Raw genomic sequence first — 72,089 nt, forward strand, 5'->3', positions numbered from 1 at the left:
TATATTAGTGGTTGCCTAGTTCTGGGGGGAATGGGGGAATTGGGGATGATACGTAAGGGGTATAGGGTTTGTTTTGGAGGTAATAAAATATTCTAAAATTAGTTGTGATGGTGGTTGCACAACTTGGTGAATATACACGGATCAAACCCGTGTCCCCTTTGTTGGCAGGTGGATTCTTAACCACTGCGCCACCAGAGAAGTCCCTATTGATTTATTTTTGAATTGTACATTATAAGTGGGTAGATTTCATAGTATGCAAATTATATCTCAACAAAGCTGTTTAAAGAAAAAGCAAATGAGTTACAGTTTTCTAAAAGGATGTTAATTAAAGGATAATTCAAAATAACAAAGAATAGCTCTTTCAGGTAACCTTACCTAAAAGACGTGCAAAGATTTGACAAATTATTATTTAATCCTGTAAGATCTTTGAACAATGAGGATATTACAAATACTGAGAATGATATTTTTCTACTTTATTTTCTCTCCGCCCTTTTTCTTTCTCTCAAGAAATCACATTTTTATGTCTTTGAACGTCTTATACTATATTGATTTCAAAGTTCTTTTCGCTTCAACTAGAACTCTCTGAACAAAGGACATAGAAACAAATGAAATAAAAATTATTTTATTATATATACATATATAAATTTAAATTGTTACAAATTGGTATAATATGAAAAATGATTCTAGCTAAAAGGAACATAATAGGTCTCCATCATTTAATCCTATAACCTACCATGTATACAAAAGTCTAAGTTTTCTCACTTGTTTTATCTCTAACTTGTTTTCTTATTGGGAATAAGAACCCCAGACAGTCAAATGAAGTTAAGGAAATTATTTTTCAAAACCCGTTTGTCTGTACTGTCTGAGAATTATGTATTTGTCTCCTTTGGTTAAACCTAAGTTCTCTAACTAAATTAAGTCTTTTTTAATTTCTAAACTCTCTCTTTATCATTAGTAATTGTCACAATTCCAGAGTTGTTAACAATTTGGCTGTGCTTTATGTAAGCCTTTTTATTTTAAGTTTATTTATAGCTGTTCATCTGACTCTAATAATACTCAAGAATTTATGTATGCTTTCTTTTATAATATGCTGTAGAAATCAAAACTGAGATTGAAAAAACTTATGAAGCAAATAATGTTTTTTTCCGTCTTTAAAACTTTTGTAGTTATTATACGTCATCTTCTCAATTCTCCCCACTGCTGAGGTTTAGGTCTCTATGACTTTGGCCAGGGCATTCAGGTGTCAGGAACAGTTGCATCGTCTACAAGGAAGGAATGGAAAGGAAGGAAGGCCATGATGAAAAGAGCCTAGCAGGATGGAAAAGCATGTTCTGCTTGGTGGACTCTGAGAAGACAATTATTGAAAACGATAGAAAGGCATGCTCTCGGCACCGTGAAGGCCTGTCTCTTCACACAGGAGCTAAGAAGCATCAACCTGAGAGACAGGAAACATAATGAAAGAAGAAAAGGGGACCAGAGAGAGAGTGGTAAGCAGCAGAAACACAGATTAGAAATGGCCAGAAAATTGCAGAACCCAGAGGGCTATAGATGGAGAACAGGGGAGTGATGAATCAGGTGGAGATGGACCTGAACAAGTGAGAGGGCAGGTTGGGTGAGGAGGGTGAGGCCAGACTCTGATGGTGGAAAGGAAAAGAAGTGGAACCCCCAGGCAGCAAATGGAATAGCCCTCAGCTCTGGGGAGGGTGCGGGGATGAACAGGAAGGAAGGGAGGATCAACACATATACTTTGATGTTTTCAGCACCAAAGGCAGGACAACTCAACCGTTTGGGTCAAGTGGGGAAAAGTGGGTGGGGGAAAGGTTTATAGAGGGTTGTGATAAACTGAATTACTCGTTCCTAATTCTAACATTTCCTTTATTGTACAATTCCCACCTCCTTTCTTGCAGGAGGTGGGAAAAGCATAAACATGTGCAAAGATAGGAAGTTGCAAAGTGTAATGGTGGGTAGGGAGTAGACGACTTCAGTTATAATGGAAGATTTATACAGGGGATCGGTAGCAGAAAAGCCTAGAAATCTGAGGCAGAGTCAGATTGTGAAAGTCCTCAGATATCAGGGTAAGGAACTGGGCCCCAGCAAGGGGAAAGGATGGGTTTTCAGTGAGGATCTAAAGTAATGAGCACAATATTTTAGAAAGATACATTTACCAGTGAAAGACAGAATGGAGGGAGAGATCAGAGGCAAGAAAACGAGTTAGAAAACTAAGGTGCTTGTAGTTCGGAATAGGGGTCTTAAAGATTGTGTATAAAGAATTCTGCTTCTGGGCATTTACATTCTAAGGAGATATTTATGTATACAAAGATTTAACTACTAAAGATGCTTATTGCAACATTCTAATAAAACATTTATAAAATGTTTCTAAAAACACTTTAAAGAGCATCTTTTTGCAGCTAAATCTGTGCACACATTCATTATTTAATAAACTTCTATCTATAGATTAAAAATCTCCTACTTTGCCAATGAAAATAAATCATTATGACCTTTCTTAGATCCACAATCCTAAAATGACTAACAAAGATATAGCTATATAGACACACACACACACACACACACACACACACACACACACACACACACACACTGCTGTATGAGCTCCTAAAGACAGAAGTATCAATGCATTGCTCAAATATACTGGTATTGGAATTGAGAAGGAATTACAGTGTTCTGTAGTTATTGGAGGCTTTCTCCATGACCACCATCTAAACTGATATGGGAGCAGGGCAGGCAGCTCAATCAGAGGAGGGTGAGAATCCTCCAGAGGGGATATCAGGGGCAATTACTTGTCTATATCTCATTTCTACACTATACTATAAATTCAGTGAAAGTAGAGACACAATACTATCCAAATAAGAAATAAATAGGATTTTTTAAATCTTTGAACAAAATTTTTTTCCTTCATCAGGCCAGTTCTGACCCAGTTCTAGAGATCAGCCAATCCCATGCAACGGGCTTCTATTTAGGTTACCTAGACCCATGATGCTGCAAGGGAGAGGGAATTACACTGATTGAATTAAACCCATCAGAGCTCTCCCTAGAAGCCGGGGATAGGGATCTGTCAATACACCCCCTGGGGTCTTATAGCTGCTACATTATTTGTAAGGAGTGGATGGATGTTGGTAGAATGAATATCTTAAAGATGAAATTAAAGCCGATGATAGCAGAATTCAAATGTCAAGAGAAATTGCATCGTATTGCAATAAAAGAATTTGCAGACGTGATCACAGAACTGCTAACAGCGATTTGAAAAATCTTAAAGAACAAATGAAATACCAAAAGACTAGACATATGTAGACAGTATTATAAGATGGGGGATTGGGCTTCCCTGGTGGCTCAGTGGTCGAGAGTCCGCCTGCCGATGCAGGGGACACGGGTTCGTGCCCCGGCCCGGGAGGATCCCACATGCCGCAGAGCGGCTAGGCCAGTGAGCCATGGCCGCTGAGCCTGCGCGTCTGGAGCCTGTGCTCTGCAACGAGAGAGGCCACAACAGTGAGAGGCCCACGTACTGCAAAAAAAAAAAAAAAAAAAAAATGGGGGATGGTGAGGGTTAGGTGGAGGATCAACTCTTGTCAACTAATATAGCAACTTAAACTAACTCTAAGACAGTGGTTCTCAACTCCTGAGTGTCAATGAGACATTTTTAAATACTACAGTTCTTGATGGCACATGTGACTGGATTGAAAGACTCAAAGTTTCACTAAACAAGTCAGCAGTAATTACAAGGTACTGGCCACCCGAGGATAAACATGTCTGAGATTCATTGCGTAGTGACAGCTGTTGCTTTGGTTTCCCAGCATCCATTCCCCACTCTTCAGAGAAAATAGCACACCAGAACATCCCTGGAGAGCCGCCTCTTCTCTGTTCTCAATCGGTGTGGTTGGAGCACTGGGGCTCCCTCAGTCAATAAACACTTCATATCTCCTTGGCCACAGTGATTGGTCCAAACCTGACCAATTAGAACGAGGACCAGGATTTTTGTTTGGTTCTTGGAGGAAAGAAGCTCTTTCTTTCCTTCTGGATTTGAGGCAGAAAGGATGTTGGAAAGAGCTGCTGCCTTCTTTTAGGCATCATGGAGTGGGGTATGGAGAAGGCAGCAGTGGAGTCTGTAACTGCCTGGAACCACCAGGTGGAGCCCGAGCACAATGCAGAGATAGCACTTTTTTTTTTCTTCTTTTTTTTTTTCTTTTTGCGGTACGCGGGCCTCTCACTGTTGTGGCCTCCGCCGTTGCGGAGCATAGGCTCCGGACGCGCAGGCTCAGCGGCCATGGCTCACGGGCCTAGCCGCTCTGTGGCAGGTGGGATCTTCCCGGACCGGGGCACGAACCCGTGTTCCCTGCATCGGCAGGCGGGCTCTCAACCACGGCGCCACCAGGGAAGCCCAGAGATAACATTTTATGTGCCATATCTAGCTATGCTGGAAAATTTATTTATCTGAACTTTTCAGTTATGGGAGCTGTGTTTGACTATACCTTCTTATTCTCTATATTCTTGATGCTCTTGCATTTGGGGCCTTGATCCTGGAAAGACTCCCCCTCCCAGGGCTAGCTAATTCTTAGAGATAGATAGCAAACGACTCTCCCTGCTCGTTCCCTTTCCCACACCCAGAGCGTGCCTTTGACATACAAACCAAAGAATCCAGAGTCAAGCTCCCCAATGATTTCCTTTATCAAACTCTCACACACCAAGCCAATATTCCCCCTGCCCTAAATCAACCCAGGGCCAGGTACCAGACAGCTAGAGACCATCCCACAGCCCAGAGCCTACTGGAATAAGTCAACTATCCAATCCTAAACTTACTCGGTTACCTACCCTGTTTCACCCATTCTTTCTTATCAAAACCCTTTTAATGGCTCTGGGCCATGTTCTCCCCTCTCTATCCTCTCTGCCCCCTGACCAACCCTGGTCCTTTCCCACGTGGCCCTGTGTGGCATGCTGGGCCTCCTGTTTCTAGGGATCTGTGAGTATAAACTTCTTCTTTCATGACAATCATTTCCATGTGGGCGTGTCTTACCCTACCTGATTAAAACAAATCCTGGGTAAATTTTTGAACAGAACTCAATAAATGCCTTCCTTATTGTCTTTTAAAAATTTATTTTATTTATTTTTCGCTGCATTGGGTCTTTGTTGCTGCGTGCCGGCTTTCTCTAGTTGCAGCGAGCGGGGGCTACTCTTCGTTGCAGTGCGCGGGCTTCTCATCACGGTGGCTTCTCCTGTTGCAAAAACATGGGCTCTAGGCACGCGGGCTTCAGTAGTTGTGGCACGCGGGCTTCAGTAGTTATGGCATGTGGGCTCAGTAGCTCTGGCTCGCGGGCTCTAGAGTGCAGGCTCAGTAGTTGTGGTGCATGGGCTTAGTTGCTCTGCAGCATGTGGGATCTTCCCAGACCAGGGCTTGAACCCGTGTCCCCTGCATTGGCAGGCTGATTCTTAACCACTGGGCCACCAGAGAAGTCCCCTTTCCTTATTTTTTAAAAGCCAATACTGAAGCCAGTGCGCCTAGATCCTGTGCTCCACAACAAGAGAAGCCACCACAATGAGAATCCTGTGCACCGCAGCAAAGAGTAGACCCCACTCGCCACAACTAGAGAAAGCCCGCGTGCAGCAACAAAGACCCAACACAGCCATAATTAAATAAATAAATAAAATTTAAAAAAAAATTACAGTGCTGGTATCTGAAGAAATACCATTTTTCTCAAAGGTTGATTACATGCTCCTGCTTTGAGGTGGCCTGGTTAATGTATAATGCAGATGCACGTTTTACGTTGGGAAAGACCTAACACAAAGGGGGCACGTTATTTATTTTTTTCTTTCTGTCTTAGTTTGATTGGCCCGCCGTAGAAGAATTTGTGATTTTACTTCATCTGTGTCAGAAAAAGTCCTAACTGATACATATAATTACTGCACTGTGGAGGCCTCCTGTGGCTTTTTGGTTGTTCGGCACATATCCATTTCCCCTTCTTTTGGTAACCTCACTCTGGTGTCCTGTTAGGAATTCTTCCTGTTCTTGGTCCACGTGCAGCAAATGGGTACCGTCCCTCCACATCAAGACTTGAGCATGTGACCAGGACTGGCCAAGTGTTGGAATTCCATTCCCTGGTCACAGTGATTAGTTCAGCGGAGGTAATTTAACCAAATTTGCCTAATCACGATGAGTCACGGGAAAAGACTTCTTTTCACCTGACTTTGAACCCAGAATGATATAGGATGGAGAACTGTTGACACCATCTTACCATCTCAAGCTAAAAGCTTGCCTGAGATAAAGCCAACACAATAGCAATGTAATCAAGAGATGGGAAAAGAGAAATTGAGTCCTGATGTCATTATTTGAGTTTCTGATCACATTATGCTTGAAGTCCACCCCTATACTTTTCAGTTACATGAGTCAACTAATTTCATATTCTGATTAAGCCAGCTTAACTTAGTTTAATTAAGCCAATCACTTGTTAGAGAAAATTCTCTTATGAAATTTTAGCTTGGTTACTCTTCAGTACTGTGTCCTATTTGAGTAGAACCATTTACTCTTCTGACTTGTGAACCCTGGAGCAATGTTGATGTGTAGACCTGGGCTAACTAAGATGAACAAAATGCGCTAATAAAGGATACAGGTAGACATCACGCAGTGTTACCAAGCTCATACAGCTTACTACACAACAGGTCAATAAATCGAGAGATGAGGTGTTGGGACAAGAAATAGTGACTTTATTCAGAAAGCCAGCAGACCAAGAAGATGGTGGAGTAGTGTCCCAAAGAACCATACCCAAGTCAGAATTCAGGCTTCTTTTATACTGAAAGGGGAGGGGGTGTGGCTGTTTGTTGCAAACTTCTTGGTGCTGGAATCCTATGTTCTTGCAGCTGTCTATGCAGGTCTGGTCACGATATTCCCATAAACCTCCAACAAGACAAATGTTATTCTCTGTTCTGTAACTTTTTATCTCCATATGAATGGAAAAGTGTTACACCTTTAAAGTTCAGAGCCTTCAGAATGTGCTATCATGTATATTTCAGGCTATAGGCAACATTCTTTTACAAAAGGTGCAGAGCCAGCATGACTAAGCACAGGCAACAGAGCACCCGCGTTAGAGCTAAAGGAATAGACTTAATATGGAGTCAAGTTTGCTCTTCTGTGTTACAATGGTCCATCAGTGAATATTCCACAGCTAAGAAAAGGAAAACAAAGCTCACTGTTCTCAGATTGTAATTTTTCTCACCTCTTTCCTATTTTCCTTATATGAATCCTGTCTCATTTTCATTAGATAGAATCAATCAGTTTATCTTTCTAGTATACAAATAAAAAAGCATACTAGTAATTAATTCTTTGAATTATTCTTTGATTTTTCTGACAATCTTATTCTCCCACAGCTAATTTATTAATGCGCTAGGTTACAAGCAAACTTTCTTTGGTGCCTGTTTTTTGTCACATTATAAGGCAATTACCTCAAAGCAAATGAGGTGCCGATTTGTGCTCTATCACATCACCTTCTCAGCTCCAGGTCGTAGCAGACAGGCATCACCATGACCATGTGTATACTCAGTTACGGAAAGTATTCATTTTTCACATTAGTTAAGATTTTGTGGTACTCTTGTGAAGAATTCATGGAATACCAGTTTGCTGCCAGACAAGTTTGTTGATCTCCAGCACAATTGTAGAATAGACTACTATATGAATGCTTGGTAAGTTCTTCTAAGATCGGGTGGTAGGCAATAAGAACCAGTAGAGGTTTATTAAGCAAAGTCACTTAAATTTTTGAGTGGGTTAATATTCTGAAATTCAGTAAAATGCCAGTTCAAATAAGGACACCAACATGGTCTTTCGTGATATTTTGCTTGGTAAAATAAAGTAACATGGGCCATTGTGTGCAGCTAATTGAATAATGAAAAAAATATCAATTTTTTCATTTAATTTATGTAAATAAAGTATCTAGTATGTATTAAGCACTGTGTTAGGTTTGGTATACAGGAGGAAACTGCACCTCTCCCCACAAAAATGTGATACAGAATAAATGCCTTATTAGAAATCTTCATGTGAGCCCAGAGGAGAGGTCGCAAATGCAGCTTAGCTCTAACTACTCAATGGACTATTATGCCATCATTAAATACTATGCTTAAGAAAATTCGTGATGGTATTAAAAATGATTATATATGTAAAGGGAAAAAGCAGAACACAAATCTACATACAGATTTTCATCTTAATTATGAAAACCTAATCAAAATTCACACAGAAAAATACTAGAAGAAAATGCACCTAAATTTTAACAGTGGTTGTCTCTAGATAGTAGGTTATGAGCTCTATTTTTTTCTCTTACTTTTCTAAGCTTTACCCTCCTCCTTCCATGTTTTCTATTACTTTTATAATAAAGCACTTTAAAATTTATTATAAAATTGCTTAAAATAGTAAAAAGTAGACAAGTACAATGAACTCCTATGTATTTATCTTCCAGATTCAATGATTATCAAGATTCTGCCCATTTGCTGAATCTAGCCTTCTTTATTGTTTCCCCCAGAGTATTTTTAAAAATTTTTATTTTATTTTATTTATTTTTTTGGCTGTGTCGGGTCTTAGTTGCAGCATGCGGGATCTTTTGATGCACCATGCGGGCTTCTCTCTAGTTGTGGCACCTGGGCTCAGTAGTTGCAGCGGGCAGGCTTAGTTGCCCCACAGCATGTAGTATCTTAATTCCCCAACTAAGGATCGAACCCGAGTCCCTTGCATTGGAAGGTGGATTCTAAACCACTGGACCACCAGGGAAGTCTCTGTATGAGTGTACTTCTGTGCAGTTTTATCCCATCTATATAGATTTGTGTAACCACCACCACAATCCAAATACAGAATTGCTCCATCATCATAAAGATCTCTCAAACTATACCTTTAGAGTCATACCCATCCCCAACACCTGGCAACTACTGATCTGTTCTCTATCTCCAAAATTTTGTCATTTCTAGAATGTTATATAAATGGAATTAAACCGTATATCACCCATTTAAGAGTGCTTTTTTTTTTAACTCAGCATAATTCCCTTGAGATCCATTCAAGTTGTTGTGTGTACCAATAGTTTCTTTTTATTACTGTGTAATATTCCATAATCTGGATGTACCACATTTTGTTTAATCATTCACTCATTAAAGGACATTTGGGTTGTTTCCAGTTTTGAGCTGTTGCAAATAAAACTGCTATGAACATTCCTATACAGGTTTCTTTGTGAATGTATGTTTTCATTTCTCTGGGGTAAATGCTTAAGCATGCAGTTGCTGCGTTGTATGGTAAGTGACGTTTAGTTTTATAAGAAATTGACAGACTGAGTGTATTATTTGACATTCTGACCAGCAGTGTATGAGAGATCCAGTTTCTGCGTCCTTACAGCATTTGATATTATCACTATCTTTTATGTTAGTCATTTAATATTCTAATAGGTATGTAGTGGTATCTAATTGTGGATTTAATATACGTTTCTATGATGGCTAATGATGTTGAATATCTTTTCCTGTGAATCTAATGGATATTTAAAAAATAATCTCAGACTTCCCCGGTGGCACAGTGGTTAAGAATCTGCCTGCCAACACAGGGGACACAGGTTTGAGCCCTGTTCCGGGAAGATCCCACACGCCGCAGAGCAACTAAGTCCATGCACCACAACTACTGAGCCTGCGCTCTAGAGCCCGCAAGCCACAACTACTGAAGCCCGTGCGCCTACAGCCCATGTTTTGCAACAAGAGAAGCCACAGCAATGAGAAGTCTGCACCCCGTAATGAGGAGTAGCCCCCACTCGCCACAACTAGAGAAAGCCTGCATGCAGCAATGAAGACCCAATGCAGCCAGTAAATAAATAAATAAATAAGTAAATAAATAAATATATAATCTCTAAGGATCCACCAAAACTTAAAGCAGTATTACTTCTGGGAAAGTGAGAAGGAACTGGGGTTAATGATGAGTATTAAGAGAGACTTAACGTGTATCTGTAATGTGTTATATTTTAAGAGAAGAATGAATTCATGTATTATTTATGTAGTTAATTATTTTTTTAAATTATTTATTTATTTATGGCTGTGTTGGGTCTTCGTTTCTGTGCGAGGGCTTTCTCTAGTTGTGGCAAGCGGGGGCCACTCTTCATCGCGGTGCGCGGGCCTCTCACTATCGCGGGCTCTCTTGTTGCGGAGCACAGGCTCCAGACGCGCAGGCTCAGTAATTATGGCTCACGGGGCTTAGTTGCTCCGCGGCATGTGGGATCCTCCCAGACCAGGGCTCGAACCCGTGTCCCCTGCATTGGCAGGCAGACTCTCAACCACTGCGCCACCAGGGAAGCCCTATGTAGTTAATTATTAACTAAAAACAAAAAAGCACAGAATAAAAAACAGAAGAAGTATTTTATCATGGAAAGAACTCTGACTTCAAATCAGACAGACTTGGGCTTCCCTGCTGGCGCAGTGGTTGAGAGTCGGCCTGCCGATGCAGGGGACACGGGTTCATGCCCAGGTCCGGGAAGATCCCACATGCCGCGGAGCGGCTGGGCCCGTGAGCCATGGCCGCTGAGCCTGCACGTCCGGAGCCTGTGCTCCGCAACGGGAGAGGCCACAGCAGTGAGAGGCCCGCGTATCGCAAACAAAAAAAACAAAAACAAATCAGAGAGACTTGGGTTTGAATTCTGATGTTCCTACCAAGTGTGAGACTTTAGGTAGTTGATTTTAAACTCTTAGTCTTACTTCTCTTGACTGTAAAGTAGTGATAATAGTACCTCATAGGACTGACATGAGGAATTAGTTAAATTAGATAATATATTAAAAGGGCTTAGTATAGTGTGTGGCAGAAAAGAGTTGCTCAGTAAATAGCAGTAAGCTACTATTCCTAGTAAGAATGAGACTTTGTTAGTGTTTAATTTATTTAGACCTTTGACTCCACTTATCCTCCAATAAATGGACTAGTGTTCATTTTTCAGGAATAGTCTCATGCTGTAACATGCTTAGTGATTTCATTCCATGCTTCCTAAATGAGTAATAGGTTATGCTTTTAGGTTGTACAAAGTTGACACTAGCAAATCCCTAGTAAACTCTTTTCCTTGAGGTCCTCGAAATTTACGAAAATATCTATAATGTTTAACAAAGCCTTTTTTCTACATCAGTGTAATTGTCAGAACAAATCAACGTGGCAAGTATCCCTGTCCCATAATCTTAACCAAAGAGTAAAGAGTGATCATTTATCCTTAACAATGCCCAAACAGGTTTGCACAGGTCTGTTTCCCTGTGGCAATTTTACATTCCAAGATGAAATCTCATCCGGATATTCAAAAGAAACTCAAGCTCTCTGCACTATGTGATAAATGCAGGTGCCATGTCACCAAAATTAAGTGACAGCTCTCCAACATGAGTTAGTCCACGTTAGCACACTTAGGTTTCTCTGCCACTGTTGATGTCTGGTCATCAATGCCAACATTCTTCTAGGTGACAACACGTTGCATTTCTCATTTACAGTGTGAATTCAATTCAAGTGTCACGTGTCAATTACCTATGTTTACCTGAACACACATAAAGAACTGATTGTATTTCTAGAAATGTTAATACAGGTCATGGGGGGTGAACGTGGTGAATCTTGTTCTGATAATTAAGGAGAAAAAGGAAACGTAGGAAGGAGAATAAGGAACAAACATATGAGGTGAGCCTATCTGATCGTCTTAATGCTCACCCAATGAAAAAATAAAAGGGAACATGAATTTCAATGTTATAACTGTGATTTGTAAAATAACTAATAATAATAATACTTTTTATAAATTAACAGAGTAATGCATCTATTGGGGGCAAAAAACCCAAACTGAATTGTGTAAAGTGAGAAAAGCTTAAAAAGTCTGGTCAGGATCACAAAGTTAAATCTTCTTAAAATGTAGATTAGAAGCCAGGTCTTCTTATTCATGGTTCAGGATGCTTTCCACTAGATTCATTATTCCATGGTATACCTATATCCATTATTCCATCTTTTAACTTCTCTGTACCTCAGTCTACTCATCTTTAAAAGAAAGGGGTGGTAACAAGTCTGAAGGTAATCATGGGCATCTGTGGGCTATTTTCAATATTCTGCCAAATATCAGTGATACTGCTATTTCATGGCAGTGATACTGATTATTTCAGGGTATGCCACAAGTTACTGGAGCATGTGTCAGACAGTCACCTGTGCACGGTGAGCAAATAGAGGATGTGCTCTGTCTGGCAACAGCGCAGAGCAACAGTCAAAATTAAACAGCAAAGTGTACTCTGGGGGGTTCTCGTGCTGGGAAGGTTGGAAACCACTGAACTAGACTGCTATGTTGCTTTAGCAGTGGCAGAAAGAGAGTTAATTCCCGGTCACTCCTCTCTCTGTCTACGCCTTCTCTGAAAGCCAGGACTAGGAGATGAGTCAGAGTTTGAAGAGGGCTCATGGCTTCCTCTGGCAGTTGTAGGTAAAGATCTCAGCTGGACTCGTAAACACCAGAATACAGATAAGAAGTGATCCTGGGAAGGTGGAAGAAGCTGACCCTAGACCTCCAGGCCCATGGAAGAGGCAGGGCTTGAGCTTTGTCTTATTAAGTTCTATTTTTATTTCCATAAACTTACATATCTTTATTTTAGACTCATTTGTTAAGCTTCAAGGCCCTGACAGCTTGTGACAAAAGCTCATGCTCTTCTACACGCTGCTGTTGGGGGACTTGGCCATGGAACATACTCCTTTTTCATCTTTCATTAGAAATTTAAATTTATCACTGCCCCCACCAGCATTGTGTTTCTTCTCTTTTCAATAGCAAATTATTAACATCAGATTTTAATCACAGTATTGAGGTAACAGTATCTTATTTAGGTTAAAGATAGATAAATTCTGAACTTAACCAAATTTTATACATTTTATGTAGATAATTCAAATGATTCTCAAACTGAAACTTAACCACTGTGCCACCAGGGAAGTCCAACAACCTCAGTTTAAATTTTTTCTTTCTTTCTTTTCTTTTTTTCCCCTTTGAATCTTTGTACTTGCAGTTACCTTCCCTGTAAAGATCTTCCCCCAGATATTCACATAGCTAGGTTCTTCTCATCATATAAGGCAAAGACCACCAGTCATCCCCAACGTCCATTCTCTTCTCTTCCTTGGAAATAGAACCTCCCGTTTTTAGCTTGGCACATGGCCATCTAGAACAAAGACTCCATTTTCCAGCCTCTCTAACAGCTAGATATGGCTGGCCAAGTTCAAGCCAGTGGGATGGAACTTGAAATAGTATATGGGACTCTCAGGAAGGGTCCTTAAAAGGAAGATGCTTGCCTTTCTTGACCATCTCCATAACCCTAACCTGCCTTCCTCCTTCCTACTGGCTGGCATGTGGAAATGGTAACTGGATCACAACCAACCATGAATTAGAATGGAGGCGGGGGCAAACAAGATGCAGGAGACTAGATCCCTGTTGCTGTAGAGTGTCATTCAGCCCTACAATGCTAACCTACAAACTTCATTTATGTGGCAGAGAAATAACACCATTTTAAAGTCACTTTGTTCTAGGTTTTCTGTCGCTTACAGCTGAATCTAATCCTAATGGACACAAAGGCTCAGGTTAGTGTCACCTTCTTAGAGTGGTGTCCCCCATCCCAAGTCATATTCTATTATTTTCCTTATAGCACTTCTTGTTATCTGAATTTATCATATTTTTAAGTTCACTTGTTTAACATTTGTCTCTCCCAACTAGAATGTAAGCTTCATGAAGGCTGGGACCACATCCAGGTCCTAGAATGGGACCTGACATAGAGTGGGTGTTCTAAATATATTTGCTGAGTAAATAACGATGCCCGGTCTGGTCAGAGCCCTACTGGTATTAGGAAAGCAGGCAGAATTCTCTAGACTCTCTGCATGGAAGACATCCTCAATTTTCTCTGCTCAGAGTTCACACTCATGTATCAATTTTCTAATTACTAATTCAATGTCCCAAGTGTTTGAAACTAGAAAATTAGCCTCTGAAAAGATGACTTAAACCTCTTGGTCAAGAGAAAGGTATGTCTCCCACCACAAATTAATAAACTGGTATGTGGTATATGATTGGTTAGGAGGCACAGATTTCAAAGTAGGCAGACAAAAGTTTGAATATCAGTTTTACCATTTATAGAAAAGTGAACTTGACTAGTTAATTTACTGAGCTTAAGTTTCCTCATCGGTAAAAAAAAATGGGACTAACAATACCTATATTTTAAGACTGCTGTGAGGACCAGGTGAGAAAATGCATTCAAGAGATTGAGCAGTTTGCCAAGGAGAGAGCCTGGAAGCAGGGGGACCAGGTTTTAAATCCAAGTCTTTATGATGCTGGATTCTTAACCCTTAACTTTTACACTATCCCGCCACTAAAATGGCCCCCACGGCTATCCTTCTCAGTCTTATAGTCCTAATATGTTAGCATATCCCCTCAACTGACTTAGGCAGAATACTAACATTCATTCATTCATCCATCCATTCATTTATTCAATTTATTTATTTATGCCAGAAATCTCAGTTTTATTTGGTGAAGCAAGACAGCATTTAGGACCTGGAGTTTATTCAGTGACGGAATTAGAGTATTTGGTAGGAAGAATAGCTTTTGGATTGGAAGGAGTACTGATAGAATCAGTGAATTCAAGTTTTAGTCCATCATAAACAGTAGAGTTTGTCTCTGAGTGAACTGCTTTAACTTTTATCCTGAAAGTTAAAAAACCACAAACCTTTATTGAGATATACAGATACCATACAATTCATTTATTTGAAGTATATACTATACTGTATGTCAACTATATCAATAAAACTAGAAAAAAAACCCAATATAATAGTAGAGTTGTATAACCATCACCACAAGCAATATTAGAACATTTCATTATCCCCCAAAGAAAGCCCATATCCATTAGCACTCATTCTGCATTTCTCTGCTCCTCCCTGACAAACCCCTGACAGTCATAAGACAATCACCAATCTACCTTCTGTCTCTAAAGATTTGCCTATTTTGGACATTTCATATCAATGGAATCATACAATATTTGGCTTTTTGTCACTGGCTTCTTTACTTAGTGTGATGTTTTCAAGGTTCACCCGTGTTGTAGCACGTAGCAGTACTACACTCCTTTCTATGGCTGAATATTATTGCACTGTATGGACATGCCACTATATTTTGTTTATCCACTTTTCAGTTTATAGGCATTTGGGTTGTTTCCAGTTTGGGGCTATTGTGAATAATACTGCTGTAAACATTTGTGTGTGAGTTTTTGTGTGGACATGTTTTTGTTTCTCTAGTGTATACCTAGGAGTGGAATTGCTGAGTCATACGTTAACTCTATGTTTAACCTTTTGAGAAAGGTAAATACTGCTGTTTAAAGCAGCTGCACCATTTTACACTCCCACCAGCAATGCATGAGGGTTCCAATTTCTCCACATCCTGGTCAGCACTTGTTATGTTCCATCTTTTTGATTATAGCCATCGTAGTAAGTATGAAGTGGAACCTCACTGTGGTTTTGATTTGCATTTACTTCATGGTTTCCTTGATGCTAATGATGCTAAGCTTCCTTTTATGTGTTTATTGGCCATTGGTATATCTTTGTGTAAATGTCTATTAAAAACGTTTTCTCTTTTTTTTTTTTTTTTTTTTTTTTGTGGTACGCGGGCCTCTCACTATCGTGGCCTCTCCCGTTGCGGAGCACAGGCTCCGGACGCGCAGGCTCAGTGGCCATGGCTCACGAGCCCAGCCGCTCCGCGGCACGTGGGATCTTCCCGGACCAAGGCACGAACCCGCATCCCCTGCATCGGCAGACGGACTCTCAACCACTGTGCCACCAGGGAAGCCCCGTTTTCTCATTTTTAAATTGGGTTATTTGTCTTTTTATTATTGAATTTTAAGAATTCTTTAATATGCTAGATAGAGGTCCCTTATCAGATATATGACTTGCAGATATTTTCTCCCATTCTGTGAGTTGTCTTTTCAGTCACTTGTTCGTGTCTTTTGTAGCACAAATGTTTTTTAATTTTGGTGAAGTGCATTTTATCTATTTCTTATTTTGTTGCTTGTGCTTTTGCATCACATCGAAGAAACCAAAGCCTAATCCAAGGTTATGAAGATTTACCCCCTCTTTTCTTTTATGAGGTTTATAGTTTTATCTCTTAAGTTTACATCTTTGATCCATTTCAAGTTAATTTTTATATATGGTGAGGTGGGAGGAGATTAACCTTTTGAGCGAGGAATATCACAACTAAAATGCCAACTAAAATTATAGCTTTGGGGGCTTCCCTGGTGGCGCAGTGGTTGAGAGTCCGCCTGCCGATGCAGGGGACACAGGTTCGTGCCCTGGTTCGTGCTCCCACATGCCGCGGAGCAGCTAGGCCCGTGAGCCATGGCCGCTGAGCCTGCGGGTCCGGAGACTGCACTATGCAACGGGAGAGGCCACAACAGAGAGAGGCCCGCGTACCGCAAAAAAAAAAAAAAAAAAAATTATAGCTTTGTACACTTAATGCCTATGAGATTTGTTTTTTTTATTTTAAAAGTCATTTAAGTAGCCTAATTTCAAAACTATAACTCTTATTTGAAAGCAACTGCCGCAGCTAATTAGGTCAAAACCTCTTAGCTTTGGAAATGAGAAATTGTGGGTCAGGCAAACAGTACTTGACTGTTTTTTGGTCCAATCTGGCAACAATCATTGATGGCTGCTTCAAGTCCTAAGTGACAAGTTTATGGGGAACTCTGTAATAGATTATTTGGTAACACCAAATTCCAGTGAATAATCTTAACATCACTAAATATGGGATATCTTGACATTATGTTTCTTCAAGTGTGATGCAATAGGAAGTACATACTACTGCCTATGAAATACTTTTGCCAAGATAATTGAACCTTAATCTAATCGTACTTCTAGATCTAACTACCAGTTTACAAAAACTATGGAGGCTCATGGAACAAGAAAAACAATACTACGTGGATACAATCAGCTAAATCCAGAATGTGGGAAAATCTAGAGGACAAATGATCCAGTTTATTCACCCAAAATATAGTATAAAAAAGAGATGGGGAAGTGTTATAGACTAAAAGAATCTTAAGAGACATATCAACCAAATAAATGATATGGATGTCCTCTTCCTGAGTTCTTCAGGTACAGAATAAGGTGTAATATACATGGTAATACTATCAGTTTCTAAAATGAGTGAACACCTTTGGAGTGAATTAAAGTTTTACTCAAAACATTCCCAAGGTGACTTTGTGCTCATTAAGTTAGAAACTGTAGACACAAGTAACTGCATTTTTAAGAGATTCCAAGGAAATCATTCTTATCTATAAATTCTGGAGAGAAAAGAGTTAATTATTTTTATTACCTTACTTCAATTGTTTTCCTTCTCAAGTAGAATACATATCAATGAGTAGGAGTGTATTTTAACAGTCATTGTATTGCTCTGCAACCATAAAAACATACTGTTCCATTTGAGTACAGAAGCTAAATCAGGTCCAAGTGAAATGCTAAGGAAGTCATCTCCAACTGGGATGCCAACTGAAGCTTCAGGTTTTCATGACAGATCTGAAGTTCCCCCAAATCCTGAGTAAACGGAACTTAGGAGTCAGGCATACCCATAACTATTCCTAGTTCTGATATATGATAATTTGATGAATTTGGGCAGGTAACAATTTTTAAAAACAACTCTGTTGAATTTACAAGGTATAATTTACGGGTCTCAAATGTACAGTTTCATGATTTTAGTAAATTTATACCGTTGTGCAACCATCACCAAAATCTAGTTTTAAATTTCCATCACTCAGGCTTCCCTGGTGGCACAGTGGTTAAGAATCTGCCTGCCAGTGCAGGGGACACAGGTTTGAGCCCTGGTCTGGGAAGATCCCACATGCCGCGGAGTAACTAAGCCCGTGCGCCACAACTACTGAGCCTGCGCTCTGGAACCCATGAGCCGCAACTACTGAAGCCCACGCACCTAGAGCCTGTGCTCGGCAACAAGAGAAGCTACCACAATGAGAAGCCCGCTCACGGCAACGAAGAGTAGCCCCCACTCGCCACAACTAGAGAAAACCCCACTCAGCAGTGAAGTCCCAATGCAGCCAAAAATAAATAAATAAATAAAAGTATTAAATTTCCATCACTCCATAAAAGTTCTCTCATGCCTATATTCAGCCAAACGTGGCTCCCAGCCCAAGCAGTCATGGATGTGCTTTCCATATCTACAAATCTACTTTTTCTAGAAATTTCATGTTAATGGGACCATACAATACATAGTCTTTTGCAGCTGGTATGTTTTTAAGTTTCATCCATGTTATGGTATGTAGTTTCCTTTTTATTGCCAAACAGTGTTCCATTGTATGGATATACCACATAGTTTACTCATTTACAAATTGAAGGACATTTGGATTGTTTCTACTCTTCACCTATTATGAGTAATGCCACTATGAACATTTGTACGCAAGTCTGTGGATATATGCTTTCATTTCTCTTGGATATATACCTAGGAGTGGAACTGCTGGGTATGGTAATTTTATGTTTAACTTTTTGAAAAACTGCCAACCTGCTTTCCAAAGTTGCTGCAGCGCTGTATGTTCCTACCAGCAATGTATGAGGGTTCCAGTTTCTCCACATCTTTGCTAACATTTGTTATGTTTTCTTTCTGATTATAGGCATTCTGGTGAGTATGAAGTGATATCTCATTATGATTTTAATTTGCATTAAATGATTAATGATGTTGAGCATCTTTCCACGTGCTTATTAGCCATTCATAAATCTTCATTGGTGAAATGTCTATTCAAATCTTTTGCCCATTTTATAATTAGTTAATGTGTCTTCTTATTGTTATAATGTTCTTAATATTTTCTGGATACAAGTGCTTTGTTGGATATATGATTTGCAAATATTTTCTTCTATTCCATGGCTTGTCTTTATCTTTTCTTAATACATGAATTAAAAGTTTTAAATTTCTATTAAGTATAACTTGTCAATTTTTTTCCTTTATGGATCATGACTCTGGTGTCATATCTAAGCAATCTTTAACTCAACATCAAAAGATTTTTGTTTTCTTCCGGAATTTATAGACTTTTAGCTCTTTTGCATTTAGGTCTATGATCCATTTGAATTAATTTTTATGTATAGTGTGAGGTAAGGGTCAAAGTTCTCCCCCCCCCGCCACAGATATTCAATTGTCCTAGCACTATTTGTGTTAAAAAAATTTTTTTTAGTCTTTCCCTATTGAATTGTTTTAGCACATTTGTTGAAAATCAAATGACCATAAATGTAAAGGTTTATTTCTGGGCTGTCTATTCTGTTCCATTGATCTATATGTCTATCCTTGTGGCAATACCACACTGTATTCATTAGTGTAGTAGCTTTATAAGTTTTCAAATCGGGTAGCAGAAGTCTGTCACCTTTGCTTTTCTTTTTCAAAATTGCTTTGGCTATTCTAGTTCTTTTACATTTCCATATAAATTTTAGAATCAAACTTGTCAATTTCTAAAAAGAAAAAGGGCTGCTGGGGTTTTGGTAGAGATTATATATATATATTTTTTTTTTCCAACATCTTTATTGGAGTATAATTGCTCTACAATGGTGCGTTAGCTTCTGCTGTATAACAAAGTGAAACAGCCACACGTATCCACATATCCCCATATCCCCTCCCTCTTGTCTCCCTCCCACCCTCTCTATCCCACCCCTCTAGGCGGTCACAAGGCACTGAGCTGACCCCCCTGTGCTATGCAGCTGCTTCCCACCAGCCATCCATTCTACATTTGGTATTGTATATATGTCCATGCCACTCTCACTTCACCCCAGCTTACCCTTCCCCCTCCCCATGTCCTCAAGTCCATTCTGATAGAGATTATATTGAATCTATAGATCAATTTGGAGAGAACAGTCAACTTATGTTCAATCCATGATCATGGTATGTTTATTTACCTAGATCTTTGATTTCTCTCAGCAATGTGTTGTAGTTTTCAGCTATAGGTCTTGCATTACTTTTGTTACATTTATTTGGATTTTTCTGATACTCTTGTAAATGGAATTGTTTTCCTTACTTAATTTTCAGATTGTTAGCTGTTGGCATTTATAAATATATTGATTTCTGTACGTAGTTCTTGGTAGACTTAATTTTTTATTTTATTTTATTTTATTTTTTGCAGTACACGGGCCTCTCACTGTTGTGGCCTTTCCCATTGTGGAGCACAGGCTCCGGACGTGCAAGCTCAGTGGCCATGGCTCACGGGCCCAGCCGCTCCGCGGCATGTGGGATCTTCCCAGACCGGGGCACGAACCCGTGTCCCCTGCATCGGCAGGCGGACTCTCAACCACTGCGCCACCAGGGAAGCCCTAGACTTAATTTTTTAAAGCCCCCGTTTTGTCATGTGTAAAAAGGAAATAGCTGCCTAGCAAGATTTTGTGCAGAATAATATACATACAATTTCAGCAGAAGGCTAGAAATGAAGCTCTCCCCCACACAAAAAAATTCAGTCACCTAAAATGTGAGGTCACATTATTTTGGGGAAAGGGAAATGACCAGGATGAGCCTGGTGCAGAAGGCAGGAAACAGTTGCCAACAGCATTATATCTGTATTTGCATAATCAAGGCGTTTTGCTGCATTTTCATTAGTGTAGCAAATAGATGTTTGTTGATATTTCCTATCATCTGCATGTGGTGATTTTATAATCAGAAGAAAACAAATGTTACTTCTTAAAAAGTAAAAATTAGTAATCCATTTAATTTCATAAAGAGGAAAAGTAAAAGGACACAGAAATGCTTGAATTCAATTTGCTGAGACCAATTAAATATAATTCCATGAAAACTACACAGTGTTAGGCACTGGGTCCAGAAAAGTAAGACATGTAATTTATGAACTACTGCAAAGTTCAGCAGGCTGAGGTACCTCAATGACTACTGAAGCAGATGCAGGGAAGAGATTCCCCCGAGGCCTCCAACTCAGACTAACTTCTCAAACTTCCAACAACGATGGCAGCTTTATTTTGATCTTTTCTTTTTTTAAATTTTGGCTGTCCGGCTTGTGAGATCTCAGTTCCCCCACCAGGGATTGAATCCTGGGCCTTGGCAGTGAAAGCGAGGAATCCTAACCACTAGACCACCAGGGAGCTCCCATACTTTGATCTGTTTTTACATGTTGGGTTTCCATATAAGATTAAATTTGAATAAAGCATTCTATGCCTTTATAAGGTTTGAAAACCACTGTCTAATAAAAAAACAAAGTGAAACTGAAAAGCAGTCTGGTATTATAATATTCAACTGAGGGCTCATGTAGAGTGGGCCCAGATCACAGAATTCCTGAGTGGCGGGGCCTTGTTTGAAACTGGGGTTGTCTGATTTCAAAGCACAGAATCTGGGTTCAGATAGGTACATATACTGCAGAGGTGTGAAGCAACATCATGCTGCTGCAAGGGAAGTGGTGAGCAATGAGGCTGGAATCGTTAAGCTCCTACTCTTGTTCACTTGACTAAGGGCGAACCGGGCAAAGACAGATTGGGCTGGAATTGGAGGAATCGGTGTAAATGCGCGATTTCATGTGTCTGTACCATCGCAGCTCTGCCCACTGAAAAGGCTTACAAGCAATGATACACCAAGCCTCATTCAATGGTGGGGTTAGCAAGGGTGTCTGCCGCCTCCCGCCCTCCCGGCAGGCTTCTCTGTCACATTCCATTGCGGTCTCGCCACAGACCAGATATCTTTCATCTGCCTGCGCCTCCTTCAGCCGGGTAAGCGGAGCCCCCAACTCCTGCCACGCCTTAAGGAGAAGACCGCAGCGGCCACCACCTCGGCGGCCATTTACACCCGGTGAAGCACCGGGGACAAGCCGCCGACAGGAAGAACCTGCATGGGCGGCAACCCTGAAGGCGGAGCTGGAACCGAAGCCGGAAACGGCACCGTGGGCGGGACCTCGGGCTCCTTTGTTTCTTATTGGAGCTCACCGCTGCCAGTCTCTGCCTCCTCCCTCCCGTCCTCACCTCTTCCGCGCCGGCAGTCAGTAGGTGGCGGGCAGGGGCGGGCAGGGGCGGGCAGGGGCGGGTAGGGGCGGACGGCCACTTCCGGGTGGGAGAAAAAAGCTGGGCCGCGGGAGGGGCAGGGAAGAGGGAGGAGGAGGAAGAGGAACCGACGGACGGCGGCGGTTGTAGGTTGTTCGGTGGCGGCGGCTCCGGCTCTCTTACGGGCGCACTATGGACAGCCAGGGCCGGAAGGTGGTGGTGTGCGACAACGGCACCGGGGTAAGCGCTTCGCGGGGAGGCTGCAGCGGCTACAGGCTCGGGCAGGGGATGAGCGAGGGGCGCGCGGGCCCTTGGCGCCCGGGGCTGCACCCCTGGGCCCTCGGCCCCCGGGGCCAAGGGGCCAGGGCCTCGCTTCCCGCCTCCGTGGGTGTGGCGCGAGAGAGGGTCGGGCCCCTTAGTTTACCCGAGCCCGCCACTCCCGCAGCTCGGGGTCAGGACGGCGGGCGAGGCCGGCACTGGATGGGGTTCCCACCTGCTGCCCGGCCGGGGCCGGCCCCGCGCTGGAGCCGCGGGATTCTGGCTGGCTAAAGGGCCGGAGGAGTAAAAGGCTGGGTTTGTGTGTTCCAGAAGGGCTCCATTCCCCAGGGTTGCCGGTGTGTAAAAAGAAGATCAAGAGGCCTTCCTCTTCCTGTATAGCTGAAGATACAGAACGGGAGGCAGGAAGCGGGTTTAAAGAAAAAAGGGAAGTGCTGTCATGCAGTGAGCCTCAGTCCTTTCGCAGTGTTTGTTTTTTTGTTTTCTTGTTTTTTGAGGGGAAGGGAGACCAGGTCGGCAGCGCATCGTTTACTTTTTGTTCTGCATGCTGGAAATTTGGCCCAGGTGCAGCCCAGCAGAGACCAGTGTGTTCCAGTGGTTGATCTTAAACCCTTTAAGGCCGAAGTGTTAATTCCACTAACCTTAGGGGAAGTTAATCAGTTTGGGTACCCCTCCTCCTTTTTTTCCTTACTTGCAGAATACAGGTAATGTTAGTATTTAAGATTCTAAAATGCAAATAATTGTAAAAATCTGAGTAAAACACTGATATAGAAATTATTTGAAGGTTGTTTCTTTCAATCGCCCCCCCACCCCATCTTTAAAAAATGTATTTTGGGCAGCAAAGTCAGCAAATTAGAAGCCAGAAGTGTTACTTATTTTGGATGAGTTCTGTAGTGATCACTTCCCCCTACATTACAACAAGTCCTAACCATCTTGGAGCTGCAGTATTTTGTGACTTTTATCCCCTTCCTTCCATAAATGTGATAGATGAATTAAAATAGATTTTATTTGAACTTTAAAGCCCTTTGGAAACTGGATTGTTGAGGGGAAAAAAGAGCTGATATTCACAGCTATAATATGCTGCCCTTGATTGAATTTGTTAGACTTTTACAAGCAATGATGATATTAGCTTTATCTGACCTAAGTTAAAAACGGATGAGAATAAGAAGACATCCATACAAAATGGAATAGTACTTAAAGAAAAGGAGGCAGGTTCACCACTATAGAAACATTTTTAAGATCTATTGTTAAGTTTAAAAAAAAGTTTTACAGCAATTCCATCTTTATTAAAGATATTTATGTGTCCACAAATGTATGTGTATATGAAAGTTTTGGCGGAATTCATAAGAAATGTATGTTCATAGTGGTTACCTGTGAGACTAGGGCTAAGAGTGAGGTAAGGTGGGAAGGACTTCATCACCCTTCTGAATTATTGGAAAACTGTTCTTTGTTTTTTTAACAAACCAGGTATTTTTAAACTATCTTTAAATGAAACTAACTATAAACATGTATTACTTTTACAGTTAAAACTCAGTTAAAGGTGCTTTTTAAAAAAATATTAGCCTGATTCCCACTGTAGTCTCAAATTGACCTCTAAATAAATGTAAATCTTTAAAAGTTGATGTTAATATATATTTTTTTGTGAATATGTCAGCTTTTTTCTTTAGAAATTGAAGTCAGTTATGTTTTAATGGATTCCTCCTCTTTGAAGGACAGTGAACCCTGTTTTTGTAGTATATGTTTTCTCATAATATTTAGGTTTTTTTTTTCTTCTTCTTTTTTTAAAAAATTTTCTTTTTGGCTGCACCGCATGCAGGATCTTAGTTCCCCGACCAGGGATCGAACCCGCGCTCTCCGAGGTGGAAGCGTGGAGTATTAACCACTGGACAACTGGGGAAGTCCCATAATATTTAGTTTTTATGTTGCTATTTCATTAGTTTATCTGTGTTAGAAAACTGATTGTATATTATTGATTAGTCTTATGTCTAATCCATAATTTAAGAATCTTGTTTCTTAAGACAAAAGATCAGTTACTATGACATAAATAGAAAAGTGTAGTTAATTCAAACAAAAGCTTACATATTTGGTGTTATGTTTCTAGTTACTCTAAAATTTTTATCCAGATTTTCTATAGGACATGGTAGACTTCAAATGAAGAAACCACTCTGATGTGGTATGTAGTCATGAATGCTGTGATATTTCTGAAAATTTAGAGAACTAGGAACCACTTAGATTCTGTATTTCTTATGGTTATACTTCATAGTCAGTTTGATTTTATTTAGGTACCTGAAGGTCTAATGATTCCTCTATGATTAAATAAAGAAGATATTAAAATTAAATTTCTAAAAACTTATGGAAATAGTTGTTACTCCAAAGCAATTTGCCTCTTAAACGTTTTAGGTGTTAAAATTATAGGTATTTGAGAACTTGATTTTTTTTTTTTAATTTATTTATTTATGGCTGCGTTGGGTCTTTGTTGCAGTGCGTGGGCTTCTCATTGCGGTGGCTTCTCTTGTCGCGGAGCACGGGCTCTAGGCGCGCGGGCTTCAGTAGTTGTGGCACACGGGCTTAGTTGCTCCATGGCATGTGGGATCTTCCTGGACCAGGGCTCGAACCCGTGTCCCCTGCATTGGCAGGCGGATTCTTAACCACTGCACCACCAGGGAAGTCCTGAGAACTTGATTTTTTAAGCCCCTCTGGCAGGCCCTGAATCGAATGCCCTAAGAGTAGGTGAGTTCTTGTGATCACGTGCCAGATGTTGGTCCCGCTCTTCTTCCTCACTAGCTCCCAAGCTGACCACTGTCTCTTTTCCTCCTAGAGGAGGAAAAGCTCATCCATTTCCAGTACTTTATGCATTTCACCTTCATAACCATTCAAACCTAAAATGGAGCCTTCGTCCAAACCTGCACCTAAAATAGAGCTGCGGAAAGTGGCCAGATAGGTGAAAATGTGGAGATCTGCTTAGGCTTGGGTGCCTTGCAAGAGTGGGGCCTGGGCCCCTGGTGTTGTATATTCTTTTACCAAACTTGGGTGATTTCATCAACATTGAGTTAGTTCACCAACAGTGAAGACTTCTGGCGTGCCTACTGTGTGACTGGTATAATTTTTAGGGTCTAGTGATACAAAGTAGCTTATAGTGTTAGGTAATTATACTTTTACAATTCACATTTGTAGTATTATGGCCTTTATCAGGCTTATACAGATTTATATAATGAATTTAGGAGTGTTTGAATTAGAAACAAATCAGAAACAGGTTTGGTTTCACCCTATAAAATGCTTTGGCATAGGGCTTCCCTGGTGGCGCAGTGGTTGAGAGTCTGCCTGCCGATGCAGGGGACACGGGTTCGTGCCCCGGTCCGGGAAGATCCCACGTGCCGTGGAGCGGCTAGGCCCGTGAGCTATGGCCGCTGAGCCTGCGCTTCCGGAGCCTGCGCTCCGCAACGGGAGAGGCCACAACAGTGAGAGGCCTGCGTACCGCAAAAAAAAAAAAAAAGTGCTTTGGAATAAATATAATAAATATTTTGGTGGTCTAAGATCAGAATAATCACTATGCAATTAAATTAATATGTCAATACCATCAATTTAAATTAATAAAGGAAAAATACAAATTAAATAAGTCCAAATGAGGCTTTATAAATCCCAGTTTATTTTTTGAGGGAGAAAGGTACTTTTAGAGCAAATGTAGATGAGCTTTTTTTTGTTGCTTGAAAGAACATTATATTGTTCATGTTCTTACCATTTGATGACTCAGTAGGAAGTAAGGGAGCCAGTTTAAACCACAGTGCTATGAAGAGGAAACTATATATGGTAAAATCTATTTCTTAAACACAGCCTTACTGCACACAATGAGAGAACTAAGCCACCAAGTCTTAAAATGATTGGAATGGGGGGAGGTATCTCCAGGATTAAAAATGATACCAAACAAATAATTTAAAAAAGAATATTTTCTTTCTATTTTATTACATCGTGGTTTAGATCTTTTAAAAAATACTTGCTTTTTACGAGAAAGGAAATGGCAGGTTGTCTGTTGGTTGTATGTTATTGAGAAATACATCATTGTAATTATATTCTTGTTATTATAACTATTAATGCTTTCACATTTGAAATAATGTGAAATAGTCCAGCACTTGCTATTTTGACCAAACACTAGTGCCCTGTAGTAATGCTAGCACTGGATTACTATGGCAGCATCTACTTCCAGTAAGCTACTGCTTAAGCAGAATAAATGATTTCATTAATAAGTGATTGGTATCTTTAATTTGAACTAAAAGCCAAATTTCCATTTTTTATAAAGCACAGGAATAGTAGTTTACAATTATTTTTATAGTTTCAGGAGTTCTTAATTTTTTGTCATCTTACCTCAGGCACTTGGCAAATATTTTGTCCCATGAAGTATGCTCAGACAAGAATTTCAAGGTGCAAACTACCCATCTATAATTGTTCAGATTATAATCAGTAAACATTGAGTGATGTGATTATGGATTTACCGTGTTGCACGTTGCCCAGTGTGTTTGGCTCAGAATGAGGGGAGGCACGTCAACCTTCGCAGCCTCCTCCCTGCACCAGGACTTGGCTTACGCCCCATCACAGGCTCCTGCCCCACCTTTACCTTATGTTACGATTTCTCACTTAAATCATTTGTTTACATTTAATGTGCTAAAAATGCCCTTACAAACTTGTACGTTCTTTTTTCATTCATTCTGTCATTTTTTTTTTAAGAACATTTATACCCATGTGAGCAGGTTCAGTCTGGTGAATGGACACTTTTGACCCACCCAGTGTCCTTATCTGTTCATTATGTTAATACATAAGAATTTAATGTCTACATTGTATTTGGTTTCTATATTTGGAACATATGTATAAATTATGACTAAAGCTGGTGATCATGACAAATTTTATTTATGTAGAAATTTGGATATGGTGGGGTAATGAGAAGAGATTCTCTGGTTTTGCATCTGATTTCAGTTCACGTCAAGTGAGCTGGCTTTTGACTTAAGGACAAAAGCGAGTTTGATTTAGAAGAGAAGCGTGTGAGAGGTTTTTTCATTTTCTTTTAATCTGAATAGACTAGAAAATACTAAGTATTATTCTTTTCCTCTGTGGCAGTTGTCACTCCCCAACTCTTTCTGGGTCACATTGTTAAATTATTTGGGAAGACATTGTGGAAAAATGGACTAGCATTTCTGAATTCTGTTGAACACGTTTTTAGGGTGGGAAGTGTATTGCTCTTTATCAACCACTATTCAAATGGAGAGAGAGGTATGAGCAAGCAGGTAATCTATTGCATATGCCATCATATCACAGTAACTTCTGCCTTGGAAGCTAATCCGGTCAGAATTGTATCATAGTTTTAGAAATGGGTATGTGGCTGAATGGTAAACTAAGCAGGACTAGGTTTTGTGAGTTTGGAAGAAAACCTATCTGAGCAGTGTGTTTTATGTAGGTTCTAAAATGTAAACGTGAACTGAGGAGATACGAATTCAGGTGGTATTGGAAATATGCAATTTTAAAATTTTAGGCATATTTTTCATACCAGTAGCTTTAGTCTGCTAAAGACATGACTTCAACATATTTTTAAGAGCTCTATATATAAAAGACTTGAAATTATGCATGGCAGAATGTTCTAGACTATTTATAATTAAATGTGGTTCATCAACATCATTTCCAACAAGATTGTCTTTGCAGTAGAAAAATTTTATGTTTTGGAGGGTTAGTCAGAAGTCAGTGAGTTTCAGGTAGTTTACCTTTACCACTATCAAACAAAACAGTTCCTTGTATGTAACAGCTTTCTCTCCACTTCTGTGTTATTGCTATCATGCATCACATTCAGTTACTGTTTTTCTCCTTAATTCTTCTAAGAGAATATGGTACCTGAAGCCATGGAACAATAGACTTTCTCAATATTAAACATATTCTCTAGGTTAAAATAATCATAGTATCATACGGGTCAACAGCAAAACTTCTAATATTTATTGATCAGTTAAATAATATGCATTTAGTATGTGTCAGACACTGTTCTAGGTACTTGGGATTCATCAATAGACACAAAAATCCTTGCACAGTGTACCATACATTGAATAAAGGCTTGGTAAGAGAGAGGGTAGAGACTGATTGCATTTCCTTTCTTTTATAGCTTCTTCCTCCCACCCTGAAGTTTTAAACTGCCTTTTCCTTGTAATGGCTGCTCTTAAAAATAAGTCTAAACAGACTGTATTATTGGTATAAGAACTAAAAACCCTTGGTTCTATTTTCAGTTTTACTGTAGATTGTTAAATCTCCTGGTACATCAGTTTCTTATTCATAAAATGGGAGTATTATTAGAATCAGTGATATGTGCTCATTGGAGAAGTACACTATCTGAATATGAAATTATGTCATTTGTTATTACTGAATACGTTTGTCTAAATATAAAGATGTAAATAGCCCAAAATGCCTAATAAATGTTTATTTTGATGCTAGTCCATATGCCATTTGATTTTCCCATTTTCAAAAATGAGGTTGCTTAAGTGAATTGCCAGACATGAATGAAAAGCTGCTTTAGTTCTGTTCATTTTCTGACATTTCTCTTTTAAAAATCCTTAGCATTTGTTGAGTGAATTTGTCCCTTCCCCTCTGTGCATCAAGGCAGTGGGCTCCAGCATGAACCGCTCAGCTTAGCTCCCTGTGGGGGGGAGACCTAGGCACTAAATAAGCAGTTAACCAGTAAGGAAATGGGAACTCTGGTAGTAGCGCCATAAAGGAAATAAATGGAGGATATGATAGATGGGGTGACTACTTTGGGTAATTTGAAAGCAACAAAAGTTTAAAATATTATATAAATGCAAAGTGGTACTTTTCAGATACAGTTTTTAAAAGGATAATATCATAAATACCTTGACACTAACCCACTTTTACTGTTCTTTTCCAGTTTGTGAAGTGTGGATATGCAGGCTCCAACTTTCCAGAACACATCTTCCCAGCTTTGGTTGGAAGACCTATTATCAGATCAACCACCAAAGTGGGAAACATTGAAATCAAGGTAATATTTTATTTATTGATAAATGAGGAGCAAAACCTGTGAGGTGTTCTTTGAATTAAGTAGTTTTAAAATGTGATGCCTTGAAAAGCAAAGGAGGAGGGCCGAATTTCTTATATTTAAAATTTTTATCAACACCTGAAGAAAGGCACCAGAAACTGAAGTTAATTTCATCTGACTTTAAGTATAGCTTGATGCCATCACTCTCTGAATGAAGTAAAATACTTAGTAAGATTTTTATGTTGATGTGAATACTATATTAGTGACTTAAAGTCCTATTACCTAATACAATTTTTAAAAGAAATCAGCCTGGTATTTTTATGTCTTTCAGTTCCATATATTTTTCTATGTTAGTGTCTCTTTGGGACCTAAGATTTTTCCTTCCCATGTTCTCATGGCCTGATCCCCCTACATTTTTATATAGCTAGTCAGGAAACACAAGATATAAATCTTATTGGTTCCTCTTTTCACCAGTATAACTGATTTCCATAGTGTGCAGGAGGAAGCTGTGCAAGTCTTTATTTGGCCTTGTATTTATCTTAGCACGAGGAGAGGGAAGGGAATATTGTCATTGCCTACCTACTGTACTTAACATGAGTGACTGGATGTTAAGGGTGATAGATTTTTATCTTCTATTAAAGGGATTGAAAACCAAGTGGGAGTTACAATATTGTAGAAGAAAAAGAATCAAAAGTCAGTGGTCACCAATTGACTTAAATTTTTCAGGTGGCCTAGGGATCAGGTTATACAAAATGCAGTAACATTTAGGGGCCCTTTCACTGAATCATTTGTGAACGGACTAGCATTGTTGGTCCTATGTGGACAGTCCTTGGCAAGACTTCACTGAATTGTTAGTGTGTGAGTTAGTGTGTGCCTCTCTGGAACGTTTATTTGAGATGTCTAGGAAGGTGGTAGTAGGTGGTAGAGGTTTGCTACTTGGTGGCTTTCTGCTGTTGGGACTAGGGAATTGAATTACACAATGAATAAAAGTACAAACTGAAACTTAGGTTCTGTGTTAATTTTTTAAAGACTTAAAAGAGTGAATGATTCTGGCCTCTGTTTTGTTATGTTACAATCAGAAGGGATACTCAATATGAGAGGTTTTTTGTTTTTGTTTTGGGGTTTTTTTTAGGGTCTTTTGGGAATTTTGTGGAATTCTGTATTCTCTTTTTGTGAACTCCTTTCGTTCTGATTGAATTCAATCTTAAATGAACTCAACTTAAAATTTAGCTAATAATAGTGATAAGGAAAAAATTTTTAATGATGTTGGAAGTCACACTTTTATTCAGTATCAGCCTTTTAAAGAAGAATGGCTTTTTTATATACTTTATGGATAATAACATTTTTGAGGTATTAAGATACATACAGCTATTTTTATTGACCAGCATAGTCACAATAATTACCATTTTCTTGCTTTTTAAGGCCAAGTGATAGAAATGAAACTAGATGATATCCTAATAAGACGGTTTTGCTAAGGAATTCCCCAGTAGCATTTGCCTGTATGGTTTGTCAGTCTGTGTTCGATTGGCTCACTTCTGTTCAGTCTGCTTAATCTTTTAAGTCTTTCAAGTTAATTTGTCTTCCAGTAGAAAACAGTGAAAGAAAACAGACCTGTGTCAAATTTAACTTGACTACTAGAGCTTGGAAAGTCAACTCTAAATACCCTTTACTTACTCAGCTAGACCTTTTCTGCTATTTATTTTCCTTAATTAAGGTTCTTAAATTCAGTAATGAATTAAAGAAATATGACTTTTTTGGAATTCCTATGCCTAGTGGATTGATTTATACTTTTTGTGTCTTGTTAGCTAAAATGTGGTAGACTAAAAACTGGAAATTTAAATTGTTTAATGAGTTTATTTTCATTCAGGAGTAATAACTGTCCATGCTAATTCGGCCCTAATTGTTAACTCCGTAAACTGTAGTAGTACTGCATCTGACCTCGACCTAATTTGTCTCTATTGCTTGTATGTTTAAAAATTTCAGTGAGGATTTTATTTAGGCCTTTTCTGACTCTTACTTCTACCTTCTCTCTCTTCACCTTTCTTGACCTGTTGAAGTAGAATAACAAAAAGATGGTAAGTGAGGTTACACACATGCTCTCTGTTTGTTTTCCACTTTTGCTTGGTGGGACAGTAGTTGTTGTTTTGTGTCCCTTTGGTATTGGGGAGGGGGGTAATTCCATATTTTAATTTTTTAATTTTTAAGTACTTTGATTTTTAACCTTTTTCATTGCTTCAATTTGGTAGCAACTAATTAAGTCCTATACTTTCCTGATTGCATACAATGGACCAAATCAGAACTAATTACTAACATAGTTTTGAATTGTTTTCCTTGTGTTTTTTGTAGATGAATGTTACGATTAAAATGGAATGTGGTGTGCATTTTATTAGAAACCAAGTGGCTTTATTTAGGATATGTGTGATCCAGAAAATTGGGGTGAAGTTGTTGCATTTGGATAAATCCACTTTATTGACCATTGTTAAATTGAACACTACCTGTCATAGCCTCTATATATATGTGTATATATTTGCATCCAGTACAGTATCATATGTGTATTTAATAAACTGAGTAAAATTTTAATGTGCAAATGAACTATAAATAGTAAAGGGGGAGAAAAAGAGATTGACTTGTTTCCTATATTATCCTTATCGATGAGCAGATTTTGCATTATCTGAGTATAAATAAGAAAAAGGTGGAAGTCTTGTAAGACTTTCGCATAGACAATAGATTCTTCCTCTAAGTAAATACCATTGTGTGGCACCTTTTTCTTTTGCACTAGAACTAGGCGCATCCCAGGCAATTGACTCTCACCATATTTTTCTGTGGTAGTCAAAGTGCTTTCTGTAGTAGATATTTTCAAGTTTGTTTGTTTTAAATATTATTTGTAAGCAGCTTTGACAGAGATTAATATCAGGCCTTTCTAGTGATATGTATTTTAACTAGTAACAGTAACTTTGTGAAGTTTTCTTTTGAATAAACAAAAGCAGTTAAAAGTGGAAATTCCTACATTTATCCTAAATAAAAGATCATGCACTTGTCTTAAAATCTGGAGGAGATTAAGAAAAAAGTGCACTTGTAGAGAACAGTATAGGCTTAATTTAATGTTTTTTATGAAATTTTGTTCTAGGAATTTAATTGTGGTTTTAAAGTATATTTGCTCTACTTTTAATTTGAGGTGACATTGTTCAGAATGATTCTTGGCAAATCTCATCTACACTGCCTGCTTTTCATAAAATATAAATGTTTTTATAACAAAATCTCAGACAGTTACTATAATTTTTCATTCTTTCAGGTAATAGGTGATGGTTTAGGCTTGGTCCAATGATGAGGTGGGTGGTAAAAAACTAAGGCCTGATCTGATGGCTTATAATTTTGGTCTTGGAGATGCGGGCAAGTTACATAACCTTTTATCATTTTGGGGTTTTGGAAGTTAAAATGTTCTAAGGAAAACTATATGTTTTAGGATTTTTTGAAATAAAATTTTAGATATCGATACGTTTTTAAATTAGGTAGCTTGAGTTAGTCAAGACTATTTGCACTAATTTGATAAGTTAATACTCGTTTTCTTCCATTTTAAATGTCCTCTTTGTTCAGAGGGATGGTAAGATACTCAATGCCAGATGTTTTTTTCAGTTAATTATTTATGGTATGTGTGCCCTAGAAGTAGATCCATGACACTTTTATTTTGAGTTGGCATTAGATCAGACATATGTAAGCCCCTATTCTTGCATGGAATAAAAACTAAACAGTCTAGTGAAATCAGACCAGACTTATACTAAATTTGTTGAAATGTAGTTGTGAATATATATCGATGATATAAACCATCTAATTATCTGATCTGTTATTACCTTGTATAACACAAAGAAAGATATATTCTAGAAGAAAGTAACAAAATTGTATATTAAGTTATATTGATGGCCAAAAGTAATATATGTACTTGGAGGTATAAATTCCTCCCCCTAACATTTTATTAAGAAGTGTTTAGAATACACGGCAAAGTTGGAGGAATTTTGCAGTGAAACCCATACATCCATCACCTAGATTCTGATATTAATGTTTACTGTACTGATATATCACATATCTATCCATTTATCCATCTGTCAGTCCATCAGTGTATCTTGTCTTTTGATGCATTTGAAATTATCAGTATACTTCTCCATAAGTAATTCAACAAATGCATGTCAGTTACTAGAGTTCACAAATATAGATATTTAGTTTTGCATTTTCCTATCAGATGATTCTAAATAGTTAATATTTAAGCAATTTGAGTATTAAGTTATGGTAAATTAACTTTATACAAAATTAGTTGCAACAGAAAAGTTTTAGTGAACATTTCTAGCATGTGCTTTAACTTTGTTTTTCCTTTTTGTTGTTGCTTTCAGTGGATTTTCTGGAAATCTGTTTGGTTTTTTTTATTAGTGTTGTTTTTAGAGTCTTCACCCTTGTTTATCTCTTCTCTTTTTTTTTTAATAGTTATTTTTAAAAGTTTTAAAGTCATACATGTATTTAAACTTCTGTTTTAAAATATCCTAAGGTCTTAAAGCAAATAGTAGCTATTTCTGATACTAGGGTTTTTTTATTTTAATTGAATTCATCAGTATATGTAGAAATCAAGATTATTTAGCATTTTGACTAGCTGATTTCTAAAATAAATTTAAATTCTGGGACATCATTAGCCTTATTATACACACAAAATTTGACTTTTGAAATGTGGGTCATCTTAAGTATGCTGTCATTGGAGACGAGACTTGTGAGTATTCTGCTTCGTGTGTAATAGCATAGTTTTCCAGTATTATACTTTAAGATTGAAGATGTCGCTCATGAGATAATTTTAAAGAAGAATTGCTTCTCTTTGTCTTAATTTTTTGTATCTCTACAAATTATCATTCATCTTGGTGAGGCATATATTGAAACTTAATTTCAATTCTAATTGAGGCATATATAGGTAGAAGTTTGTGAAATTTACAAGTTATGTGGTGCATATGTCCATTCTTACAGTGTAATAAAACATCCTTTTATTTTTTGCTTCTCATTATGCTTTATAGTAGTTACACTTATCATTTTGATATTTAGTACAAAGAAATGTGCTGCATGCATTGAGCATTTTTCTACAAGTTTTTTTTTCCCTGATGTGCTATCTCACATATCACAGGCCTTATTTTTTGAACATTTGAGCAAAAGAAACAGATGAAACCTCATACAAAACCCTCCAAAATATGAAAATGTGGGGTTTATTTGTGCTAATGCTCTTCTTTTGGAAACATATGTATTAAAGGTAAGGTCAATTTATTGATTTAAACCACGCTGTACATAAAAATTTATTATTCATGATTAAGATTTGCAAGGCATTGTTCATGAAAGAAAAGACCTTTTTAACTTGTGGAATGAAGAACTTTGTCTGAAAGTGCCAGAAAGATTAAAATTAATTATTCCCAAGTTTTCCAAAATATTATGGGAGGATAATTTTCTGAAGGTATTTTATACAAAAATTTGGTCTAAAGCTTTGATATTATAATTTTCTAGGATCTTATGGTTGGTGATGAGGCAAGTGAATTACGCTCAATGTTAGAAGTTAATTACCCAATGGAAAATGGCATAGTACGAAATTGGGATGACATGAAACACCTGTGGGACTATACATTTGGACCAGAGAAACTTAACATAGATACCAGGAATTGTAAAATCTTGCTCACAGAACCTCCTATGAACCCAACCAAAAACAGAGAGAAGATTGTAGAGGTAAGTTTTTAGATGGGTTGCGCACATATGTGTTTCTGTGATGTGATGTTAAAGCACATGTTTTTTCTTTTATCTTACCGTTGTCCTTAACAATAAAGGGAATAAGAATAATTGTTATTTTCTCCCAGATCCTATTTATTGAGCACCTAACTATGTTAGTCATTACTTATAAGTAGAATATACCAGTAAACAAAGCGAAGTCCTGCTGCCATGGAGTTTATCCTCTAGCAGGGGAAAACAGACCAAAAGAGCAAAAAGTGAGTTAATTGAATGGTTTGTTAGAAGATAATAGATGCTAAAGGGAAAAAAAAGAGTAGGTTAAGGGGGATGAGGAATGTAGGGAGGCTGCGTTTTTCATAGAATGTGGTAGTATGTGTCTGTGAGAAGGTGATATTTAAACAAAGGGAGTTAGCCAGAATATATTTGGGAAGAGCATTCCAGGCAAAGGGAGTAGCCAGTGTAAAGGTCTTGAAATGGGAGCAAGCCTGGCATATTAGAGAGTCAGCAAGGAAGCCAGTGTGGGAGAGCAACGAGACGAGGTGGGAGAAGTAATGGGGCAATCTAGGGCCGTGTAGGCTCTAATAGGGAATTAGATTTAAACTCCAAGTGAAATGTACAAGGAAGGGACATGCTCAGATTTAGGTTCCTGTGGCTGCTGTGTTGAATGTAGATAGAACATAAGGAGGCAAGGGTACAAGAGAGACCAGTTTGGAGACTTTTTCAGTTACCTAAGCACAAAATAATAATGGTTAGGATTAGGGGTAGTAGCAGAGAAGGTAATGAGAAGTGGCCAGATTGTGGCTCTGTTTTGAAGGTAGGGCCAAAATATATTCTGATTTCTTAGATGTGGGTAATAGAGGGATAACGGCAAAGATTTCGCTTGAGTAACTGGAGGATGGGGAAAGACTGAGATAGTAGAAGAGGATTTGGGAGGGAAATGGATCAGCAGTCCAGTTTTGGACATGTTAGGTCTTCATTAGACATCCAAGCAAAAATGTCTAGTAGATGGTTATTAAGATCAAGTTGAGGAGAAAAGTCTGGGACTGGGGATAAAAACTTGGGAGAGTCATGAAGATATAGATAATATGGTTCACCAAAGAAGTGATAGTAGACAGAGGTGAGAAAGCGAAGGGCCAGGGAGATAGAGGAGAGCTGGGAAACGAGGTTGAAACGGCTAATGAGGTAGGCAGTTACAGAGAGCAGAAAGTCTACATTCTTAATAGTTTAGATAGGTAACTTTTCAAGGTTGTCTTTCATTTTGTTATATATATGAGATAGAAACCTTTAATTGCTTTGTATTTGAGTAGCTTTCCAGATACTACTTAATGTAAATATCTTGTTTTACTCAGTGGCTATCTTTAGATGTTTATGGAAATTTTGGAAGAGATTTAGAATTTTTATATTAAGTGTTTTAAAATTTTGAGATCATGGTTTTAGCTACAGAATCCATATCATTTCTTATGGTTCGTATTTTATTACTTTTTTCCCCTAGCCACCCCTAAAACTATGAAAGATGGGCTTTACTGTATTAGCTCATATTTTAATTGCATTTTACACTTTCTGAGTTGTTTTTGTTTTTGTTTTTTGCACGGGCCTCTCACTGTTGTGGCCTCTCCAGCTGCGGAGCACAGGCTCCGGACACACAGGCCCAGTGGCCATGGCTCATGGGATGTAATTTCTATGTAATTTCTCCGCGGCACGTGGGATCCTCCCGGACCGGGGCACGAACCCGCGTCCCCTGCATCGGCAGGCTGACTCTCAACCACTGCGCCACCAGGGAAGCCCATTTTACACTTTCTGAATGGTTTACAATCACTAATACTTTGTGATGGATAAGTAGTCATTTGTAATTGCTATTTATTTTTAGCAGCTCATTACAAAATCAGAGTGAAGAGATATTTTTGCATTAAATCAAAAGGTTACTACACAAGGAAACCTTTCGGAAAGTAACACAATACCAGAATGAAAACCAAGTTTTCTTTCAAATGAAAAGTTAGGGAGATGACAGGTATAGTGTCATCCACTAACTAGCTATTTGACTAGGACACATATTTTTTTAATCTGCAAAAATGACAAGAATTAGTCTTACTGCACTCTAAGGTCTCATCTTTAGTTTAATGCTCTTTTTTACTCATGAGTGCAAATTTGGCTATGATTGATAATGCCCTACTTCAATCTCATCCAGAAAGTTGTATTAGAACTACAGATACTTTTTAATGATCTTATAAGTAAAAACAAATTCTAACAGACTGTCAAGTTGATAAATGCAAATACAGTTGACCCTTGAACAATGCAGGGTTAGGGGTGCCAACCCCCCTCGGTCAGACATTTGTGTATAACTTTACATTTGGCCCTCTTTATTCCAGTTCTGCATCACTGGATTCAGCCAATCTCGGATCATGTAGTGGTATAGTATTTATTTACTGAAAAAAACCTGCAATTAAGTGGACCTGCGCGGTTCAAACCTGTGTTTTCAAGGGTCAACTGTATAGCATTATTCTTCCATTTTCATCCCTGTGGTGGGGGAATAAAGGATGATGGAGTAGAATACTACTTAGAATATCTAGTTGCTTAATTGATGAGTATGTGTTTCAGAGATGTAAAATTTATTTATGTATGTATGTATTTTAGAATTTTTAAATTGAATTTTTTTGAAGTATAGTTAATTTACAATGTTGTGTTAGTTTCAGGTGTACAGCACAGTGATTCAGTTTTGTTGGTTTTGGTTTTGTTTTTGGCTGCACCACGCTGTATGCGGGATCTTAGTTCCCTGACCAGGGATCAAACCTGTGCTCCCTGCAGTGGAAGCACGGAGTCCTAACTGCTGGACTGCAGGGAATTCCCCAGAGTTGTAAAATTTAAATTCTGTATAATTCTTATTGTGGTCAGTTGTAAAATTTCTAAATATGAGATATTCATAGCGGTAGTCAGCACTGCCAATCAAGGAATGCTCAGTGTAGATGACAGAGAAAATCCTATAGGATGTTCCCAGCCAACCTACACTACAGAGAATGAGCATGGTTGGGAGCAGAGAGGGCATGAGGGAACTCCTCCCTGCAGTGTACCTTGGCAGAGAGTGGAATGCAGCCTTGGCTCCAGTGGGGAGGGCAGGCTCAGCTGCTGAGCATTCAGGATCTGCCAGCATTCAGGAGTTGCTGTGTTTATTTTTGTTTTCCTGCCCTACTGTTTTATTACCTTTTTTTTTTTTTTAAACTGCTGGAGGTAGAGACACAGTCTTTCTTGGCCCAGGTTGAGGGAGAGGGATGCGAAGGTAAGCAGTTAAGCAATTTCTATAGTTTGTCTTTAAATTAAAAGATATTTCCTTTAAGGGACATCAGTTGAGAAGAAAGGAAAGCAGAATGCTTTCTTTCACTCTAATTAGCCATTAACTAAAACACTCAGAAATCTTTGCTTTGTAGCACTTATGAAATGCTTGGGGACTTAGTGTGTATTCAAAAATCTGTCCCCAAAATTGGAGCTCTGTGACAGCAGGACTTCAGTAGAGGCAAAAAGAGCTAAAGAGAATGGAGGATTCTTTTGGGTTCTTTGATTCTATTTTGGATAGCTAATCCACTCTGACCATCAAGAAACCTTATACATACTTACTATGTAATTTCTAAATACTAATTTTTTCCCTTTCCTTTTGCATTTTCAGGTAATGTTTGAAACTTACCAGTTTTCTGGAGTGTATGTAGCCATCCAGGCAGTTTTGACTTTGTATGCTCAAGGTAGGTGAAGCTTAACTTTTAGTATAATCAGTTCAGCAAATATTTATTAAATATGTTTGATGTCAGAGGAGTTTGATTTTTCGGTAAGTTGTAAGTCCCAGAAGAGCACAATATATATGTATTTATATTTATTCAAATATTTTAAGTATTTATTCAGATATTTCCACAATTTCTAAAATTTGTCAAATAAAATATACACATTTTTATTTTCTTTACTAAACAATGAAAGACTTAGGAAAAAGAAACTTATCAAGTTTTTAAAAGTAGAAGGTTCGGGGCTTCCCTGGTGGCACAGTGGTTGAGAGTCTGTCTGCCAGTGCAGGGGACGCGGGTTCGTGCCCCGGTCCGGGAGGATCCCACGTGCCACGGAGCGGCTGGGCCCGTGAGCCATGGCCGCTGAGCCTGTGCGTCCGGAGCCTGTGCTCCGCAACGGGAGAGGCCGCAGCAGTGAGAGGCCCGCGTACCGCTAAAAAAAAAAAAAAAAAAAATTAAAAAAAAAAAAGTAGAAGGTTCCCTCTTTTAGGCTATTTAAAGTAAAAAATGTTTTATAAAGTGGAGAATGAAAATGGAATTTGTCCTCAGAATTGGCAGTTAAAAAAAAAATAGAGCCAAAATGTTAGTATAAATCATGTTTGTCAAATACATAATAGATTAAATACAAAGGAAAAGGCAGACATTTGAGAGTGCCTTCCTAACTTTTGAGGTGGATTTAATGGAGGGGAGCTACTGTGTTTTCTTGGTACTGCCATTAGTAACTGCCTTGCTGTCCATTGGGAATAAAATAGTAGCCATGTAGGGAGAACTCTTTACATTCTGATGGTCTTATTGAGAACTTAAGGGGCCATCAGATATGTGCTACAGAGTTTGTTAGGCATTTAAAATGTAAAGATGCCTCAAGGACTTAGAATCTAATGGGGAAAAGCTACAGAAATTGATTCAGCATGTCAGAGAAGATTTCTGAAGGAGGTGACAATTAAGTCTTAAGCCTTAGTACTTAAGCAGTGTATGACAATACAGTTGACCCTTGAACAATGCTGGTTTGAACTGCATGAGTCCACTTATACATGAATATTTTTTAATAGTAAATACTACAGTACATGGTCCGTGGTTGGTTGAATCTGGGGATGTAGAGGAACCATGGATGCAGAGGGCCAATTATAAGTTATATGCAGGTTAACCCCCGTGTTGTTCAGGGGTCAGTTGTACTTGGGAAACAAACTAATATTGTCGTGATCCATCTGATTCTACACGTGCATAAGTAAAAATCACTTTTCAAAATACATACTGGGTTTTTAAACTGTCTTTACTACTACATATAGATACTAAGAAAGTACTTGGGGAGAATTAAATTTTTAAAGAGGCTTTATTCATTCACCAAGTGTAGCATGTGCCTCGATTTCTGTTTAGTGCAGAGGATATGGCAGTGAGTAAAGTAAGCTACTCCGTAAGCTACGTGTGGTCTCCTTGTCCTTAAGGCAGTTACAGCCCAGCTGTGAGTGATTAGTGCTTGTGTGCACCTAGGTAATTTTGTTTCATTTTTTTTTAAAGTAAATTTCAGAAATTATTTTAGAAAATACTTTGGAAAATAGATATTAAAAATTTTGAATCTAAGCTTTGAAATTGGTAATAATAGTTGCATTTAGGGGGTGGGGATGGGACGTTTCTGCTGAAATGATATTTTGTTTTAATTGAATGAAATTTACCTTAACAGATTTTTCTAGCAGTATTCATAAATTTATTTCTGTCCAAGGAGAAGATACCCTCTTTTAATTCCTGATACTTAGCTATTTTTGTTTAACTGTTGAATTCTTAATTTTGAGAAATGATAGTCCAGTAATACTAATCAAAAGAACTCTAAGCCGTGGAAAAATTCTCCTTCTTAAACAAGGTGGCTAGTGCTAACCAGTTAAACCAAAAAAAGTAAGAAGCAGCATTCGGAGCCAGGGAAGGTTTTTGAATAAGAGAGAGGTAACACAGTGATTCAGGAAAGTATGTTTGACTGCATTTTGCAGACAGGATTGAGGGGAATAACAAATCATGGAGTCTGGGCTGGAAGTTAAAGTGGTCAGGGAAGGTATAAATGGAAAGGTAAGAACTAGATTGAGCTTTAAAGAATCCTTAGGAATGAAGTGGAAAGAATGAATAATCCAGTGACAGAAGGGTGTGGCACTGGAATCCGGTCAAATACGTAAGGGAGAGGCCAGTATGTAACCTAGTGGGAGTGTAGAAAATAAGGTGAGGTTGGATGGGAAGGTCTATTTGGAAAATAAAATATGTAAATTGCTGCTTTAGTTGATATTACTGGGAGTATTTTTGAATTAATGATATTGTGGATTCTTCTTTTTTACAATAGAAAGTCTCTTGTTTAAAAGAATGCAACCTTAAGAGGCAGTGTATGATTTTTATGAAACTTAAAAAATCAGTCAAGGAAAAACAGATTATATCAACTTCAGTAGGAGGTGGTTTGAATAAACGTATTCCAAGATAAATCAGTTACTTAGTGCATAATGAGAAAGAGGGAGAGTGCCTACTCAGGGATGGGACAATGATAAAAGAATGCTTGAGCAAATTGTAGATAATGCGTATTCTGGTTAAAATTTTTTTTGTTGTTAAAAATATTATTAGACTATTAAAAACTACTAGAAAACATGAGTCAGAAAAAGTTTTGTCTTTCCTGAATTAACCCTGACACAAAAGGTGAAACAGTAATTTGCAGCCATTTATAGTTTTAAATAGCACATATGAGAAACAAGGCAGCTTCTTTGCTGTTTTTTAAGAGGTTTAACTGACATTGTCTTTTTGGTTTCTGGTGAATAATTGAAATGATCCTTCGGCTAGTCAAGATGAATTGTTCTCCGATTTCTAGCTATCTAGTATCAACAAATTTTCCAAACACAGTTTTGTCATATGACAAAAATAATAATAAAGAACTAGATTATTTCAACAGGTTCACTATCAACTTGTGTAATATTTACCTTTCACAATGGTTTTCGTAAAAGTTATCCATGATGCTCTAGAAAATTTTACTTTAAGGGAATTCAGGGATCCAGATTAAGTTGGAAGGAGAAATAAAGACCATGTTGTATTTTTCAGTCCTAGGTCTGAAAAATAGTCCTAGGGCTATCTCCTGGGGTAGCCCATGATTAGACTAAAAGTCTCACAGGAGGCATGTGAGAGAACACTGACTTTAGTGTCTGTGTATTCAAAATAAGCTGCAAAATAAGCAAATAATAAAGAAATGCTGGCTTTTAGACCATTCTGGTTGGTGACGTTTCTAGTTTGGTTTCTTTACCAATATTTGAAATTTGCTGGCTTTGATTTTTCTGATTTGGCTTTTTATTTACAACCTCATGGTTCTTCCACAGGTTTATTAACTGGAGTAGTGGTGGACTCTGGAGATGGTGTGACTCACATTTGCCCAGTGTATGAAGGCTTTTCTCTCCCTCACCTTACCAGGAGATTGGATATTGCTGGGAGGGATATTACCAGATATCTTATCAAGGTAAGCCAAAAAAAAATAATATCATAGAATTAGATTTTGTAGTTTTGTGTGTACCAACTTAACACAAAATTGAGTGTATCATCTCAGGATTCTAGCTAATCTGCACCACCAGAGAAGTGGCCCAGTTCATTATTCATATAAAATCCATATGAGATTCACACACGTGATCTCTTGTATACTAATGAGAGTTCATCATTACATAATTATATTTACTATTCCCAAGGAATGGGTAGAGAGGTATTTCAAAGATGGGGGAAGACTCTAAAACTTCCTCGAACAACCTAGGCAACCTTTCTGCCATAAGACCTTCCTTTGAACAGGTGGATGATAAAGTGTACTTGTGAATATAATTAGTTATAATTTTCTTTAAAACATTGCTGGATAAAGTATATAAGGCCACTATTTGGAGGCATGTGGGTTTTTTGTAATGTGGAAAAAAAAGGTTTAGAATGTTGTCTGTACCAGAATTCTGTAGTTAGTGTATTCTCTCCAGGTCAGTCAGTGGCTCTCAGTCAGGGATGATGCTACCCCCCCAGGGACATTTTGCAGTGTCTGGAGACATTTTTTGGTTGTTACAGCTTTGCAGAAAGGCTGCTAAACATCCTACAATTAACAGGGCATCCCCTGCAACTAAGAATTGTAAGGTCCGATATGTCATTGGTTCTGCTGTGAAGAGACTGTTCTAGGATGAAATCTGTGCAATAAATTAGGTTGCATTAAGTCTTCACCTTGACATTGGGTTCCTTTAATCTCATTTAAAGTAATAATAAGATTGTTAATGAGAATTATAATACTCTCATTCTAAGCCAAAATTCTACTCAAAGGTGACTACCAAAGGAGTGCCCAAGGGATTTCTTTTGAACATAAGCCCAAAGATAAGGGGATTTGTTTTCTTAAGTTTTTATATGAAAATGTTGTTTATGATGCATATTATGTGGGGTTTTTTTGTTTTTAACAAATGCTATTGCCCATCTAATATGTGTCAGACATAATAGAAGTTAGGGATAAAACTTCATTAAGACCTGGGGTATTTCATGAATATGGTATTGATTGAGCAAATTGCAGAATTATAGGAGTCCAGTGTAAAATATTATTTATTAATAGATATTTTGCTCATTTTGGCCATTTATTATTCATGAACTGTTAATTCTGTCTCTCTGTGAAACTGAAATATAAATCCTATTATGGCAAGTAATATTCCCGTTTCTGAAATACTCAGTAAGAGCTAAGGCTTCACTGCCCATTGCATTTGGTATTGATGTGACATATTTAGAGAGCATTAATCGCTTTTGCAGAGTTGAACTCATTCAGATTACTTGTGGATTTACTGCTATTTTTTTGTACCAGCTGCTTCTGTTGCGGGGCTACGCCTTCAACCATTCTGCTGATTTTGAAACAGTTCGCATGATTAAAGAAAAATTGTGTTATGTGGGGTATAATATTGAGCAAGAGCAGAAACTGGCCTTAGAAACTACGGTATTAGTTGAATCTTACACAGTAAGTATTTCCAGTGTATAATATATATGTGGTTTTAAAATGGACAACTTTGGCTATTGGTGTATGCTTAAGGAGGTTATCTTGGAATCCAGTATTTTTGGTTTGGGTTGTTATAATATGTATATGTGTGATCTTTAATGTCTTTCTACATTATGATTCTATGATTTAATTATTTTAGGATACCGTATAACATGAAATAAGGCAAAAATCATGTATTGCTTTTCTACTTTAGGATGCAGTTAGATGTGAGATATTATTTTGAGATTCTAGTACCTGGAATAGCATTTTTCAGCATGGGTTTCACATAATGTTATTTCTGTGAGATGTTAATAGGTATTTCACAGAAATTAAAATGGGGGCTAATTTTCAGGTAAGTTTGGGAGAGAGTTGATTTCACTTTATTAAAGGACTTCTCAGAGCCTTTGATATGCTGATTTGTACATGACTGCAGTAATTCCTCAGCATTTCATGGGGCTGGTGTTCTGAGATACTTTGGGAAGTGGTCATCCTATAGGATGGCTTTTATAATTCAGTAGGTGGCAGTCTTCCTGACTTAGTATTTTCTTAATGAGATGTTCAAAACAAATGTTAACTTGAAATTGAAACTGATTAGACTTAGAACCTAGTTATAGTTTACACTAGGGGAGTTGATCCTCCCTGAATTTTTAATGTATTGCTGTCTTTAAGTCTGTCATTCATCTGGGTATAAAGTACTTCCACATTGCATCTTTGATCAATGCATCTGGAGACATTTTTTGGTTGTTACAGCTTTGCAGGAAGGCTGTTAAACATCCTACAATGAACAGGGCATCCCCTGCAACTAAGAATTGTAAGGTCCAATATGTCATTGGTGCTGCTAGGATCTAGTAGTTATTAAAATGAAATTGAGTGATAGGCAATAAAAGCAAGTATTCTTAAACCATTTGATTCATGTAAACTCAACCTATCACAAATATGTACATAATAGTCATTTGAAAAATAATTATAGGGACTTCCCTGGTGGTCTAGCAGTTAAGACTCCGTGCTTCCATGTGGATGGCTAGTGGGAAGCTGCTGCATAGCACAAGGAGATCACCTCGATGCTTTGTGATGACCTAGAGGAGTGGGATAGGGAGGGTGGGAGGGAGGATCAAGAGGGGGAGGGGATATGGGGATATATGTATACATATAGCTGATTCACTTCGTTGTACAGCAGAAACTAATACAACATTGTAAAACAATTATACGCCAATAAAGATATTTTAAAAAAAAAGAAAAAAGGTTACCAGGGGATAAGGTGGGGGAGGGATAAATTGGGAAATTGGGATTGACATATACACACTACTATATATAAAATAGGTAACTAATAAGGACTTAATATATAGCATAGGCTACTCTATTCAGTACTCTGTAATGACCTATATGGTAAGAGAGTCTAAAAAAGAGTAGGTATATGTATATGTATAACTGGTTCACTTTGCTGTACACCTGAAGCTAACACAGCATTGTAAATCAACTGTACTCCAATAAAAATTATTTTTTAAAAAATTGGAAAAAAAAAAAAAAAAAAAGACTGCGCTTCCACTGCAGGGGGCATGGGTTTGATCCCTGGACGGGGAACTAAAGATCGTGTATGCCACATGGTACAGCCAAAAGAAAACAAAAACAAAAATAAATGAATAGGGACTTCCCTGGTGGCACAGCGGTTAAGAATCCACCTGCCAATGCAGGGGACATGGGTTCGAGCCCTGGTCTGGGAAGATCCCACGTGCCGCGGAGCAGCCAAGCCCTTGAGCCACAACTACTGAGCTCGTGCCACAACTACTGAAGCCCGTGCGCCTAGAGCCCGTGCTCTGCAACAAGAGAAGCCACCGCAATGAGAAGCCCGCACACCGCAACAAAGAGTAGCCCCCGCTCGCCGCAGCTAGAGAAAGCCCGCGCACAGCAGTGAAGACGCAACGCAGCCAAAACTAAATAAATCAAAAAAAAGAATAAAAATAATTACAAATTTTTATAAGTTATATTGTTTAATTTTAGAAGATACTGATCCAAATAGTCAATAAGTCAATACTTTGCAACTTAATGATCTCCAGATTTGCTCTGGGGAGTCTTTCCTGAAGCCTTCTTGGCAGTTACCCTAGATTTATAATTTGTCACCTACCTGACTTTGGAAGAAAGTGTCATGAGGCAGAGCATAAGGGAACTAGAAGTGTAAGACATATTTTATTTATTTATTCTCCTTTCTCAGAGAGTTTGAGGTAGGTTACAAAAATACATGCAACAAATAAACAGTGAACTGATGAGTAAATGAAGAGGGTTAAGAGTGGACAACTAACGGAAAGGGTGAGATTTGGTGCAAAGAAATGGGAAGCATACAGTTTTAACAGATCCAAGAGGTAGTTCCTAGGGTAGGTGGCCCCAGGCTGGCCTGCAAATAGAGCTTTGAGAAGAGCCACACCATCAGAGGCTGGAAGGGCCAGGTACAGAGGTTTTGGTAACAGTAGTGTGCCATGTGAAGTTTTTCCATGTATCTTGGGGTGATTTCAAGTTTGGGTTTTAAAGTTTATTTTTTTTAAGGGTAAATTATTTTTTAAAGACATTGATGTGATTTATAAAAAGATAATTTTGGAGTGATTGCTTTGCACATACTTGTAAACAATCATAGCAAACGGGGGTAAATGTCTTAAGGAACTTGCTTCATCATGCTTTGTCATATTGGAAAGTCAGTTTTGGAATCTAAACATAATTATTTTAATTATGTTATTTTAAACAAATATACTGTCAGAAATGTTAATGTAAAACTAATTCTGGTATGTCATACAGAAATGTGTCCAATGCCAGCGTATACAAGCATGCTTGTTACCTAGGTCAATTCAGTGAATTGTGAGGGAGTTTTTGTTTAACATTTCTCATTTAATTAAATATAAACATGATGTAACTTAAGAGTTTTCTGCACAAGGTTATGTTGTAATGGTATCTGACCAGTTGTTTAAATCTCATTTTCTTAAAATTATATTTATTCATTATCATTTAAAATTTAATAGGACCTAGTAAGGAGGATACAACAGAATTGCCCAATAAATAGTCTAGGTCAATATTCTTTAAGTTTTCTTGATCATACAATTTTTAGATTAAATGATTTGACAGAAGTTTCACACATGATATGAAGTGTTTTGATGACAAAATAATAAAGTTTCCCAGAGTAATTATTTGGTGAAAGAAATTACTTAAAAATTTTAATTGAATTTGTCTGTGCTCCATGGTAAAAATATCCATAAACTCACAAATGTGTTAAAATGATAAGCAACACTAACCCCAGCAAAAATCCAGTTGCCATGGGCGATCAGCGCCACCTGTAGTGCTCACCTGCACACACCAGTGGACCATCACACACTCGTGCGTTGGCGAATCCTCCAAGAAATTCCTCCTATTTGGGGCCGTGACATACCATTTTAAAAGCAGAACATAGCATGATAATAAAAACAATTATTTTGATGTATTTAATTTACCTTTTTTATCTTTTTTCAAAAATGTATTTTCAGAGAAATATATTGCTGATAATGATTTTGGTTCTAGAACAGGTGTTTATAAGTACTAACATCTAAAGAGCACTAGGAATTTTTTAAATCTTTTGCTGATACCTGATTGTTCTTGGTTTCTAGCTCCCAGATGGCCGCATTATCAAAGTTGGGGGAGAGAGATTTGAAGCACCAGAAGCTTTGTTTCAGCCTCACTTGATCAATGTTGAGGGAGTAGGTGTTGCTGAATTGCTTTTTAACACAATCCAGGCAGCTGACATCGATACCAGGTACATTAGAAATCGTTGTTTCAAAGTTATTTATCAGAAATAGATGGAATAGGCTTCCCTGGTGGTGCAGTGGTTGAGAGTCCGCCTGCCGATGCAGGGGACACGGGTTCGTGCCCCGGTCCGGGAAGATCCCACATGCCGCGGAGCGCCTGGGCCCGTGAGCCGTGGCCGCTGTGCCTGCGTGTCCGGAGCCTGTTGCTCCGCAACGGGAGAGGCCACGATAGTGAGAGGCCTGCGTACCGCAAAAAAAAGAGAAAAAGATGGAATATAAATAGCTAGAATGACCAAGTTGTCTGTTGTCTCACTCAGGTTTCTGATAGGATGACACGGGTTGTTGAACAGCATATATCATTGTGTCTCAGGTGCCTCTTTAATCTTATTTTGAAATAGTTTAAATGTTGAAAGTTGCAAGAATAGAATAGAGAACTCCTATACACTGTCCAGTTTTCAGTTTTACTGATTTTAACATTCTGCATGTTCGTGTGCTCTCTCTCTCTTCTTTCTTGAGCCATTTGAGTAGGTTGTATGTATAAGTCCTCTTTACTGCTTAATATTCACTTTGTATTTCTTAGGAATGAGGCTATTCTCTTACAGCCACAGCGCATTATTGAGTTCTGGGGATTGATTACTGACATACTTTCATCTACCATCTATTTCAGTTTTGTTCACTGTCCCAATAATGTCCTTTATACAGTTTTTCTTTTCTCCAGTAAAGGATCAAATCTAAGGTCACACACTGTATTTAGTCGTCATGTCTCTTAGTCACCTTTTATCTATTATAGTTCCTCAGTCTTTTATGACATTGATATCTCTGCAGAGTACAATTTGGGTTTGAATGTTTTCTCATGATTAGATTTAGATTGTGCATTTTTGGCTAGAACAGTACTTAAGTGATGTGTCCTTCTCAGGTTATCACATCCAGAGTGATGTCTGTTTGCTCCGAATTGGTGATATTAGTGTTAAACTGTTAATGAAGTTTCCTGTTTTCTCCACTGTGTACGTTTTCTTTTTTTTCCTTTCCTGACTTTTAAGTAATTTGTGGGAAAATACTTTGAGACTGTGTAAATCTCCTGTTCCTCATCAAACTCTGGCCCCCACCCCTTTTGGCGTCTGTTGATGATTCTTGCCTAAATCCATTTTTATTGTGATGGTTGCAGACAGGTGATTTTTTCTCATTCTGTCATTCTGTATTTATTAGTTGGCATTCTAGCATAAAGAAGTCCTTTTCCTTTCTCCCTTGTTTTGTTTGTTGATTATCAGTATGGTCTCATGATTTTATTTGGTGGATTATAATTTATTACTGCCTTATTTCATTTTGGTGCTAAATTGTTCCTGATATCGCCTGTGAGAGCCCCTTCAAGCAAGCTCCTGTGTCCTTTGATGTGCCCTCATCTCTTTTTGAGCACATTCTACTTCATTCTGTTTTGTGGCACAGGATATTCCTGGCTCATCTTTAATTTTGTTTTCTGAATAGGTAGTGAAAACTATACAAAAAAGTATACTCAGAAGTATTACTCTCCCCACCCCTTGTCTTTCACCCTAGTCCTCCTCCCTCTTTTTTATTTTCTTGCACAAAAGGTAGCATACTGTAAATACTCCTTTGCACTTTGCTTTTTTCACTTAATGTATTTGAAACAAGCTTTTTTTTTTAATGTCTAAAACTGCCTTCTTTTTATACGGCAGGTTTTTATTATCCGTTTTATTCACGTGTGTATGTATGTCTATCCCAATCTCCCAATTCATCCCCTGCCCTGCCCCCGCTTTCCCTCCTTGGTGTCCACACGTTTGTTCTCTACATCTGCCACTTCCTAGGGGTTGTCCTTATTCTTTGTTCCAGTTGCATTCTTTTTTCCAGTGTGATAATGCAGTGATAATGCTGCATTTAATAACCTTGTGCACACTGTGTCTTTGTATTGTTGGGCATATATATTCTGAAAAAATGTCTGGGGGGAATAGTTGGGTTGAAGGATAAATGTGTGTGGTTTTGTTATTGCTCAGTTCCCTTCTATGAAAGTTGTACCCTTTCTTTTTCCCACCAGTCATATATGAGGGCACCTGTGTCCCCAACAGCTTGTTCACACAGTTTTTCAGCATTTTACTTTTATGCCAAGTCTAATGAGTGAGAAATGATATCTTAATGTAGTTTTAATTTGCGTTTCTCTTAAGATTGAAGTTGAATATATTTTTCTATGTCTAGGGCCATTTTTATATCTTATCCTGGTGAATTATCTGTTTGTGGCTTTTGCCTGTTCTATGGAATTAAAAAAAAATGTTTTCTCTCAGTTTTTGAAAAAGTTCTTTTTATATTAGCTCTGTGATATCTATTGCAGACAGTTTGTCATTTTTCATTTGTCTCTTATGGTGTTTTTGGCCATACAAAATTTTGTTTTTATTTAGTTATATAAAAAGATTTATAATCTTTTATTGCATCTAGAGTTTGAGTCATAGTTTAGAAAGCTCTCTTTGTACTCAAGTTATTGAGAAATTCACTCAGAAGCATTTTATTAAGCAAGTGTTTGCCTACTTCTTTATTTAACCCTGAATGAAATAACCCCCTAATTTTTGTGGGCTGGCTGGGGAACAGGCTGGTAATGGAAATTAATAAAAATAGCAGTTGGCTTATAAAAAGCTATAAATCTAATGGAAGATGATCAAAAATCTCATCTAGACTTAATAATTATGATAAATTCTTACGGTAGGGATTGGGTAGATGCTTTTGTCCCTTGATTTAATGATCACTAATAGCAAAATTATGTTTCAAAGTGCATTCCTTTTGGTAGTGATTAAAGTTTTGGTGTTCCTAAAGCAATGGAGTGAGGTTCAGTACCCTCTCCACGTTGCTAGCTCTGGAAAGCAGCACAACTCAGATTTTGTTTTGCATGTCCTGTGTGTTGAAAGCATACATGTAAATGCTCATGGGGGGCTTCCCCGGTGGTGCAGTGGTTAAGAATCCGCCTGCCAATGCAGGGGACACGGGTTCGAGCCCTGGTCTGGGAAGATCCACATGCTGTGGAGCAACTAAGTCTGTGCGCCACAACTACTGAGCCTGCACTCTAGAGCCTGTGAGTCACAACTACTGAAACCCGCGTGCCTAGAGCCTGTGCTCAGCAACCAGAGAAGAGCCCGTGCACCGCAACGAAGAGGAGCCCCTGCTCGCCACAACTAGAGAAAGCCCGTGCACAGCAACGAAGACCCAGTGCAGCCAAAAATAAATAAATAAAAATAAATTAATTTTAAAAATAAAATCAAAATAAATGCTCATGGGCATTTACCACATGTAGCTATACCTCAACAACTTAGTTTATGTCACACTCATGTGCATACTTCTGCAATTAAAAACAATACAGAACTTATTCTAGAAGCTAGAATTATAATAGCCTGAGCCTTTGAGAACCTGAAAGTAAGTAAAAACCTGGAAGTGAGTTTGAATGAGGCCAAAATGGATGTGACTTAGCTCCTGAGTTTTACTAGGAGAAGAGTTCCTCAGACCCTCACTTCAGATGATGTTACTTTTACTACATATGCGGTTATTTTAGATTTGATTATCTGGTATCATGACCAACAGCATATTTAAGGAAGAAAGCGAGGACTGCTCTAAGAAGAAGCAAGCACATCAATCTAACCAAAAATAGTAGCTGACGGCCTCAAAGCAAAGGAGCAAAGCAAGAACTGGAATCGTGGTAGAATATGGTTAATTATAGCAAACAACCACATCTAAGTGGCTCGGTGGAAGCACTGTGATAGCACAGTCCAAATACTTCAAGTTTGTAATGTAAACTGGTCATTACTAAAAGACTCAATTACATTTGCAAGAAAATGTTACGTGCTTTAGAAGTATTGTTATCAAAATGCTAATAATTTTATATATAAAGAGGGTTTATTATCTGTTAACAGTAGTAATAGCAAACATTCAGCCTTGTGGTTTACATGTTGAATTTTATTTAATTCTCCCAGCAGCCACCTGAGGCTCATGTAAATAAAAGCAACTCTGAGATACTGTTTTCCTAATCTGAAACCCCTAATGAATACCTATTGTGTTTTTCTAGATCTGAATTCTATAAGCACATTGTGCTTTCTGGAGGGTCTACTATGTACCCTGGGCTGCCATCACGGTTGGAACGAGAGCTTAAACAGCTTTACTTAGAACGAGTGTTGAAGGGAGATGTGGAAAAACTTTCTGTAAGTATCAATCAATAATTCAACTGTTAACATACTTTTAAAACCCTGTAAAATAGTTTGTGACTCTTGACAGCCACCAGAGGGAGCAAGAAGTCTTTCTAAACAAATTTCTAATGCAGTCTAGTGTAGCCTTGAAGAGGTAGGAAGAAGTAAATGGTTCAAGATGAGCTTTGTCTCAGAGCCGTCCTAGTGCCGGGGCACCTCTGTATTCAGTGTATCGAGGCACCTGGGCCCAGGGCCAGATGTTTTGGTTCATCTGTAACAAACAGTCTGGAGCCAGAGGTGCCTGTAAGTATATGGGAAGAACCTGTTGTACTATGGGGAGAGAAAGACCCCTTTGGGTTTGTTTTTTTTTTAACTTGTTTTTTTAATATGTAGTCAGCATTCAGTGCTACTCTTGGACTGTCTCATGTTTCTGACTGAGTTATTTTCTGGCTGTTTCTTGCATATGTCTTATCTCCCCAATCAGATTGTAAACAACACCGTGTCTCCAGTTCTTTTGCATCCCCGTCAACTATCATAGCTCTTGAAACAGACTTTAATTGGTAGTTGTTGGTGTGTAGAGTAGGAAGAAATTTTTAAACTAGTACGTAACAGTTGGTGGTTATTTGGCATTGATTTTTTTTCTACAAACCCTGGACTGTGTGAAGTATACTATACATACTATGCATTCAATTAAGAGTCGTTTAATTCTAAATTAATCTCTGAGGTTCATCTCACCAACTTTGATCAGTTTATATAATGAGATTACATCCTACAGAGGGCTGTATGTATTAGAGACACTATGTCACATCTTTTATTTGTGACTCAAATTGTTGAAATTAAATTGTGTGTGGACTCATACATTAAACAAATTAAAAGACTCAAAAGGAGCCATGTTGTCTAAGTACTTCACTCATTTGTCTGACTTTGAGTATACATATAATTTAAAATCAGTCTCAGATGATTATTTAGCAAATGCTTCTTGAACTCCTCCTAGGTGCCAAACACTTGTCTAGATGGTGGGAGAAACAAAACAGTGGTGAACAAAACCAAAAATCCCCGCGTTTAGTCTGTGAATAATATATCAGTAGTAATAAGCACTATGGAGAAGTCAGGTTAGGGGCTAGAGAGCGGGCAGTGACTGGGGGAGACGGTGTGCTCCTTTGTGTAGTGTGATCAGAGAAGTACTCCCGTGAGATAAGATGTAAGTCTTATTCAGCCACGGGGAAGAGTTTGGCTTTCCTCCTATTGAGGAAGGAGGATCTTGCGCAGAGATGGTAGGATCTGACTTGTTTAAAGGATCATTAAGTCTGGGTGGTGAATAGATTGTTGAGGGAAGGGAGGAGGAAAGGTGAAATCACAAGACAGCTTAGGAGGAGGAAGGAGCTGGGAGAGGTTTATAAGATAGACGAGGAGGTGTGAAGTGGTGTCTTGCAGAGTGCAAGAGAGAAGAGAAATGTCACGGGATTGCCGAGCAGCACTGAGGGGCTCAGCTGAGGTAACGTTTAAAGCTAGATGTTGAGTTTCTCTGACACGTGTTCAGTTGCTTGAAGGCAGGGGCAGAGCAAGAGAGTTGATCACCCGAGTTGGTGTTCTGCCGAGTGAGGGAGAGAAAGACAGAATCACTGAGGATGATGTCAGGACATGGTGGAGAGAGCACGCAGACGTGCCACAGAGCGGGTATGAGGAGGAATAACCTGGGCATCTATAGCTGCCCTGGGCAAAGAGGGGTGGTGGATGGAGTAGTCAGATAGGGTGAGTTTCTGAGTGGCTGTGGAGTTGCATGGAGGAGGGAGAGAACAGTGAACAAGAATTACTGTTACCAACCTCCAGAGTTAGGCAGGTAGTGAGAGAGAGAGAAATAGCAGCCAGTTGAGAAAGCTGCAGGGGCAGTGGTGTCCTCAGGGGCTAGCCAGGTGTCCCCGAGAGCGGCGTTGCCAAACCATAGCCCTGGACCAAACCTGGCTGTTCTATAAAGTTTTTTGGAACACAGCCAGACCCATTCTTTTGTCACATAATATGTTACCTATTGTCACATATTGTCTCTGGCTGCCTTTAGGTGTTGCCATAGAGACCTGCAGAGCCTCAAGTGCTTAGTCTCTGGTCCCTTGCAGAAAAAGTTTGCTGACCCCTGCCAAAGAGTAAAAAAGTAACTAGAACAGTTAGAACAGTAGGTTAGCCTCAGAATTAATAAGTAAACAGATGTTTTTCTATGTCATGTGTTATGACAGATCCTACGGTTCATTTATGTGATGTAAAGACAATGTAGAATGACATAGTTATTTTGAGTCTTTTTGCGGGATTTGTGACTTTGTAAATAAAACTGCTGTTTCATTTTGAGGTTTCTCTTTCAGGTGTTGACTGACCTACAGATGGAGGTCTTTGTTAGACAGTTAATAGTGGCTCCTGCTTGTCTTTAATTTTGGTTACTGTGTTCATTTTTTCCAACATCCTCATAATTTATTTTGACCGTATTAGGCCTTGTTTGTTTTTGAGAACATTTCGTTTGAATTTGAGAGAATAGAAAGTGAGCTTTGCTTATAAGAAAAGAACTTAAAACTTACTCTATTGCATGGGACTACAATCATAGGGGCATGAGACCTTGAAGAAACTATAGCAGTCCGCTTATCCCAACTCTTCATTTGACAGCTGGCCAGGTGATTTGCCCATTAGTGGGAAACCTGTCACAGGGCTCTGGTACTTGGGCTCTTGGTAGGGCGAACATGGAATTCTTTGTTCAAATCAGGCTGCTTTTGAGAGTGACAAGGAGTGTAGTTAACGATGGGGCCACAGGTGTACATTGCGACTGTTCTAAGCACACTGGGATGGATGTGTGATCTCCTGGCTGTGAGTTTTGGGCAAATTACAAAATTTCTCTCTCTAACTGAGATACTTACGTCACAGGACCTCTGTGAGAATTCAACAAGAGAATATAAGAAAAAGTCATTTTCATAAAGCAGAAAGCACCACGCGTGTGACGTTTTATCATCTCTTTCTCCTTTAGAAATTCAAGATCCGCATTGAAGACCCACCCCGCAGAAAGCACATGGTATTCCTGGGTGGCGCAGTTCTAGCGGACATCATGAAGGACAAAGACAACTTCTGGATGACCCGACAGGAATACCAAGAGAAGGGTGTTCGTGTGCTGGAGAAACTTGGGGTGACTGTTCGATAAACTGCGAAGCTGGTTCCCATCACGCCCCTAATGCTTTCTTTTTTCCTTTATTGCCAATCTTTGAACTCATTCAACTCCAGGACATGGATGAGGCCTCTCTGTGCCCTTTGACTGGAAAGGTCAGGTTTTATTCTGGTGTCTTGCAGAAGTTTTGTTAAATTTGTGTTGATGTGGGTAAATCTGACTGCTTAATTCCACCACTTCCCTGCAAACACTAGAGGGCCGGGGTCCTGTCTGCTGCTCTGTTTCTCCTAAGTAGGCATTTAGATCATTCCTGTAGCCTTCCTATTTTCACTTTCCTGTTCTAATGCTGCTAGTTTTTAGTCTTTAGCACACTAGGTGGTATGCCTTTATTAGCATAAGAAAAAACAACTTCCACAGGAGCTTTTATGTGTTATTGGGGTAGGGTGGTGAGGGCTGAGTGGGCGGCTGCTGAACCCTTTGTAGCGTTTCCCCTGTGGTGTGGCGCTTTCTGTGTTACTGCTGCAGCTTTAAGTACCTTAAAGCTTCTGGTATTAACATTTTAGGGAAATGGTTGGCTCAGAACTAAAGCGTTTGGGGTGGGGTTTTGCTTGGAGGAAAGGGGGGGGTTTGATTTTATTTTTTTGATTTTTGAGCTTTTCTGCTCTGGGGTACGTAAGATGAACTTTATTTACAATACTTTGATTTGGCAGGTTTTCTACTTTTGGTCTGCCTGGAACTATTTCCATATGCTGTAAAAAGCAAGTGTAGTGTCCCATTATTATGTGACTTAGGGATTTTTTATTTGTTTTTTAAAATCAACCAGATCAGCTGGGAGTAGACTCCCTAGAATCTACCAATGGAAAAGTAACATTGAAAAAAAGCTTTTGGAAATTCAAATTACAGACAAAAAGTGCTTAAGAGCTGGTATTTTTCTAAGTGCTTCTGTTAATACCAGAAGCATTAAGGTAACCCAGTGCCAAGTACCATTCTTGCAAAATTCTTTTATATAACCAACCAGTGCTTATTTAATAAAAACAAGTAGATACATATAAATAATTACTGGCAGTAGGTTATAATTATTGGGTTAAAAATAACATTGAAATATGGGACTTGTGCCAGTTGGGTAATTTTCACTAGTTTTTTTTTGTTGCTATGTTTTCATTTAAAACCTGGAAGTGGAGTAAAATTTGACTATTTAAAATGTTGGCCAAAAAAAAATCAAGATTTAAATGCATATTTGTACTGAAAAACTAATCATAACTACTAAATCTCAGCCATCTTAAGCTTGAAAGAAGAATTGTTGGTATTTTGTAAATGTTAGCCGATTTACCTGTCAGAAAACCATATTTATGAATCCTGTTGGTATTGCTTGGTATCTGAAAAAATATCAAATAGTACCCAGACTTGAATTCCTTCTAAATTTGAAAAATAAAGTAATAAGAAATTGTATCACTCTAAGTACAAAATGCACATTCTGGAGAAAAATGTTTTTCTTCATTTCAAAACATTCTTTACTAATAACGACTTAGAAAGAAGAAGCGTACTTTTTTGGGTGACTGAAATTGGAGAAATTATTGGCTATAGCATCTGTTTTTTTGTGAAGAAACTTAAAAATCAGTTTATATGAAATGAGCAGCAAAAGAAGGTTAGTTTTAATTATGCAGCTTCTGTTAATATTGTGTATTTTTTGTCTGTTTTACCTCAATTTGAACAAGTAAAAGAAGTTTGCCTGCATGCTGGACATGCTTCAGTACACGTGAATAGCCTATGAATAACGTTTGTTAGATTTTAGGGACGTGGGTATCAGAGTCACTTTGGAATTCTAAAGTGTTCCTAAGTCATGTTCTTATAAATCCCCCCCACCCCAGCCTTTTGAATACTGAGTTGTTAAAGGACACAGATGTAGGACCAGTATCTACTAGTTCATTTCAGGTAAATGGATTGACTTCTGACCTTTGGTCATGATTTTAAAATATGGGGGTAGAAGACAACAAAAAATGGGATAGACTCTTAAATAAAGCAATGAAAGCATTTGTCATTTGTCCCTTGAATGTAGAATTTGGTTTTAATTTTATAATTCTGCTAGCAAACATGACAGTTAAAATGATGTATTAATATATAGAAAGAGTATAGTTTTTAAATTACATTTTATAATTTTCCTATTCCAAGGTGAAATAACGCATTTAGTAATTTGGGGGTGGGGTGGGGAAGTATCATGTTTAATTGGAGTTGTCAGGTATGAGTCCCTCAGAAATTAAATTTTTTTCGGTTTTAAAAGAGATCTGATATATAGCTCTTGAAAACCTTTGTCACTTAAATTTCCAATAATTAAAATTCTTTTCTTTTAAAATTAGAATTGCCAATGCCTTGACCTTTGAGAAGGGTTTCTTAGAAATAGGTCCTGCATTTAAACTTTTTTCTTTAAAATGTGTTATTGGAAAAAAAAATGTGGTATTGGATGTTAACTTTTACACAGTTCTGAGCACTGTCAACAATATTTGGAAAGTATTTTGAGAGATCAATGGAAAGTTAAACATTCTAAATTTAACATGAATACACTTCTTTTTGATTCAGAAAATAAAATCAGATTTTTCAAAGTAAATTTGAATTTTGTCTTTGTTTTTCCTCTTGATAGTATTTCTCTTTGGTTTCATTTTCTTATTTTTATTCATATTTTCGTTTTTGCTAATGCAAGACGTATCGACAACTTTATGCTAGTTGTTAGGCAAAGTTCAGTTCAGTGACATTCTACTATATGACAAAAAATAATTTATTTTTGGTGTGATCTTTATTTCTGATATGATTTTAAATACCTAAGGGGGGGCGGAAAACCCTAGGAATAAAAGCAAATCACAGCTACAGCTCTGTTAGACTTTTTTCCCTCTAGGAGACTGTTTGTCTCCCGGAAGATTTAAGGAGGCTTTGGCAGTGTTAGGAATGCTCGAGAGATCTATATGGAACATGCCTCTTTTCAACAACATTTTACCTCATCTGCAGACTTCTAGGCATATTATTTTTAACAAAGCAACTAAAGACACATGAAAATTTATTAAGCTGACCCAGCCCTTTCTTACTTTTATACTAGCCTTTGAGGATGGGGTCTGGGGAGCAGATGTGAGGATTTTTGTTTTTCTTGCTCCATGAACTTGTGTGCTTCAACCTCATTGCTCCCTTCACGGCCAGAGTCACTCAGGACTTCCTGAGGTTCTCCTCTGGTGTCTTTTATCCAGTCTCTTCCTGGTCACCAGAAGAATGGTGTGATTGCTATGTCCATGTTACAGAGGGGCACTGTATTAGGTGTCATTGTTGAGGGAATGAATGTCTCAGTGCTCTTCATTCTTTTTTTCACCCACAAACCTTGACCACTGTACAACTGAGTGTGGTTATTAACTACTAATTTTAGAACCATCGAAGAGGGTATCCAACGAAAGTGAACCAGAAACTCAAGGATTGATTTTAGCTCAATATTTAACATGCTGTCTAACCTTGGACTAATTGGCCAACTACCCACAGTACCTGGGGGTATTTGTAGGATCACTTTTTTTCCTCCAGCTCAAATTTCTTGAACTATTTAGAAGCTTGAAAATGCTACATCAGAGGTAAGTGGAGGAGGTGGGGGAAGGACCTGGAAAAGCATATTTGCAAGTGTTGAGTGCTTTGTAAAGGCCAAATTACTGACTTTAACCCTGCCATATTGCAGTTACTTTAGCTACAGAGTAAAAATAAAGTTGGGATGTAAATAAGGCAGCTCTTAGTAGTTAGTATTAGCAGGGAATTGGTTCCAGGACACTACCCACGTGTCCCCCGCCAGGATAACAAAATCCAAGGATGCTCAAGTCCTTTATATAAAATGGCATGGTATTTACCTGTAATCTACACACGTCCTCCTGTATTCTGTAAATCATTCCTAGACTACTTATAATAACACAATGTGAAGGCTATGTGTTACCTAGATAGGGCTTCCCTGGTGGCGCAGTGGTTGAGAGTCCGCCTGCCGATGCAGGGGACACGGGTTCGTGCCCCGATCCGGGAAGATCCCACATGCCGTGGAGCGGCTGGGCCCGTGGGCCATGGCCGCTGAGCCTGCGCGTCCGGAGCCTGTGCTCCGCAACGGGAGAGGCCACAACACTGAGAGGCCCGCGTACCACAACAACAACAAAAAAAAAAAAAATTAAAAGAAAGAGAAATTTGGGCCTTAACTGAGGTTCAAATGTTGAAAGTAGTAAGTTGATAATATACATTTGACCCCTTAATTTGAAATCTTCAGTGTACCTCCAAATGTGTGTGTGTGTTCGTATATGTTTTCTTAGATCTATCTACATGTGAAAGTGTTTGGCATTCAATTTAAGAACTATTGAGAAGGAATGTTGGTTTGGAACCTAAAACTATTGACTAGGTACAATTCAAAGGATCTTGATCAGTTAGGGAAGCCATTTTGCTTGTTTTGCTTTACTTAGCAGTTTAGGTAGAATTTAATATGTTAAGTATCCTACAGAAAATTTATGTAGCTAGAGTATAATTATATAATTTTTAAAATACTCAGATCATTGCCTCTCAATGTCTTTGAAGTCAGAATCACATGGAGTGTTTAAAAGCGCAAGTTCCTGGGCCCCACTCTGGACCTCCAAATTTGACCCTTGGGCCTGAGGATTTGCCTGTTTTCCAACTGCACTGATGGTTCTGATCCCCGCCAAAGCCCTCACTCCCCTGCTGTAGGATATTAACAGGACGAACAGGACCCGCTCCCCAGGGCCCACACCTGCATGCCCTTGTCTCGCTCTTCTGAAAACTTCTAGAGCTTTCAGCAAATAGGTTCAGAAGTCAACAAGCCCTGGAAACTGACGCTGACCTCCACCCCACCGCCCCAAACAAATCCTCAGTTCAGGTGGTGATACTATCCTTTGCTCAAAATGCAAATTCTTCTGGGAAGGTTAAAGCACCATCAGTCATTTACAGGTTGGTGTGAGTTAAAAGGAAGTCCAGTGACTCAGACTGACACCTAGTGAAGATTATTAGCAGCTCTTTGTGATTTAAGTGGAGGGAAGGTCTGTTTCACCTGAGTCCATTGGTGAAAACAGGCAGGATCCTGAGGAGAGTAAACAAGTCAGGAGGGTAAGTTCACTTTTTAGGGGCCCCTGTAGATGCGAGTTGGGTGCTGGAAGTGGTGAAGTAACCAGAGCAAACTGCTTATTTCAGAGTGGTTTTTAGAGCTGTTTTCTCCTCCCTTCTGACTTGCATGGTTCCCAGCTCCCTGAACTCAAGGTAGTACAGCTAGTACTACGATCCAGGCACTTGACTGAAATGATTTGTAGTCTGGCCAAGGAGCCCACCTACCAGATGTAGCTTTACTTCTGGAGAGGAAATATCTTTTTCAAATTCCATGCAACTAACATACAAGCGAACTTGGATGCAGTGGGGAGACCACTTATATATAATTGATTCAAGTTTTGATTTTTTTGTAAGCTCAGTTCGTTATAAAATTTGGAAGTTTGTGGAATTTTATTATTTTAGTTGATAGCTGCTAGAGAGAGAAACAAAAGCTTACTCTTGCATTTGCTCTTTTAGGCAGGAATAATTGTAGCCAGAGATTTGCACGGAGTGGGGCGGGGCACTGCAGCTACTACATATTAAAATTAAGTAACCAGCTGCAGGTGAGGAGGTGGTTAGTTTTCAGTGCAGAAACGCTCTCCGAGGAGGAGGTTGGTGGATCCTCTGGGTGAGTAGGCAGTGACTTTTATCTTCTGAACCTAATTCTTATATAGCTCATATAAGTAAGTTTTAGCATTTTCTGTAGAAGGAAAGTGTGTGGTTGATGCTGGATGCATTTTCTTGCTATTTGTTTGCCTGCATATCTCATTCCTACTGTTTTAAGCGTCTCTTAAATTTTCCATTTCACCCTGGAGCACACAGCAAATATCCTCCAGCATTTTAAGCACCACCTCTGATAGTACAGTTAGCTAAAAATGTGTATCAGATGTTTACAGCCTTCTTTGTTCGCCGTGTTGACGCAAAGTTTGTCCAAAAGTGGAAATGTTTATGATGTCCAATAGTCACTTTAATGACTGCTATCAATACATTTCTTATGACATGAAAACTGACTGAAAAATCACAAGGTCCCCTAAAGCAGAATGCTGTTCGTAATGTGGATTTGGGGGGTATCAGTGTTTCCGACTTGCCTTTTCTCAAACACACAGGTGAAGGCTGTGCTAGGAAAACTATCTTCTGACTTTAAGCTACTATTCTTTTAAAACGGTGTGACAATTTCATGGTTGTCTTTTTTTTAAGTTTTGGATAATTTTACTAATCTCAGAAAAGAGATGGCTGAGTTATCTTTCTCTTCCATTTTATATATGTAGCACTCTTATGCCTTAAACATTTTTTCTCTTCATACCATTCAAGGGAAGCTAAGATTTGTGGTGTGAGCCAATGGAAATCTTCTCCTAGGTATTTGTTTTTTTAAAAAAATTGAAAAGCCTTCCTTGAGCATTCTAAATGAAAGTTTTCTTTGTTTTGTTGCATTTGTGGGTCTTTCGAACAAATATATGAGGGGAAAGATTTATGTAATGAAATGCCCATGTTTTAAGAGTCTGAAGAAGCTTAGATTTGTGGCACTCCCACCCCCATCTCTGCCGTCAAATCACTGAGACGAAAACTTCTGAATGTGGCCTGGATCACAAAAAAAACCTTTGCTGTTCCCACATTCTCTGAAATGACATCTTAAACTCTTATAGCTCAAGCTTTGCTAACTGGCAAACTAAACTAAATGGAAGCCCTCTTCACTAGCTGATTTGATTCAAAAACCTGACACCGAAGGAGGGCCTTTTCCCACTAAATTTCAGTACAATAATTACTTTCAAGAATATATCCTGTTTTCTACAGGCATGGAGCTTGTCTGCTAAAATAATTATGTGTGAGGCAGACAGGGAAAGAATTGCATCTGCAAAAGGCAGGACGAGTTTAGGAGATGAGGAGGTAAGCCCCTCGCTGACTCACAGCTGCCCACCCCGCAAGGAGAGAGCTGGCCAAGAACATCCACGCTGATTTATGGAGGAGAAATGAGGAAACCGTTTACCCCAGATCTCTTGGATTTGTGACAATGTCAGTGTAAACTGTTTCCATTCAGACCAAGAGGGAATTCCGAGTCTCCGAGGTGTTCCCTCTCCCACCTCTTCCTCTCCTAGGACATTCAGGCTGGTGGTTCTAAAACCTTGGGGTGCCTGAGAATCTCTTGGGGAGCTAATCATGGCGCAGATACCTGGCCCCACTTCCCGAAATTGAGGTGGTGGCACTCTCAGAAGGGCTCATTTACACTTAGAAAAACATGAACCAGAAACCCAGGGGGTTTTGTTCAAAATTAAGCTACAGCCTCAATGATAAAAACCTGGGTGTGTTTTTCCAAAGCTTTCATTTAATTGGGAGTCTTCTAACAGAATGAAGACAAAGGCTCTCCCGCCTAGAATTTACCACCAGGGACTCTTGGATTCCCGGTTAATCTCTCCTCCCTCTCTCCCCTCCCCCTCCCCTCCCTCTCTCCCCTCCCCCTACTGTAAGACTAGAGAAGACCGGCTTCCGTTATTACTGTACCTTAATTTTACTTACAAAGGAAAGTGTTGCCAGTCTCATCTGTTTCAAAGGGCCTTTGTTTGAAATCCCTTTTGGAAATGGAGCACATTTTCCTGGTTTACTGCCTTTCAGAGAACAAGAATGCATCTTAAACAAGTGTTTTTTGAACTTTTAAAGCTCCTTGACTTTCTGTGAGCTGAGCCAACAGAGGTCTTCAGGCTCTACATTCATTAACGGAGTCACATAGGAAGCATTAGCGACAAGGATGCCAAAACGACAGAAAGCTGTAATGGTCACCATTTATTGAGCACACACTCAGAACCAGGCGCTGTCCCTCAGGGCACTTTACCAGCATTCTCTTGTATTTCAAATCGGATTTATTACCTTCACTTTGTAGATAGGAAAATAGATTGCAAAGATAAAGTAACGCGGGGGACTTCCCTGGCGGTCCAGTGGTTAAGACTTCCGCACTTCCAATGCAGGGGGTGCGGGTTCGATCCCTGGTCGGGGAGCTAAGATCCCAAATGCCACACGGTGTGACCAAAAAAAAAAAAATGTCAAGTAACTGGAACAAGGACGCAGAGCTAGGAAGTTCAGAGGCGGAGTTGGACTCAAGCATCTCTCTGGCTTCACAACCTTTGCTTCAACACCCTGCCATGTTTCTGCGTGATGGTCATCCGAGTCTCTCTGTCTCTCTAAGCCTCGACCAGCTTAGGACCTCGCCTGGACTCCACCCTCCACTCAGAGGCCTTGGGAAAAGCACTTGTCTCTTGTGTGCCTTAATTTAACTCAAGCCCATGAGTAAAGTGCCCCAGCCCAGAGTGGTTGACATCCCAAGTGCCATTAAAAAAGCGCTTTGATATGAAGTGCCCCATAAGAGCTTGCTCTTCTGTTTATAGCAAATCATTCCCATGAAAAAAATTAAGTGGAGACTGGGAGTAAACAAGTCAGTGGTCTGCTGGGCAAAGGCATTTAAATCCAGAGGGGCTTGTCACACTATGAGGATTTATCAAGCTCAAACTTTTTTTCGGGGGAGGCTTAGTTTTTGCCTACCAAGTGTTCATTCTGGCCCTGAATTTAGATCAGAACTTGACAAATTCATCAGTGGAGATTTCAAAATCGCCACTCATCACAGGAAGGCAAGAAATGGAAAGAATGTCAGTTATTAAGGTTAGCAGTGGCCCCTGGAATCCAAATGGCCCTTGAAAAGAACACTTGGGGAGGGGAAACATTTGAATCACTTAAATCTGCTAAGGACTTGCCCTGTATGGAATGCTCTGAGGGTGGCGAGTGCATGGGCAACGCTCTCAGAGTGACTGTCATGCATGGGGGACAACCTAATGGGAGGCCATCTGCAGAGGCTAAACTGTGGAGGGCCATTGCTTTCTGGGAGACAGTGACTCTGCTCCCATGCAGAGCAGCTGTGTGTCACTTAAGCAGCAGCTAAATTTGCTCGCTCTCTGAATTCAAGGATGTTTCCCAGATCTCTGCGCCGTGAACAGCAGTGCTGTTTAAGATGGCCTTTATTGCTTTCATCCCCTTTGGCCAGGAGCAGAGGGAGGGTCCTGGCTCTGGGTCTTCATCGCTGCTGCAGGAGGCCATGATTCGTGGTTAGCCCATCTCTAAAAGCCCTGGGAAGCCAAGGGTAGGAAGGAAGGAGGGAAGTTGTGTAGCATAAACAAAACAAAAGAAAACCAAAAAAAGCGGCAAGAAAGTACTTCAGATGTGCAAGGATCTGTAATTCACGTACTCGTGGGACAGCTGAGGGTTAGGACCTGGTTTAAATGTTTTCACATGGAATGGAAATACCAAGAAAAAAGCAACCCAGCATTGGAGGGCCTGACTTGGTTTAAAGAGGTCCTGGAAACAGATTCCTCTTATGTTTCTGGATATTTAGACACATCAATTCCTATACATAAATTGTTTAAAAATATAGGTAGCAGGTTATCCCAAAAAGCAATTTATATTGCCAGTCTGCCTTCAGTTTTCCATGAGAGGATGAAATACATTTTATGAGATTTGGTTGAAAATAATGGATCACTTTTTAAAAAAACTATGGTTTAAAAGAAGTGAATATACGGATAAAAAGTATGAAATGATCTCTTGGGTGTTCATCAAAACCCATTCCAAATGAAGGAGTCTCCAGCAGCAACTATTTTAGAGTAACTGGGCTGTTGCCTGGTGACCTTCACAATTCAGTGCTTTTATAATCAAAGGAGAGATTCCTCAGGATTGATGCTGCGGGCCACACCTCAGAGATGGTTTTTTTCCCCAATATCTTAATGGCCCTTTGGATAGAACCAAACAAACACCTTTAAAAAGCAGGAGTGGTGGACATTTTAATAGGCTGCTAAATTATCTCATTATGAGGTGCACCAGGGATTATTAAAGCCAAACGGTATGTTGCAATTGGAAGTGGTCAGCCTAACGCAGCTGTTCTGGTGAAGGGCTTGAGGGCCAGCTCACGTGGGAGCCAAAGTTTTTGCAAGTTTTGTACACGTATATGTGTTAAATTAATTTGAAGGTGATCTGTCAAGTTGAACTTGACAGTGAGCCAAAAACCAAAACAAAAAAAAAACAAAATCAACTCACGACGATGTTCGTTTCAGTTTGCGCAAGATAAGCACATTTGAAAGCTCCTGTGTATTGAACTGACTTTGTAGGAAACACCTTTTTTCCCTCACTGGATAACATTATTAGCCTGTGGTATTTAGCCTGTATTATTTAGCCTGTTTTAGTTACACTCATTGAATCTTAAAGCTTGCATGTAAGGTTAGGGGTCCCATGGTTGAAAGCTTTCAAGCTGCATTTCCTAAATCAAATGGCGGGGCGGGGAGGTAAAGTAACTTCCCTAGTCATTCAACAGAACTTGAAAGGGGCTAAATGTCTGCAGGTATCATCCCTCCTTCCCTTTTCAAAATAGCCCTCAAAGTTGGTCTGAAGCCAGTGACATTTAAAATCACTGTATTTGCATGAAAGTCTCTGAGTCTTGAATTTGAAGAAGTTAACTGTTCTCTGGGGCTCTAACCTGGGTGAGAGGCAGCCTGGGGTAATTTCCCTAACAGTGTTTGGTGAAACCCAAGCAAGACACCTTACTCTCTGTGGTCCAGTGAGTTAGGGCATCGCTGCATGAACCTCCCTTGCAGCATAGTAGTCTCAGGGAAGTCCTACAGAAAGGAAATGGAGTGGACTTTCATTTGCCCGGCGCAAAGTCCCTCTCGTAATCACTGCCTCCTTCCTCTCTCTGGCCACGCGTCTATTAACAGTACGCAAGGCGCGTTCTGGAAAATCATGGTCCTGGCCAGCAGCATAGACACGGTAGCGGTGGCCACATCCCACATTCCTGGACCCCTTTCTTCTCATCTGGAAACAGCAGGTTTCCAGGTGCTTGAAATAGTTATTACTTCCAGTCTCCTCCTCAGAAGGTTCACTTTAGAACTAAGATTTGAGGATTTTCCAGATTTCATTTTTTGTATTCAGAATAAGCCTTGAAATGCCAGAACAACAGAGGGAAGATGGTGACAGCAAAAGCAAGTACAGGAGCCTAGTGAGCGTGAAAACAACCTGGAAGCTGGGCGTTTTCCCTGGTTGCCTCGTCGGTGCTGTATTCGTAGATGTGGTCATGATGACTGTGGCCACCAAGCTTCTGTGGAACTCTCTTCCCATATTTAGGGGTTTTTCTACATCGTTAAGTGCTGCCTCCTTGAGACAGAAGTCACTGCTCGGTGTGCCCATCAGGCACTTCCACTTGGGAAGCAGACCCCCAGAGGAATGGTTTCCTGCCGAGGGGGTGGGAAGCAGCACAGGCCTGGGGCTCTTGAGTGCGGCCGCACAGGGCCCCTGCTCTCCAGTGCCCAGTGTCAGAGGTGTGGGCAGCGGAGGCTGTGTCCACAAGGGGAGGTGGTGGCTCTCCTTAGTAACTGAGTGAGCTCCCACGTATCCCTTAGTAATTTCTCTTCTTTTCTGCTAAAACCGTCCAGGGCAGGTTACGCTGATCGCAGCTAAGACCCTGACTAGCATACGTACTTCCTGTCCCAAATGGCCAGGATGCAATTCTGTCTTTTGTTTTTTTTTTAAAGTTTCAATTTTATTTATTTTTAAAATTTTGGCTGCATTTGGTCTTTGTTGCTGTGCGCGGGCTTTCTCTAGTTGCGGAGAGCAGGGGCTACTCTTCGTTGCAGTGCACAGGCTTCTCATTGCGGTGGCTTCTCTTGTTGCGGAGCAAGGGCTCTAGGCACACGGGCTTCAGTAGGTGTGGCATGCAGGCTCAGTAGTTGTGGCACACAGGCTTAGTTGCTCCGCGGCATGTGGGATCTTCCCAGACCAGGGCACGAACCTGTGTCCCCTGCATTGGCAGGCGGATTCTCAACCACTGTGCCACCAGGGAAGTCCCGCAATTCTGTCTTAATGAAACTGGTGCTTTGCAACGAAGGACACAGGAGGTATTTCGGACACATTTAGTTCAGTAAAATAGAATGTGTTCATTCCTTTAAATGTCTGAGATAAGAACTCTGTATACCACGCAGAGTAGAGGCTGGCTCAATATTTGTCAAACTAAAGATGACTTTCGTTTTCAAGCGAGAGGCCCCACTCAGTCCCCCTCCATCTGGTAGAGTGAGCATCTGACTTAACGATTTTCATAGGAGCGGAAGGTCAGAAGAAGAGCAGAGAATGTACTCAGTTATGTCCTGCTGAGTTTATTTTTTTCACCCCAAGAATATGGCAAGAGTAATAAAATCCCAAGTAAATTTCCAGGAAATGTGGAGGAATTTATAAATGATCATAAAATAAGACAAGTTCACAGTGTTTTCCCCCTTCCTTAGAGGAGCTGGGAGTAGAGTGGGGAGGAGGTTGGTGAAGCATCAGAATTGTATTTGTGCCTCCTCTAAAATCAAGCAGAAATGTTAGGAACCAAGAAAGCCACGCTGCCAAGTGTTTTCCTGTTGTCAGGAAACTGGAGAATTATTTAATCACATAAAAACGAAGATTCAAAATTCACTGTCTACTATGGGCTTAGCTCTGCTGGCTACTCTAAGGAACACTGCGGCAATGTTTATTTTTCCCGAAACATTTGAGAGACGTCGTGCCCCTTTATCTCGTATTAAAGGTATTAAGGTACCTCAGTGTGTATTTCCTAAGAACAGAGCCATTGTACAGTGATCAAATTCAAGAAATCTAATACTGTCACAATGTTTTCTCTTCTACACTCCATATTCAAGTTTGTCAATTGGCCCAACAAGCTTGCAAAGCATTTTCCCCCATTCCAGTGAAGAATCAAATCCCGTACCACCTATGGCATTTAGATGTCTTGTCTCTTTTGTTTCTTTGCTCTGGAACAGTTCCTCAGCTTTGACGTTGACATTAAAATGTTTGAAGAATAGAGGCCAGTGATTTTATTGACTGTTCTCCATTTGGGTTCCTCAGATGTTTCCTAGTGACTAGGTTCAGGTTACGTAGCCTTGGCCAAAAGACAACGTAAGTGATGTTGGGTGATGTCCACCTACGGTTCCTTCAGTTCACCTGGTCCATGCGTGGTCAGGCTTCTCTCCTGCATAGTTACCATCTTTGCCTTGTAACTAATAAGCAATCTGTAGGGTGATATACCTTGTCTTCTAAGGGACTACCACATTAGTGGAGGAGGTTGCAGAGGGCAATGATGAGAAGTGGCTTAAATCCTGACTGCCATTTGCTAGCTGTGTGACCTTGGGCAAGTCACCTAACCTCTCAGATCCACCTTTCCCCATCTGTAGAATGGAGTAATAATATTTCCCGTCCAGCGTTGTCAAGAGGATAAATATGTAAGGTGCTTGGCCCACGGGAGGCATTGCACAAACATTAGCGCACTTCTCCTTCCCTTGCTCCTTTTAAACTTTTTAAAAGTAGCCTTTTAAAGGTTACTTTAGGGCGGTGGTTTGTCGATCTCACTATTGTTTCACTTGCTATCCAGGGACATCAAGGACAAGCAAGACATACAATGCGACACATATGGCAAGAGGCAGGAAATAACAGATATGCACTAGAGGCCTGGGGGAAATGTCTGGAGTTCTCTTTGGGAGTGCCAGGAGCAGGGGTTGAGGGAGCAAAAAAACGGTGGTCTTGAGGTGCGTGGTCACACTCAGCTGGAGAGTCAGCTATAAGGAAAGTGGCCAGTGGGACTCAGGTTATGAGACTTGACTTGGACTCTAGGACTCCAGCTCTGCAACCTCAAGGACCCAGGGGTTTCACCCCACACCCAGACCAGAATCTGCTCTGCGCCCCACCACCAGCTGTGTCCCTGGAGTCCCTGGGAAAACCATCCCTCTGCTCTCAGCTTCCATTTCCTTATCTGTAGAATGAGGGGTTTTGACCAAATCTATTGTTCTCAATCCAGGCTGGGCATGAGAACCAGCAGGGGAATTTTAAGAAAATGCCAGTTCCTGGGCCCATCCCCAAACCAATGAAATCAGAACCCAGACATCAGAATTTTTCAAAAGTTCCCCAGGTGATTACACCGTAAGCCAAATTTGAGAACCACAGGACTAATCTCAAATGTCCTTCCTAGCCTCCAGTATCTATGAACACTTGAATGGAATATTTTGAGGAACTGAGTTTCTTGGCGAACTTAGAATTCACCACCGAAAATTCCTCCTCGTTTCTATTCCTACTTTTGAAAACATTTCTAAAGTGAATAAGTCTAATTAATTGTGAAGATCCTTCTTACCTTGATGTTTCTATGGATATGTGAGAAGGATATTCTGAGGAACTGGAGTCTTCTGGTTAATTTAGAACTGCACCAAAGATTCTTTTTCATTTTTATTCCTATTTTTGAAAACTTTTCTAAAGTGTACAGTTTCCTGCCTAGGGAAACAGGGACAGTAACTTCCTAACATGGGGGCTACTGCATGCCCTTTCCCGAGCCAGGGCAGACATTACTAATTGATGATGACACCTGCAACTTGCCTTAAAAGTCCTTCTCAACCTTAGCAGCCACAACCAATCAATCAGCTGACACTTGAGATGAATCCTATCTGCCATTCTGGCTATGGTGAATTTAGCTCGATATTTCTTTCATAACCAGGTACCTTTCAGGGCTTCAAGGGCAACATTCCATCAGCCCTTCCTCGACTCCAGTTCTTCCAAGTGCACAGGACTATTGAACAGGTGGTGTAGGGGGCTGTGCCACATGTATACTGAGTCTCAATAAACTTTGGGTATAAAAACATACAAATTTTTATAAAACTATGCTTTGTGGGCTTCCCTGGTGGCGCAGTGGTTAAGAGTCCACCTGCCGATGCAGGGGATACGGGTTCGTGCTCCGGTCCGGGAAGATCCCACATGCCACGGAGCGGCTAGGCCCCTGAGCCATGGCCGCTGAGCCTGCGCGTCCGGAGCCTGTGCTCCGCAATGGGAGAGGCCACAACAGTGAGAGGCCCGCATACTGCAGAAAAAAAAAAAAAGTATGCTTTGTGGCTAGCTACTTTTTAAAAAATTAATTAATTAATTAATTTTTGGCTGCGTTGGGTCTTCATTGCTGCATGCGGGCTTTCTCTAGTTGCAGTGAGTGGGGGCTACTCTTCGTTGTGGTGCGCAGGCTTCTCATTGCGGTGGCTTCTCTTGTTGCAGAGCACAGGATTTAGGCGCACCGGCTTCAGTAGTTGTGGCTCATGGGCTCAGTCGTTGTGACTCGCGGGCTCTAGAGCGCAGGCTCAGTAGTTGTGGCGAACGGGCTTAGTTGCTCCATGGCATGTGGGATCTTCCCGGACCAGGGATCGAATCAGTGTCCCCTGCATTGGCAGGTGGATTCTTAACCCCTGCACCACCAGGGAAGTCCCTTTTTTCTTTTTTTTCCTTTTTTAAACATTGAAGTACAGTTGAGTTATAATGTTGTGTTAGTTTCTGGCATACAGCAAAGTGATTAAGATATATTCTTTTTCAGATTCTTTTCCATTGTGGTTTATTACAAGATATTGAATATAGTTCCCTGTGCTATATAGTAGGACCTTGTTGTTTATTTTATATATAGTAGCTTGTATCTTCTAATCTCAAACTCCTAATTTGTCACTCCACCTCTCCCTTTCCCCTTTGGTAACTATAAGTTTGTTTTCTATTTCTGTGTCTGTTTCTGTTTTGTAACTAAGTTGATCTGTATCATATTTTAGATTCCATATATAAGGGATATCATATGCTATTTGTCTTTCTCAGTCTGACTTACTCTATTTAGAATGATAATCTCTAGGTCCATCCATGTTGCTGCAAATGGCATTATTTCTCTTCTTTATGGCTGAGTAATATTCCATTTTGTGTGTGTGTGTGTGTGTGTGTGTACACACACACACACCCCACATCTTCTTTACCCATTCATCTGTCAATTTAGGTTGCTTCCATGTCTTGGCTGTTGTAAATATTGCTGTTATGAACATTGGGGCGTTTCTTTCTGAATTAGAGTTTTTGTCTTTTCCAGATATGTGCCCAGGAGTTGGATTTCTGGGTCATATGGTAATTCTATTTTTAGTTTTTTAAGGAACCTTCATGCTGTTTTCCACAGTGGCTGCACCAATTTACATTCCCACCAACAGTGTAGAAGGTTCCCTTTTCTCCACCCCCCTCCAGCTTTTACTGTTTGTAGATTTTTGGGGGGGGGGTTATAGTTGTTTTACAATGTTGTATATTGTTTGAGGACTTTTTAATGATGGCCATTCTGATGTGTGTGAAGTGATACTGCATTGTAGTTTTGATTTGCATTTCTCTGATAATTAGCGATGTTGAGCATCTTTTCATGGGCATGTTGGCCATCTGGTATGTCTTCTTTGGAGAAATGTCTATTGAGGTCTTCTGCCCATTTTTTTGATTGGATTGTTTGGTTTATTTTGTTATTGAGTTATGTGAGCTGTTTGTATATTTTGGAAATTAAACCCTGTCGGTTGCATCATTTGCAAATATTTTCTCCCAGTCTGTATGTTGTCTTTTCATTTTGTTTATGGTTTCCTCTGCTGTGCAAAAGCTTATAAGTTTGATTAGGTCTCGTTTATTTATTTTTGCTTTTATTTTTATTGCTTTGGGACACTGACCTAAGAAAACATTGGTATGATTTATGTCAGGGAATGTTTTGTCTATGTTCTCTCCTAGGAATTTTATGGTGTCACATCTTATGGTTAAGTGTTTAAGCCATTATGAGTTTATTTTGTGTATGGTGTGAGGGTGTATTCTAACTTCATTGATTTATATATGGCTGTCCAGCTTTCCAAGCACCGCTTGCTGAAGAGACTGTCTTTTTTCCATTGTATATTCTTGCCTCCTTTGTCGAAGATTAATTGACCGTAGGTGTGTGGGTTTGCCATTTACTTCTTTGGCTTAAATTGAATACAGAGAAGACAGTTGTGGGGAAATAGTATAGCAAATAGAGTAAGAGCCAGGATTCAAATTCTGATTTTGTCACTCATTAGGTCACTTTGGACCAGTTTCTGAAACTCTCCCTGTAAAATATGTCTAATAATAGTATCTACTTCATAGGGTTACTGTGAAGTTTGAATGAAGTAACAAAGCTAACACACCCAGGGTCTGACACAGAGTGAACTCTCAACAGATGTTACCCATTTACCTTGTTAATACCATTCATCAAAGGTGTCATTGAGTTATGATTAATAAAAATTGCATAGAAGTGTTACAGGTAGTAAAGATACTAGCAGTGGAGATAATAGAAGTACCTATGTTGTGCCCCAAACACCAGCTGATGGGA

General features: G+C 39.4%; 1 protein-coding gene across 3 annotated transcripts; it reads left to right on the top strand.

The window, feature by feature from the left end:
* Window positions 1-22,044: 22,044 nt before the first annotated feature.
* ACTR2 (actin related protein 2) lies at window positions 22,045-57,413 on the top strand. Of its 3 annotated transcripts, none has more exons than XM_027131850.1 (9): window positions 22,045-22,207; window positions 29,151-29,261; window positions 34,782-34,997; window positions 38,653-38,725; window positions 42,091-42,227; window positions 43,575-43,724; window positions 47,366-47,511; window positions 51,558-51,690; window positions 54,677-57,413. In XM_027131850.1, the coding sequence occupies exons 1-9, from the start codon at window positions 22,160-22,162 to the stop codon at window positions 54,845-54,847; spliced, it is 1,185 nt and encodes a 394-aa protein (XP_026987651.1). In that variant the 5' UTR covers window positions 22,045-22,159; the 3' UTR covers window positions 54,848-57,413. The 3 variants fall into 3 exon arrangements, with proteins under 3 accessions (XP_026987651.1, XP_026987652.1, XP_026987653.1); XM_027131852.1 differs by lacking the exon at window positions 22,045-22,207 and adding an exon at window positions 24,398-24,416; XM_027131851.1 differs by lacking the exon at window positions 43,575-43,724.
* The last annotated feature ends 14,676 nt before the right edge of the window (window positions 57,414-72,089 follow it).

This window comes from Aethalodelphis obliquidens, unplaced genomic scaffold, assembly GCF_003676395.1.
Source record: "Aethalodelphis obliquidens isolate GAN/ISIS:26980383/991018 unplaced genomic scaffold, ASM367639v1 scaffold40, whole genome shotgun sequence".
Classification (NCBI taxonomy): Eukaryota; Metazoa; Chordata; class Mammalia; order Artiodactyla; family Delphinidae; genus Aethalodelphis; species Aethalodelphis obliquidens.

Coding starts and splice junctions, on each gene's coding strand:
- ACTR2 (XM_027131850.1), top strand. CDS start 22,160: ATGGACAGCCAGGGCCGGAAGGTGGTGGTGTGCGACAACGGCACCGGG. Junction 22,208..29,150: donor TGTGCGACAACGGCACCGGG/GTAAGCGCTTCG, acceptor GTTCTTTTCCAG/TTTGTGAAGTGTGGATATGC. Junction 38,726..42,090: donor TTTGACTTTGTATGCTCAAG/GTAGGTGAAGCT, acceptor GTTCTTCCACAG/GTTTATTAACTGGAGTAGTG.